Below are 72,089 nucleotides of genomic sequence, written 5' to 3' on the forward strand. Positions count from 1 at the left end.
CGAGGAACAGTCAATGGCTGCCTTAATTGGCAACATGCAAGCAATTGATTGCAATGAATTGCTCAAAATGTCATCTGGATAGCTGTGAATTATAGGCTAATCATATTCCAACACTGGGATTACTTTCATTTCTTCTATCTACCCACATAATGTAGATCTACACAATATGACCATCTGGAAGACGACAATCGTCTATCTGTATTTATTTTTTGTGTATATACAGTATGTCTAACTTCACACACAGGCACACACACCCATACAAATACAAGCTAAAGTTTCGTCACAAACATCTGTATATGAATTCTGACCATTCAGTAAAAGCAACAGTATATTGCCACAATGACTATGACAATGCAAGTTCTCAAATACATTCACTACAATTAACAGTATCACATTAGCCTATACACTGATGATGATTGTTTTAGTGGTTGTGATAGCAACAGCGCTGAACCACTATTAAAGCATAAGATTAGCTACTACTGGCTGGATTAATGATATCAGTGTCTGTGTGCCCAGCTGTTCCCTAAAACAACCCCCAACCCCTACCCCCACCCTTGCCCATCAACCCCCTCTCTGACTTCCCAGTTTGCAGCCATCAAGCTAATGAGATTGATCCCTCACGCTCACGAGAGAAGAGCAGGCAGGTGCCACAGTCAGATAACCCTTTTCTTTCGTTTTATTCCTTTTGGTTTTTCTACAGCCTTACTTCAAAAGCAGGAAAAGATACCACAAGATGGTACATCAAGGCACACCATTTGAATCAAGGGGTGTCCCTATAGACCAGGAGGATCAGAGGACCACTTGCCTGCAGTTCTGCAGTGTCCATGACACTGAAAGTTTACAGGGGTTCACTTGGGGTTGATAAAAAAAAAAAGAAGAAGACTGTATGCATCTACAAAGTTTACAGAGAAGCATAGGCTGTCTGCTGAACTTTTGTCTGGAATTTTGCTTGCCAAATGTCATAATCAAGAAACACTTCGTGTCATCAAACTGCAAAATGTTGAGGCATTTCATCATACAGAAAAAAAATGTTCTCTTATCCGGAATATCAGACCTCATCAGGCGGATATCTGCAAAGAAGGGGCGGTGTTAGGATGACCTTAGAGGGCGTTTGCATTTAAATGAGCAAAAGATGGGGAAGGCTGCCCATGCCGAGACCAATCAAACGCCACAACATCGATTGGCATGGGACGGGTTAACTTTTTCCAACCATTCGAGGGAGGGTTTTAGGTAAAGGAGGCAGGACTGTAACCGGAAGTATGTCGAGACTGCTCTCCCTGTCAATTCGATACGGTAGATATCTGTGAGGAGAAGGACGGCAGAGGCGAAGGAACACAGCTCTGTCAGCTGGTAAAAAGAAAAGAAGAAGCTGCAGTGTTATACTAAAACAATGAAACCAGCGGACAAGCCTATTGAAAGGAACTAGTTTCTTGTCTAGTTTTATTTTGTAATGAATTAAATGACGTAGCTAATATTATTTTAATCAAATGTATGATTAGCGGCTGCCAGTGAAAGAGGGCTGTGTCATTGAGAAGGCAGGACACGTCAGGAGGAGAGAGAAAACGCTGGGAAGCTACAAATTCTATTACAGCTAACTCATCCTGCATAGCTAGGTCGCTAGCTACTAAAAGCATAAAATCATATCATCCATACCGGCTTCGTCGTAGTTAACAGTGTGGTCAAGCTGGAACGGATATCGTCAGCCAACGCTTGGATCAAGGGTAACGTTAGCCCTTAAAAGGTGAAAAGTGATTTTAATTTTTCCTGGTCATCATATCCGCCTATATATGTAACATTAGCTATCCCTTTGACTATATTACAGAATTTTCTGTCGAAAGATATGAAAACACCTAGATGTAGTTCTGTCGAATAATGAAAAGACTGGCTAAACGTCGTCGTCTTTCTGCGTTTAAAGGGTGACTAGCTGACGTTAGACAGTAACGTTAACTAGCTAATGTTAGCTAGCTAACTAGCCAGCTAGCAAGCCTTTGCCAAGAAAAGGAAGGGAATTCTGAAGGGTGTATCTCGTATCGTTCTGCCTTTGGGTTTAATTATCTTACTAAAACGATACATTGTTGGAAGGACGGTCATTGTTGTGTTGCTTTATAACTGGTTACTAAAATCTGGGTCTGCTGGGTAGGTAGGTAGGGAGGGAGGTAGTCAGTCAGTCGCCAATATCACTTACGGCTATGGTTGCCGGGGTTGCCTATATTAGCTTTGCCAGCTAGGCAGGCGTATTCTGTGGTAACGTCACGAGGCTATAATTAGAAGAGCTAACGAGCGAGTCGGAATGTAATCTAGGCAGCTAATGTTAACGTCACCAGTTGTAAAGACGAGCCAGCTGTCTTTGTTTCTGACTAAACTTAACTAATTACGTTGACGTTTAAGTTGCCTGCAAACGGTTTCTATTATATAAAATAAGGCACCGGTTTATTGCCATTCCCATGGTTATTTAGATATGGAAAATGTGGGTTGATTCACTCTGAAATGGACATCAAATGACAGTGTTTTTTCTCCCTAGGACCTAAAGGCAACGGGATCGAATATTGTGTGGGGGATAATCGAACTGCACCAGATAAATGGGGGATTACGGGTTTGGAGTCCTAGTGCAAAACAACACTGGTAACAAGTCTGCTTTCCCAGTAAGAATTCACCCACATCTCCAGCCTCCTCATCACCACCAAAACACCACTCCCAGCCCTGCCACCTACACGAATAGTAACACTGCAGGGAATGGCAACAGTAGCGGGTCTCCCTGGCTCTTCCCCGCCACCAATGCTCACAGCAGCATGCAAGATGAAATTCTTAGCTCTGAGAAGGCCAAAATACAGCAACAGGAAATTCAAGAAACACAAGAGAAGCAGCAATCACAGTTGTCCCCAGCCTCCCAAGAAAGTGGGATCATATCAGAAATGGACAAGGCTCGATCTGAGGAGGGCAAGGGTGAAGGCAACCCCTCGGATGTCAGCAATGGCAAGGAGAAACTGCGTCTTGAGTCTCCTGTGCTGACACCCTTTGACTACCAAGAGGCCCCAGGCCTGGGTACGGCTGGCCAGTCCAGTTCTTCCTCCTCCTCCCTGACCAGCTTCAACAACTGGTCTGCTGCTATTCCCCAGACCCCAGCTTCCATCGAGGACATTGGCTTCTTCAACCCGGCTGGCTCTGCCAACAGCGGTCCGCTTCTATTCCAGAACTTCTCGCACCACGTGAGCCCGGGCTTCGGAGGCAACTTCTCACCCCAGATCGGCCCCATCTCGCAGCACCACCCCCCACACCCCCACTTCCAGCACCCACACAGCCAAGCGCATCCCCAGCAGCACCGCCGCTCCCCGGCCAGTCCACACCCGCCCCCGCCCTTCCCCCACCGGAGTGCGGCAGCCGCCTTCAGCCAGCTGCCGCATCTGTCTAACAACCTGAGCAAGCCCCCGTCTCCATGGGGCAGCTACCAGAGCCCCTCGCCCTCGCCCTCCTCTACCTCCTGGAGCCCCGGTGGGGGTTATGGAGGCTGGGGGGGTTCCCAGAGCCGGGACTACCGCAGGGGCATGAACGGTGGCGTGCCTCCCCTGAACTCCATCTCCCCCCTGAAGAAGACATTTCCCAACAACCATGTTGTGCCCTCGCAGAAGTACTCCCGTGGCAGCCCTGGCTTCAACCCCAAGTCCTGGATTGATGAGAGCGTAAGCCGGAGTGAGAACATCTTCCCCTTCCAGGTGAGAGGTCTTAAACCCATTCTCCTACCATTTCTTCACTCTAACACCCTCGCCAGATCCCTGACTAATTTTTCTCGTATAGTGTGCACTGTATAGAGCAGTATTTTATTTTTGTCTACATACACTGACTGCAGTGTTGATTATGCTAAATCTAATTTGACTGCCAGTGCCTGTCTATGGCTTAGTTTGATGATGATGATGATGGAATCATGTGTCTACTGCAAGGAGCTGGACTATGGGTGGGTGGAGTGTGTGTATGTGTGTGGGGGGGGGTGGGCGGGCGGTAGTGGTGGAGGTAAAGCTCGAAACGCCAGAGGCCTAAATGACTAACGGAGCTTTCGCACTCATGAAAATGTAAGAATCGAGCGCCACATCTTCTACCAGCCCCAGATGCTTTTACTGTGCGGGAAAGGAAGGAAGAGAGAGTGAGGAAGCCATGGACTACGAGAGGGAGAGAGGCAGAGAGGCATTTCTGAAAAATGGGAGGAATACATTAGCTGTAGCTGTGTAGCCTGGCCTATTTCCTTGCTTTTTTTTTTTTGCAAGAGGGTGGTTAAAGATGATGTGGTACTGCGTCTGTCACTCGTCTTGCCCTATTCATTAAGCAGGCGGTGTTTTCTGGAGTGTAGAAATGCCTTGTGTGCTTATTTTATTGATCACGCATAGGGAGCGTGACAAGAGTGCGGGGGTGGGGCTGTTAGTGGAACCCCTGGTTGAGAAAATGGTACGAATGCTGCCAAAGGATCTGACGATGTTAACACAGCTACTCAGGTCCCGGCATCATTAGCCTGTTTTCTATGGTATAGCGAGCTCCTGCTGTGATCTAGCCCTGCTGATCAAATGCAGCCATCTGAAGCTGCTGTTTGTTTTGCATACTGCTGGCATTAGCGCTTGGCCATATTCCTTTTCTCATTCTGGCCTCGGGTCATGCTGCTGCTTTTTGTGTAGGATTGATGGAACAAAGTAGTGCGCCTTAGGTGTAGATGGTAGGGCATCTTATGGAGTACGTTGAAATGTGCAGGTCTGCTGGCTAAAACGTGTGTGTGTGTTTCAGGTCATGATTTGCCACAAGGTCTTGGCAGAGCAAACATTTTTCAGAGGCAAAAGCCAACCCTTTTACTAATCAGGCACTTTATCATGTTGAGTAGCCTGATGTAACCACCCAAAGCTGCTTCTCATCTAGAAAGCTGTCACTGGTTTTGAGGCACCCTTTTCTGAACAGGAGTCTTTTTTTTTTTTTTTTTTTTATATATTGGTGAGTGATTTTTTTCTTAAGACCTAGCTTGGCTTTAAGTATAAAAAAAGTGAACATGTTACTAGAGGTCAGTGGTTCCATTCTGTGAAGCAAACATGGCCTAATGGTTAACAACAGGTGAGGCTCAAGATGGCTGTATTTTGTCCCTACTATTTAAGGCATTGCTCCTATTTTTCCTCTTGAGATGTGATGTAATGTAATGATTCCAGGATTTATGGACCTGGGCACCTAGTAATTTGATTTTAACCAATCATGTTGTGAACATACTATTGGCATATGATATGAGTAGCTGTGTGTCAAGGAAGAGTAGACCCACATCTCCATATATTCCTTAAGTAGAAGCCCCTGAAGTCATACGTTATTACATTATTATGTTATGAAGCTATAGCACATATGTGGCTATAGCACATATGCTCACTGCTTGCAGTAGTTTTTGTGTATGATGTCATTGGATGTGATGTCAAGTTTGTGATGTGAGAAGAGGTGCTGGAACTTTCCAGAGACTGTCAAATATCTGAACTTTGGTGTGAAAATGACCACTGTCTGATTAAGTCGGTTCGCAAGATGGCATACACACACACACACACACACACACAATTGCAGCCTACACATTCCCTTTTTCTACACGCATACACAGAACCTCACTTAAAGAAGTTAGAGCTACGAGGCCCAGTCAGCTGGTGATGAGGACAAAAGCAGATATTAAAGGCTTTGCCCTCTTTACACTTGCCTGCCTCTCCTCTCCCTATTTATGTATTTACCGTGAGAAAAGCAGTAATTGTGCGGCCCACGTTACCAGGACCACCATTACTTGCCACGGCTAAGTGTCTCTACGAAAAAACTAGCACTGCAGCTTTTATAGAGGCCTGTTAATCCACACACACCGACATGCTCAGACCACAGAATTCCTTAGAATTGTTCTTGTTTTACAGAAGAATATAGCCTTCCTCTGAGGAAGGTAAAACTTCTCCTTCCATGTGGTTAGTGAGCCCTGAAAGCAGTCAGGTTTGACTTACATGCATACATACACCCCATAAACATGTTGTTAGTCAGGATTGAATTAGGACAGAGGGCAGACAGGTGCCCCAGGTATTTCACTTTCTAAAGCCCGGGCATCCTCTTAGCAGGGTGTAAGCGGCTAAAGCTCTCTGTGACCGAGTGTGTGTGTGTGTGTGCATGTGTCGGTGCGGGAGCAAGGCCCAGCAGTAGCATCAGCCAAGGAGCCTGTTTCCCATCAGTTTCAATTCGGCCGCCACTGGAGGTGCGTGCAGGGCACTGTTACACAAAAGACCAGCCATTTATGGTGTGATGTCAGTCCTATGCAAATGCTTTGGCGTTTCCTCTCCTTGCTGGGGCTTGATGGGTCAAGTCATAGCCTTCATGTCTCCACCCTTGTTTGTTTATTGCACAGACTTTGAGAGTTGTTTAACTTTGAAAACATGTTCATTTCATTTGAGCAAGCCTTTCAGAGAGTGAGAGAGAGAAGTTTGCCATTGACTGCTTCTGTAGGGTGGGGCTGTTATTTATTATTTTGGTGCTCACATATCATTTTGACCAACAACTACTACAAACTTCTAATATTTCCTCCTGGTTCCTTGCTAGGTTGTATGATTCAGTAAAGAACAGATTAAGTCATTCTCAGCGTGACTGTCCCAGTAACTTATTTAAAAAAAGAATAATGGCCATCAGCAGAGAAGCCACAAGAAGACTAGATAGAGATCATAAGCCTTAAGTATTATAAGGCCTCTCTTTCACCATACCTGAAAAACATATGCGAGCACAAAGCTAACACAGCAGGTTTGGCAACAGATCCTTTGGCCCGAACCAGAATGTAGACCTATCCATACCCATCGTCTGTTTATCACCCAGAACCGCCTGTGCCTCTTCTGCTGTTTGCTGCCTTCAGAGCCAACAAATCATGAGGCTCTGGGCAGTGCTTGTATGGCATGTTTGAAAGAATAAGTATACAATTCCATGGAAGGTATAATTTAGCATACAAACGGGTTGACAGTTGGCTAAATTGACCAGTCTTTAAAGCCTGGATTCACCAGGACTACCAAACATGGACTTTTATTGAAAGTGGTGTTAAAACATGTGAGAGACACACGCTTGGTAGGTCACACATTTTGCAACATGTGACAGCAGTTAGTCCTGCAATGAATATCAGGCTACTGTCTTACTAAACAGCATTGTTTGTCTGCATGAACAATTAGATACTTACCCAAGTAATCACATTCTATGCTGTCATAAAACTAAGGTACGTTTATTCACAAAGCAAGAAGATCCACCCACCTATTTCTTTTATCTTAGTGCTATTTACTCAAGAACATGTTTTTGTGTGTGTGATTGTGTGTATCTGTGTCTGTCTTCCATCAGTCTTGCTTTAACTAAGCCTAGACTGGCCAGGGACCCTCTCTCATGATGTCACTACAACAGGAGTTGTGACTTTCAAGCCATTAGCTGTGGTTAGCAGCTCTGCAATTAGCAGCGCGGCGTAAACAGACTGGAAACAGTACGGATCAAACCGACACTGTTGGCCCCGAACAAGCCCTGCTGTCTGCCCCACTGTCTCTCGGCAACCTCCCGCAGCTTGCTCTGACACACGCGGGCATGTAACAATATGACAATAGAGGTTAAAATGCGAACAATGAAAGGGCAGGCCCAGTGTAGGGGCTGTTTAAATGATAATGAATAGATAAGCAGCAGTGAGCCTTGGGCTGCTTCATGGGGCTAAATGACTGTGTTACTGAAGTGGATCTGTGAATGTCGTGGAAGGACTCTGGTCCCCCTGCCTTCTGCCTGCATGTTCATAGGCTTAGCAGCAGCCAGCAGGGCAGAGAGTGATTTTGATGTGGAAAGGCTTTAAAATACCTCCACCGGCAGTATTGGCGCACACACACACACACACACACACACACACACACAAATACACAAATTACAGCATCAGATATTTAGCCCCCACCCCCATGCTCACCCTTTTTCATCAGTTTAGTGGTGACATTTCAGATTAATGTTGTTTGAAACACCCTTCCCATGCTGCTCTCAATCACCTGCATCACAGCCCTCAGCAGGGTCCTTTCTCAGAAAACACACACACAAACAAATTAATAAATAAAGTCATAAATAATCCATGGACTCAAAGGCTGGGCTGTGTTACTGCAGACTACAAGGTCATCTAAAACGAGGAAGGGGAAGAAAAAAAAACGTGCTCGGTGGACAGAAGTCCAGCTTCATCTGGAGTGTCTGGTTAAGCAGCTACTAATTATAGCCTTGCCTTGTAAAGAGAACAGAAATGTAAAAATAAACGACTGGACGAGACTGAATCAGGAGGCGCTCTTACAAGACCTTCCCCCCACTACTGGCTTGATCCTGTAGTTTCACCTGTCGAGTAAATTCACCCACTGTTGTGAAACAGTAAGGATTTATGAGGTTTTGCAGTTGTCTGCAAACCTGTATTTCATTAGATCAGTATCTCAACTTGGCATATACAATCTACAAATGTTCTCAATAGCATCAGGCTATTTATAGGTCCCTCAACAACTCAACTTGGTTTAGGCCTAACCAACCATTTTAGAGCCTCAGTTTTTCTCATAAATGGTGCAGTTTGATCACGACAGAGTTAATATATGTAGATTAACATTCATTAATTTCAGCAGATGCTTTCGTCCACAGCGACATACAACAGATATACATTTTAGTCTTTTAATATTTGGCAAAATGGGTCTGAAAGACGCGGGTTGAGCCACCGGGTGAGAGTGCTTCGAGGAGTATGTGAGGATGAGAGAGCGTCAGAAGGATGGGAATAAAATGGAGAAAGAGAGAGAGGGGAAAAAACGAACTAGAATCTGTGTGCATTAGGGAGAGGGAGAGATTGACCTCCACTCCTCAGGGCTCTACAGTGCGAGTATTTCACTCGCATATGCGCCTAAAAATAGGTACGTGCGAACTTGAAAAATTATTTACGAGCACAGTGTGCGAGTGACAGACAGTTGTCAATACAGCGCCAAAAAGTGAAGCATTCCATTGATTTCACATGGAAACAAGTGACAGGGTTGCGACTGATGTGAAGATATCAAGATGACGCGCTTAACTTCCTGCAAATGAGAGCGACGATTCGCAACCAATGGGCCAGAGCCATATAAAAAGAGAGTACCGTAAATCCTCAAATAGTGGCTGGGGCTTGTATTTACTTAGGCTGCACAGCGCACCGGCCTTTATTTGGGGCAGGACTTTATTTCTTACTTATCTTCTGTTATAGAATTGAATTATTTAAATAATGGGCATAATTGCAGTAGGCTATGGAATTCATTGCATATGCGTTCAACACTTCCTGCACATCGCGTAACGCTTTAGGTCGGGGTGTCAACGTAAAAAATAAACATCGGAGTTATGGTCTCCACTGTCAGTCACGGAGGAAAAGATTTCCAAAGCCTTGAATTAAATCATTTTTCTAGACACTATTATGCTTATCGCGGACTGAAAACATTTATTCAACGAGCTGGTTTGATATCCAGCCTAATTTTCTTTCTACCTCCACCTGCTAGTCGTAGTCTATCGCATTCCTCTCGGGTCAATGTCAAACTTCTTTGCTGCTTTTTCTCCCGAATGTTCTTCAGCAATCAGCATACACCATCTCTTTGAATTTAATATAAAAGTTACGTAAGTCTACTACTGCTTTATGATCCCTTCTGGAAAAAGTAACCTAGCCAACTAAAACGTTACAGATAAACAACAGTAGGCTATACGATACGTGCATTTAGGCTAAACATTCGCCTAGTAGTCCTACGTGGGGAAATTTCTTTTTTTTTTTATTGCAAACAGCCCATGAGATTAGCCAACAATATTATATAATATAAATATTAAACATGAGGAGAACATGTATTCTCATTTGAATGATAATTCTGTTAATCAAGTATTGCCTTAAATTATTATTTACATTGATTTAATTGGAATTCAGCTGTAGGCATGAGATCTGTATCTTGGAGACTAATTGCATCCACAATTTGGTACTGCAAGCTAGACTACTATGCAGTAGACACAACACAGGAGGTCCCTGGGCCTGAGAAGGGAAGGGAAGGAGTTTAATGTGGCTATAATATGGAATTTTAAATGTGCCTAAAACTAGACAAAATTGTAATGAGTTTTCGAAAACTAGACTGAAACTAAGAAGGATAACTATGACTAAATGTGACTAAAACTAATATGCATTTTTGTCTTAAGACTGAATCTAAAATATATGCCAAAATGAACACGGAGATAGGGGACCCCATCATCTGCAATTAATTGTTGCTAGCTCTAATCATATGTACTAACTAGGCTTATAAGAGAAGACTAACTTTGTATTCCAACGAACACCAATAACTAGAACTAATTTGACAGACTATAAACCAATGTGATACCCGTGCTCTCTAGCTATACAGTAAAAGTGTTGCTTACGTTAGATACTGAATAATTTGATCAATTTACCAGCTAAATTGCTTTGGAATAACTGAACATGAATGGGGTTTAAAGTTGGAAAATACAATGTTTGGAACTATAGGTCGCAAATGAGTATGACATGCTTTGCTTCCGTGTAAAAAAACCCTGCTGTGCTCCTAAATTTCTTTGTGTGCTCCTACATTTTTTCATTTAGGAGCACATGTGCTCCTTGGGAAAAACCTTAGCGTAGAGCCCTGCTCCTACTGGAGATGATTTGGTCTGTCTGTGCTGTTTGAAGCACTCTGCCTGTACGCCGCCGCCTAAGCCGTGGGGGATGAAGAGATCCACGCACATGCCGGTTCGTGACAGTGGAAAAGGCCGATCAGATGGTTAATCGCCATGGCTGCCAATCCAGTCAGTCGCTTAGCAACGGTAGCTACGCGCATGGAGAGGCCGCGGTGGCTGGCACACGTTGGGTGAAGCTCGGCATGTGTCGCATTGTCATGTGTTGCTGTTGGGTTTGGAGTGCACAACAGTGGTGTGCCCTTTCAAACTATTAAATGCTAGCTTCCAGACGTTTGTGGGAAATTGATTGATTCACCAGTTTTTAATGTTTAAAAAAAATTCTGACAGTATTATAATTTGTATGAAAATTGGACAGATACAGAGACAAAGACACAATGGACAATACAGTAATGCAACATTTTGGTAAAGTCATTTCTAGGTTTTTACCAAAACTCATTAATCGTGTTGGGTATGTCATGCTGCAGTATATTTTAATGTTTACTTTTGAAGAATACACACAAAATAAAAAAAATCCTTCATTAAAAATTCATAATTTGAGTATTGATGTCCTTTTAACAGTTCATGATATATGCCACAGAAGCACATTTTGTTCTAAAAGCAAGTGTTATTTTGAAATGTTACAATGAAGGAGTATTATATGAACTCCTGATGTATTTTGATGATCTAAATAATAAGACAAAGGCAAAGTGTCTATATATGTTAATTAAAGGTTTAAAAGGAATTGTGAAATTCAGATAGTAAATCAGAAATCACAGTTAAAAGTGACATGACATTTTCAAATGAAATGACGGGAGAGAAATACATTTAATAGGATTATAGGCAACATTTTTGCCTGCGTGAGTAACTGCACATCGAAGATGTCAGAGACAGCTTGCAAAAGTTAAAGGGACAACAGTTCTCATTTAATCTTCATTATATTAATCTCTCCTGTACAGTGGTTGCAAAATAAAGTTTGCAACATTGATGTTCATTGAACAGAAAATGCGGCCCCTCATTATACGACCACAGGAGACTGCATCTGAATTTTCAGATAACCATAAGACGTAGAATGTAGCTGCATGTAGACTATCATCATAACACAAGTGGCTTACTGCCTCCCTATATGTCTTGTCTCTGGAAAATGTAAGGTAATCTCTCCCCTTTTCATTCTATTAAATTAAATTGAAAATAATAGTAAATTAAACTGTATTCAGGGGAATGCTATGCATTGCTATACTACACTCCATACCCTATTAAAACAAGTCTAGAAAACACGGAATTGGGCTGAAAATTAAACCGATTTCATAAGGCTGTAGATCTGTACTCTTTAATAGCAACTCTTGCAAGCAGACAGAACTGCCACTGGTTCCTAATGTTGTATGCTAATATGATTATTAAGCCAATTTAGAAGTGCAACATACATTTGGAATTCTTGAAACCTATGGTGAAAAGTATCTCAAAAATGTTTTGTAAAAGATGGTTAATGTGCAATGATTTTTAGGCATATTCCAGAGGAAAGTGTATATTGTCTGTCTTCAAGTATGATAAAAAGCTAGGCTATGTATGACGCCAAGAGCTCCTATTCACACCTGAGCTCTTGTACTTCTGTTGTGCTCTTGTGTTCCGTGAATGGCTCTGGGAAGACTTAAAGGGGCCGTCTATGTTCATGATCTCCAGGGAGTGTGCCCCCTACCGTCATGCTGGGTTTGGCTTTGCTGCTATTGTTGGCTGGCTGTTATGGTATGTCTTTTGTGCTCAGGCAGGTAGAACTGGACACAAAATGTCAAGTGACTTTTTAAGCTTGTGTGGCGTCAACAGCGCATTGTGTTACAGCCTTATGACGTTAGGCTTTTTCTGTCTGATGCCTGCCAGATTTCTGTGAACTACTGTGTGTGTATGTGCGTGTGTGTGGGTGCGCGTGCGCAAGTCCAGTCTTGTGTGATAAATGTGTTATCAAACTGCCACGTTGAACTGGAGCTTATAGCCACCGAGTTGTGCTCTTTCAGCGCTTAGTTACTAGTGTCAGCTGTTTTCCTTGCCTGTGGAGTTTAAAGTACATGTCAATCATTTGCCCATTCTGTACTTCAGCCCCCCAGTGCAAATCTGGTGGTATACCTCATTAAATATAATTAGGATGTATTTTTTAGGTTTTCGAGGAATAAGCCTTGGGGGTTTAGACAACAGCAACAGCTGAGAATGGGTTTCTAAGTGATTTGTGATGGACATCAACATAATACCTGGCTTAACTGTCACATGGTCGCAGTGTGAGCACGCTTAACGTTCAGAAGGGTCTTTAGACTGAAGATTTAACCTTCATGTTTTGAAGGACCACTGTTGTACTTATGATGGACAAGAAACATCTATATTAATCAATTCCTATCCTCTTCCTTTTCTCTCTCTCTCGTAATCTGTCCCTCTTTCTCTCTGTCGTCATCTGTCCCTCTCATTCACACAGGAGCGCACTCGTTCATTTGATGGCTTCAACATGCATTCGCTGGAGAGCTCCCTCATCGACATCATGAGAGCTGAACAGGACACCCTTAAAGGTAAGGGCCAAGTGGGATAAGTGGGGCTCACTGCAGAAAGTGGATATGATACATGCCCATGAAGGAAAACAATGAAAAAAACTAAAATAACAAAAAACAACATAATGTAGTCATGGACTAGATCTAGGGGTAGATACCTGAAGAGGTAACGCTTTCCAAATGAATAGGTTTATGTATGCTTAACACTATGAGTGATGTTTTGGAGGTTGAAATATCAATGATTTGTCATAAAGTAGCTTTAGAAACAAGTTTTGTCTATATAGCATGCAGTATCTCTGAAGCGCTCCATGACTACTTGCATGTAACTGTAAAGTAAGGTCTCATATGAGATCAGTTTGTAACTCTTGAATTTTGATTTGACACACACACACACACACACACACACACACACACACAAATATATAGCATATATCCTGTGTACGGGTTCTGTCTCTTTTTTAATCTCTTTTAGGCTCTGACATTGCCTTTTGCTCTCTTTGTGCTTATTTCCGCTTTCTCTCTCTCTCTCTCTGTCTTCGTCTCTCTTTCCCCTCCTGGCTCCGTGCTTCTGGTCACCTGATTAAACGTTACTGGAGTGCGGCGCAGCTGTCCTTCATGTGTTATTTTTGTGGGTTGTGATCATGGCGGCCCAGCGGCTAACAGGCTTTCGTGGGTAGACTAGAGCAGCCCAGCCAGCCTGACCTATAAAAGCCAGCCGTGCTGCTGCGGCGTACCTCCAGGCTGGAGCTTCCACAGGGGCTTGTCTGGCCATGGCAGGCCCAGGGAAGAGCTGCTCTGTTCAGTGTGAGGGGCAGTGGTAGTACCCCCTTCCCCTCTCTATTCACAGCATTTTTGCAGTTTGGCACGCTGCAGGGCTGGTGACATAGTTTCATGGTGATGAGGAGGATGATAATGAAGATGGATGGAGTGTGTTGTCTCTCCGTGTGGTTTTTAGGCCAAATTGTGATGTCTGGGAGATGCTTGGCAAAAAGGGATTCTATAGTGAGGCTTCCCACAATCATGAAGCCTGTCTCATCTGTCTGCATTAAACATTTGTAGAATCATTGGGAAAAAGGTTCGCTGCTTTTTTTTCTGTTTTCAGAGGTGTTATTTTGGAAGCAGATGAGGTTTCACTAAGGGTGTGGTGGTGTTTGTAGGGGGGAAACTCGCCCCTTCCATCTGATCTTCATATCCAGAGCAAACAAGCACCAGTTCTGCAGGTTGCTCACCAGATAAACTGCAGGCACAATGGAACCGGAGCCCACTGCAGTCGAGCAGCTCAAACAGTGAGCGCTTGTCATAACATTTCAGCCAGCTCCACTTCAATTTTCTGAAAGCAGCCTGACATTTATTTAGAGTCAATATAATTCTCATGCAACATTTTTATGGCAGCGACGTTGCGACCAGACACCAGCTGCACACAAAGGTTTACTACTTTACACAGCGCAACAGAATTCACTTCCAATGTTCACCTCCTACTTTGATAAAAATGGAAGATCAGAGCCAGACGTTGCCTTTGAAGAAGCACCTGCATATAGGACTACTTAGTTCATAGTATTTCTTTTGGAATGGAGGCCACTGTACAAAAGACCTTATAGGCAAGTCTCACCACTCGGCAGTACAGATAGGCTGATATTATCTGTTCATATCTGTACCGGCCTCATAGTTTGGCAGATGTTTGTCCAAAAGTGTCCTGGTGTTTTTGCTATGTATGGCAAGTTTACTTAAATTCAGAGCTAAACTAGAACTACTGATATTTTATTTATTAACATTAATTTCTGCAAATTCCTGGTTGGGAACCATTTGCAGCAAAGACAATTTGCAGAGGTTAGTAAATCATTGGTTATAAATTGGCTTAATTTCCCAATATATATATACTTAAACAACCCATTGTAGCAAAGTCACACAGGCAAGCTAACGTTTTTAAAGTAACCTTATTTCAGAAATAAAACAATGGTGTAACATTAGCTCAGCCTTTGTTAGCTGGCTAGCTAGTTAATGTCAGCGGCATCGCTATCTTTGCTTCCTGCTGGAAAAAAGGAACATTCAGGTGAGGTGAAACGTTAGTTATGCCTTTTCCAACAACCTGATTGGCTCTTTACAAAACAGGGCAGGACTTCCCGTTACAGATCCACCATCTTTTGTGTTACAGACTCCCCCATTAATTTTGCCCTCAGTGATTTGTCTTCTCCCTTATAATGTATCTGGCTGTACTTAGGAACTTAGTCCCGGTTCTTTTTCTTTTTGTCCACCTTGTCCCTTAATACTTTAATAACATTTCACTACTCCGTGCTTATGACATTACTCCATCATACTCAGACAAAGAGTACACACAGGGAGAAAAGTCACTAAAATATAATACTTGTGTCGTTTACCGGTTTTTAGAAATGAATTCCCTCTAAGGCAAGCATGATTTCATCTTTGCATTCTTTGATGGGCTGGGCTTCCCCTGGAATCTAACCAGGCCTCTGTTGATTGGCTTGGTCTTCCATCAATGACGACTTTTCCGATTGGTTGCTTATGACCTCCAAGCTTAGAGTGATCTCTGACACGTATGCACTCTTGTCACTTGGTGCTTACCACACAAACACACACACACACACACACACACGCGCGCACACCTGCACACTACAAAAATGAGAACTAGATGTGTAACAACATATCCCTACATCCTCTTAAGAGCAGGCAAAAGAAAAAAAAAGATATCTGGTGTAGAAGAGTTGGCTTTGAATGCAGTCCAGCATTGTTCCTCTGCCTGAAAAGGGCTCTCTGTTTTTCTGCATAGTGTGTTGGCACAGGCAGAGCTTTGGCCAGTTCACTGGTCTGCTCTGTGATTGAAACTGGGAAAGGAGTGGAAAGGAAAGCGAGAGAGAGAGGGGGGAAGGGAGCGTTACAGTAACCCCGTGCTATTTGCCCAAGCCGCATGCCAGCCACAATGGCTTTACTATGGGCATATTTCTCCCCTCATTGCCCCCCTTCTGCTGTGGGACCACAACGTGGCGCACAGGCGGTGGGGGATGGGAGGTGAGGCAGGACTGAACGAGACCGTGGCCTCCAGGCTCTGGCCTGGTTGAGTGGAGATAGTTGCACAGCTTTTCGTTGAGTCTGTTTATAGCATTTTTAGTACACAGGTGTTGGGACATCCGCACACACACACACACACACACACACAGATGCACACACACACACACACACACTAACATGAACAGCCACCCCCACAGACTAAGACATTCATAACTGATATTTCATGTTGGTCGGGCTGGTAATAATTTATACTCTCCTTTCTTTCTTTAAGGCCGGCTTGGATTCACACACCCTGCTGGAGACAGTCCTTTGCCCATAAATGGTACGTAAATAGATTTTATTACCTTTCAGTGCCGACAGCTTAACCCCATAGAGAAAAAGGGATAGATGTAGGGAGAGGGAGAGTGGGTAGATGGAGAGAAGCAGGTTGTGTATGTTGACTCAGTCAGCAAGATTAGTACTTTGTTTGCTCACAGGGAACAGGCCAGAGTTTGGCGTTTGTCTGCTTCCCTGTTTTCATTATTGTTCTCTCTCTCTCTCTCTCTCTCTCTCTCTCTCTCTCTCTCTCTCTCTCTCTCTCTCTTTCTCTCTCTGGCTTTCACTCTATCTCTCTCTCTCTGGCTTTCACTCTATCTCTCTCTCTCTCTCTATCTCTCTTTCTGGCTTTCTCTCTCTCTCTCTCTCTCTTTCTGGCTCTCTCTGAGCAACACAGCCACAGTAGCCCTGTGCAGCATTTGCATCTTGGCCAGAGAAGGTGCAGTAAGCACCCTGCAGTAAGCACCCTGAGATGCCTCTGCAGTCTCCCTCAAATGACCGAGTTGAGCTCTGGAGGGGGGTGAGGGGCAGGCTGGGTGTTACGTCATGGTGCGTGTAAGGGAAGCTTGAGGGTGTAAGATAGGGGACTGGCCTCCGCAAGTTATATTGGGATAAGCCATCCTGTGGATACTCATGTCAAAGTTATTAGGGCCTCTTTCGTTTCTACAGATGTTTAGCAGTTTCTGTGTACAACAGTTTTTTTGGCACCCAGAGTATAGTTTTTGTGCTTAATTCATTGCAGAATTTTGGATTTTCCACCTACAGGTTTTTCCACCTACAGTCCTGACCTATGTGTTATTTAAAGGGTGTGGTTTTTGGTCAAACGAATGTTGCAATTGCATTGGGATTTTGTAGACTGTCAGTCCTTGTGTCTGATCTTTCAAATATAGATAAAGATTCACAACGCAAAAGCATAGAGACTCTCAATATAAAATGTATCCACAATGATTCACAGTGCAGATCTCTAAATTTAAGATGTGTTGATGGAAGCATTTTGTGATTGGGTTCTTGAGCTGGGGTATACTTAGAGGATGGCAGATACTTGTTTTGAAATGTCCTTCCAATGGGTTCTTCTTCTAAAGCCCTTCAGTCGATTCCAATCATAGAGCTAGCTTCATTTAAAATAAAAGTGTACGTCTGGATTTAATTGAACATTATTGAAGGTTATTGTTCAGCACACGCTTTCTGCAGGATTTGACAGATTATCTGTCAGGGGGACAACAGGCATGATGTAGCCTGTTCAAAATAATGACATAAAGGTTTTATGGGACATTTGGGGGATTTTGCTGTACCTTCATGTGTTTGTCCACTCATGGGTCGTCTGTCTTATTTTACAAGCAGCAAGGAATTATGGGAGGAGACGAGGTAAAGGAAATCATTTCAAAACCTTTGAAATTGAGCTACACCAACATTTCCCTTTTGATTACTGTTGAACAAATAAGAATAACAGAATGTCTTCTGTCTGAGGCCATCTGCATGATGTGATTTTGGGCAAAATTATTTGTATAAGATGTGTGCATGCAGCTGTGCGGTGATATTAATCAGTCTATCGTGTGTGTGTGTGTCATTTAGTGTTTCTGTGTAATTGTGGGGGGGACGGCTGGTGTTGTTTTCCTGCGGTTCTCAAACCCCTTGTAAACAGCGCTATGAATATCTAATGAAGGGCAAAGATAACCCATATCTGGCGACTCTGAACGCACACGTGCAAACACACACACACACACACGCACACACACGCACACTCTCTACTCATGTTGCGGCAATGGAACAGTATAATTAAGGAATTGGACGCATGCTAACTGGAGTAATCGTATCTGAATCAGACCTGGCTCTCCTGAGGCTGGTGTGGACGCTCAGCTAACAGTCCCCTGCCCTGGTGTTTGGGTTGTGTTTTTGATCCTATGTGCCCACGCCCGCCCCCTTTGCCTGACGGATCTCCGCTTTGCTCCCCAGGCCACTCGTCCCTGTTCCCCATGGAGGATGGCTTTGGGGAGGACGAGCGAGCAGAGCAGAGCCTTCCCGGCCTGGGTTCCCCACACTGCTTCCCCCACCAGAATGGGGAGAGGGTGGAGCGCTACTCGCGCAAGGTGTTTGTGGGCGGCCTGCCTCCAGACATAGATGAAGGTGAGACTGCTGTTATAACCATACCAAACGCACGCACGCACGCACGCACGCACACACACACACACACTCACTCTCTAGCTCTCTCCCTCTCCTCTCCATTAGTCCCTCCTCTCATATGGCACTCTGGTTATCTAGAAAGTGCTGTATTTGTGTTGCTTGTCATGCATCACTCATTCATTCATTCACTTGTGTTTCTCAGAAGCTATCGAGCACATACACAGCACATGTCATAAACACTTGTCTCAGTCTGAGCACAACATGTGTACACACTATTTGCCTTAAAGGTTCAACGTCCAGGCGTTCTCAGATGAGTCAGTGATTAAAGTCCACAGAGGCTCCATTCAATACTCCAAAAATACAAATAAAAAAAACATTCATACAGATAAAAGTAGCAGATGTTTTGCCACTCATATAATACAAATTTGCACCAAAGGGAACTGGCATGTACACCAATAGTATCAATATCCCTGTTCACTACAGACAGCCCATCAAAATAGTCAAACTGGCATCAAAATGGCCCCTGTGTTGAGTAAAAGATCCCCCACATTTCCATTGAGAGCATATTTGAGCTTATCTAGCTTCAAGTGGTACACAACCTCCTTGAGCCTTATGTCTTGGGCCATGTCTTCCAATTCAGTAGAATGAGCTGTAGGCTAATAATGTTGACAAGTCTTCTGGACCAATGGGGGTTATAAGGTTTAGCCTGACGGGGACATGGGCAGGGGTAGGCCCAGGACATGCATATGAAGTTAGCAGGAGCACTCATTACTTTTCGCAAAGTGGGTCTAGAGTGGGGAATATTTTGGAAATCCACACTTATAAGTGTAGATTTTTGGACCTTTTTCAAGAAACTTCCATTCAGTCCATCTGTTCTGGAAGGGGAAGTTTCCAATCCGAGTCAGACAGAGCACTGCACATCTTCCAGTGCTACATATGCTGCCTCCACTGTTTATCTCTTCCAGTGGATGAAAACCAGTTGCTGTAGTTAAGACTGTCAGGTTTGCTGGAGCTTTTGCTCTGTTTTCCATTGCTTTCATCTGTCATTTGCTTTCAATTTTCCAGTGTTCTTTTAATTTTAAAATTGTAATATATATTGTTTGTTTTCTTTTCTCAATGTGAATTGCATGTCACCCCCACTAACTATTGGTTTGACCACCCATATGAATCTGGTTAACACTGTTTCTTTACCTCTTGCTTTTCAAATTCTTTTGCTGCCTCCATTTGTTTTTCTTTTGTCTGCTGCGTCTTCTCTGTGTCTCATCACTCTCACTTCCTCCCTCTTTTCTTCTAGATGAGATCACAGCAAGTTTCCGCCGTTTTGGACACCTCTTTGTGGACTGGCCTCATAAGGCTGAGAGCAAGTCCTACTTTCCTCCCAAAGGTGAGTCTTTCTCCAAAGCAGACGTGAGACACACACACACACACACACACACACACACACACACACACACACACATTTGTCAATGCCAGGTTCCACTCTTAAGGTCCATCTCTTTCCCATTTGAAGAGCATTGAGTTAGTTGGGTGTCAGTTGTGTGAAGATGGCCTTTACCTGAAATATCAAATGGTCCTTCTTGCATCTTCAGAAGACCTTTCATTTAATGTATTCACTTATGCTTGTGTGTGTGTGCAGGATATGCCTTCCTGCTGTTCCAGGACGAGAGCTCTGTACAGGCCCTGATTGATGCCTGCATTGAAGAAGACGGCAAACTTTACCTCTGCGTGTCCAGCCCCACCATTAAGGACAAACCAGTGAGTCTCTCTCTTTCACTCACACTCTCACTCTCACTCTCACTCTCACTCTCTCTCAATTCTCAATTACACACACTAATTCCCTCTATAGACACACACACTTGTGTACACATAGTCTTCTTTCCCCCCCCTTTTCTCTCCCTTGTATGAACAGATGCATGCTGTGTTTCTCTCCCCCAGTCCTTCACACATACGCTTTACTTACCAGATGTGCAGAGGCGTTAGTTGAGTGCTGTGGTGGTTGACTGTGCGTTTATCTATGTGTGTGCCAGGTTCAGATCCGACCCTGGAACCTGAACGACAGTGACTTTGTCATGGACGGCTCTCAGCCTCTGGATCCCCGCAAAACCATCTTTGTTGGCGGAGTGCCCCGCCCTCTCCGTGCAGGTAAATCGCTTTAGCTTTATAGGCAGCTTTCTTTGCCCACATGAGTGACCAGGCACATCAAAGATGTTGTCAGAGACGGCCAGTGAACGGACTCATCGCTATGCATTGAGAACCGAAAACAGGAAATATGGTCACTCGCAGACCATCACAGGCTAAACTGCATCTGAATATTCTTAGAATAACCATTAGACTTACTGACTCAGTACAAGTCTGTTAATTTGAAACCGTAAGGTATTCTCCCCTTAAATAGGTTTGCCATGTTTTCATTCTACAAAATTACATTGAAAAGGATAGTAAATGAAACCGTATTTGTAGTCTTCTGGGTAATACTAGCATTGTTTGTTTGTTTGTTTGTTTGTTTGTTTGCTTGCTTGCTTATTTATTCCTCCCTCTTCTTTATCTTTCTCTCCCACTCCCTCCCTCCCTCTTCCCCTGTGCAGTGGAGTTGGCTATGATCATGGACAGGCTGTATGGTGGCGTGTGCTATGCAGGCATTGACACCGACCCCGAGCTCAAGTACCCCAAAGGAGCAGGGCGGGTCGCCTTCTCTAATCAGCAGAGCTACATAGCAGCTATCAGCGCTCGCTTTGTGCAGCTGCAGCATGGGGAGATCGATAAACGGGTGAGTTAGGGGGCCCCTTCTTTAAACACACAACCACTACCATGCACAACCACAAAAACACAGACACACACACAGACACACACACAGACACACACACAGACACACACACAGACACACACACAGACACACACACAGACACACACACAGACACACACACAGACACACACACACACACAGACACACAGACACACACACACAGACACACACACACAGACACACACACACAGACACACACACACAGACACACACACACACAGACACACACACACACAGACACACACACACACAGACACACACACACACAGACACACACACACACAGACACACAGACACACACACACACAGACACACACACACACAGACACACACACACACAGACACACACACACACAGACACACACACACACACACACACAGACACACACACACACACAGACACAGACACACACACAGACACACACAGACACACAATGAATCACCCAAACCCACCAAACACATAATTAAGCGTGCATGAGAACCTCACCCATACTCTACACCCACACAAGTACATGGCAGATGTTTGTGTGTCTGTCTATGAATCGCCCAGTGTTTGGTTGGCTATGATCACACCCTGATTCACACAGTTGCATACTCATTCTCCCTGTCCAATTTGACATGCAATTATGGTTCTCTGAAAGGTTAAGATATAGAGTGTAGGATGCTAAGGAGTGTTGGGAGTTCCTGGCTTTCCCACAGCTCTATGGGGCAGTCAAATGCACTCACACATTTTAATATTCAACTATTCAAATACTCTAGTATCCAAATACATATCCAAATATCCCGGTATTGTGTATTCTGGTCTGTCAAGTTTTCCCAGAGCATTATGTTATAGTTGCCTTGGTCTAGCCTTGGTCGAACCTTTTTGCGAGGCCGTGTGTGTGTGTGTGTGTGTGTGTGTGTGTGTGTGTGTGTGTGTGTGTGTGTGTGTGTGTGTGTGTGTGTGTGTGTGTGTGTGTGTGTGTGTGTGTGTGTGTCCGTGTATCCTTGCTCAAAGTTTTGTATGTTTGTATGTGCACCTGCGTGTGTATGTGTGTATCACCACCTATGCTCAGCTTATCTCTGTGGGAACCTGCAGCAGAAGGGCCTCTCTCAGGGTTTAACCCATCCCCCCCTCCCCCATTCATGGAGAGTCCATAATTGTCTCTCAAAAGGGAACCACCTGAGTTAAGTCAGTTAAGTAATGTCATATTAGAGCAGGGAGTTGGCAGCCCTACCTGCTTGCCTTAGTATGTTACTACCTGTCCAAAGCAGTGGAGCTCTACAAACATGAATCAGCGGTTATCCCCCCCCACACACACACGTTCTTGCTAGGTTGACCTTCTTGCTCTCATTTAACGGTTTCTGGGTTGAGAACGTCAGTTTGTGTGTGTGTTTTTATATTTCTTGTTAACTTCACACTCAATGATGTTCTATTTATGTGTGTGTGTGTGTGTGTGTGTGTGTGTGTGTGTGTGTGTGTACTGTCTGTGTCTTAATCTCTTTCCATAGGTGGAAGTGAAGCCATATGTGCTGGACGACCAGCTGTGTGACGAGTGCCAGGGCACGCGCTGCGGGGGCAAGTTCGCCCCCTTCTTCTGCGCCAACGTCACCTGCCTCCAGTACTACTGCGAGTACTGCTGGGCAGCCATCCACTCACGCGCCGGCCGAGAGTTCCACAAGCCCCTGGTCAAGGAGGGCGGAGACCGGCCTCGCCACATCTCCTTCCGCTGGAACTAGAAGGCAGGAGAGAAATGAAAAAAAGAGCAAGATGTTAAGGAGAGAGAGGGAGGGAGATGAAGGAAGAGACTGAGGGAGGAGAGGTGTGAGGGAGGAGTGACGAGGAAGAGAGAGGAGGTTAGGCAGAGGAGGAGTCGCAGAAACATTGTATAAATAAATGCACTTTTCTGTTGCTGGTTCCTTTGGTTTAATTTAAAGATTTAATTTGTAACTTTAATATATATTTTAAACGTTGAACCTTTGAAAAGAGGGAAAAAAAATGGATTTTATTGAGAATTGAAAGAAAAATGTATGTACAAAAAAAGACTCATTTCTCTATTTTTTCCATTAGAATTTATTTTTCTGGTTTCTTTAGTGCACATTGAGTTGTAAATGTATTATTCTTATTATTATTATTATTATATATCCTCTCTAAAGTATGATAGTCTTAACCAATTGGCTTGGCCCACTTTGTGTTAAAAATCAGTTTAGACTCGCAGTGTCTCAGAGCCAACATGGCTGCGTGGAAGGTGCACTTATTTTCTTACCTTTGAGTGCAAATATGATGTTAATCCTCAGATTTAAACCAAAGCGCAATCACTTTTGGTTTCTGTTGAAAAGAAAAGCAAAGAAAGGAATAAAAGACAAAATTCAAATTTCAGACTTCCGATTCGCAGATTCTCGACGATCAAACGATCAGAACATTTGCTCATTGAAAGACCACGCTAATTTATTCGATGCTACTTGATATGAGTGATCCCCCCACCCCCCCTCCCCACAGGCAGGTGTTTTTGGGGTGAGTTTGATCTCCACTTTTGACATGCAAAAACTAATACCTCAAACTTAGCTGCTAATGTTATGAGTAACGTGTAGAGCCCCAGCCAGTCTCCTGCTCCTCTCTGTGTCCCCACTCTCCCACCACCACCACCAAGGGAAAGGACATTGGCAAAGGCACTTTGATTCCCTAAAACACTGCTTTGTCAATTTCCTGTGATTTTATTTTGTTTCCTCTTTTGTCTGTGTTTCAAGCCCAGCTGAATTAGGAAAAGCCTAAAAGAAGAGAGGAGTAGGGTGATGCTTTTTGGGGAATGTACAGTTTAGCCATGCAGTGATGTTGGGGTGAGACACACTCATAAATATCTATATCTATATCTATATATATATATATATATATATACCTGGTATACATATGTGCCAGGTATACCATACCGTACATATACCTGATTCTCCTTGACGTGAGGCAACAGTTTCTGTCTTTGTCCTCCTTTTTTTTTTTTTTTAACCCTGAAGAGCAACTATACTACCCAGTCTCCACCATATGTGATGCAAGTTTCGGACCCAAACCGAGAGCAGATAAAAGGATAAGTTACAGTGTCTGAGAGGATGAGAGAGAAGGCACACTGGGGAGAAGAGGGTGTGTGTTTGGGGGTGGGGGGAGGGGGGCGGGGGTCTGCAGACTTAAACGTAGCTGAAGTAGCTCCCTTCTGGGGATTTTGTCTCCATCTATTCACCTCTCTCTCTCACTCCCTCTCTTTGTTAAGCAGAGCAACAGAGACTAGACCCCAACCAAAGAGAGCAGTCCAAAAGCCAGGGAGACTTTGTATTTTCTTTTCCTTTTTTTTTTCTTCCCTTCTTTCTTTCATCTGTCTGTCCTTTTTACATTTTGTCTTTTGTCAGTCTTTCATTCTGTTCCAACTTCCTCTAAAACAATCTCTAAAATTTGAGTGAGACCCTACTTTCTTGGTACCCCCTCTCTGCGTGAGAACCGTAAGGAGTCAAGCAAACCAAAGATTGGCCTTGAATTGATAAATGGTGCAAGTCAACATCCATGGCAACACTAGTGAAAACAACCAAACCCACCCTGCAGCCTGGCTCACTGGCCTTTTTACCCCCCTTCTCCCCCCTCTTTCCAAAGGTCAAAATGGAGAGATGAGTTGCTTAAGCAGTCTTGTGTTGAGGATTTTGCAATAGGTGTCTGATTTTGATCAGGTTGTCTTTTTTTTTTTTTAAGTTGGTTTATTTTAATTTTGGTTGCTGTATTGTTTGAAAGTTAAAACACAAAGAAACAACAAACAGGATATATAATTGGCATAGAAATGACAGGCTTACCTTATCTGAATCTGCTAGCTTGTAAATGTCAGGGAGTTAATGCTGAACTATAACTTGATACACTAGTGAGAAACTTATCCTCGTGTTGGCTTGGTGGTGCTTCTCTGTGCTTATTCAAAGTCATCACTATAGCTCGGGGGTGAGGGGTGAACACTTTTAGAAGTTTAAAACACTTTTTGAAGAATTTGCTGTTGATGAGATGATGAAAAGATTATTTTATACATGGCCTGCTGATTTTTGGTACAATGTTTTCTAGCTAAATTATTTTGTCATGCACATAGAAACATTTATTATGCACTACTTTTCTAAATATTTCTTTTTTCCAACAGTCATTTTAGGCACATTTTTCACGAATGGGAAAACTCCTTTTTGCAATACCTCAATTTTTCACATTGTGAAAGGTAGCTTTTATACTTTTGTTACTGAGAGAACTGCATATATGGAAATTTTCATTTTAAAGAAAAAAAGTTAAGTGATTTTAATATATATCATTTTAAATTATGCTTTTTATACATTTCAGTGCTGCAGAAACTATAAAACAAAGTGTGCACTTGTGTTGATGCGACTTCTGCAGAGGGAGCAAAGTGTATAGCTTAAGGTCTTGGATCTTGGACACTAGTTGTTTTGAACAGGAAAAAATATAATAAATTGGGGAAAACATAGCAGACACAACAGCATGGCGCGAACACATCGTCTTTTAAAAACAAATGTCATTGTTTTGGGTAAAAATGGCAGACCTAGAGGGTAAAAATGGTAACTTCTCTTTTTTCTTGCGTTTCCATAGCTGGAATTTAACTATTATAAGGAGAATGCAAATTTGATTCATGTTAAAGCTGACTCTCGTATCAAAAGAATGGATGTTTGGTGTTTAGATATTTTAACATTTGAAAATATATATTCTTGAACTGCCAACTAGCTCCTATTGTAATCCTTAGCATGCATGGAAGAAAAAAAAAGATAAACAAGTACAATTAGCTATTGAAATTAATTGTTGTGGTTGTGCACCAGATGTTTAAAGTTTAATTTGTTAAGGACACCCCACACCCTTTCATATGTCAATCTGTACTTCCTGATCCCCCGCCCCCCCCCCCCCCCCCCCCCCCCCGCCCCCCATCCAGGCCTCTGCAGAATCCTCAAAGAATTACAAAGATACAAAAAAAAAGAAAAAAATCGAATGAAATTAGCAGTGTTGTAACGTCAAAAAAAATACACTGTTAAAAACATTAGACTCATCCCTGCTATCTGTTTTTAAGTGCGTAAACATTTTCTTTCTTTTTTCTTTCTTTAATTTTTCTTTGTCTTTGCGGAAGGGGAACTTTAAGACTTGAATGTGGTAGATGTTGCAAGTTAACTTCGAGTTGTTATGTGCAATACTTTTTTTTTCTTTGTTTTTTTTTTAAACTTTTTTCCAGATAAAGACTCTTTGCAATGTAATTCTTTAATGCCATTTTTAATTGCAAACATTTAAAAAAGGATGTTAATGTTTTTCACAGTCATTTTCTACTGTTATTGTAATCCTTTACATGCTGGTGTTTGTAAAAAGAAAAAAAACAAGACTATTTGTACTAATATAAATAATTGAAGTTATTTTTAAAACATTAAAGTTTTTGTGCTCATTTGCTTATTTTGATTATTTCAAGCTACTGTGATTGCATTGTAATTATTAGGTCAATAATGTATTTAGCTGTTTATTGGTATATTTTTAATTGGAATGTATAATTAATTTTTATAATTTTGATCAGATTTTTGTTATATTTTTGAGGTGAAGCTTTTAATATGTTAAAGTGTCTAGTTTCTACTAATTGCTATATTGTGCTCCACAATATATGGTTCACATTTTCTGAAGGAGAATAAATATTTAAATATTTGTCTGTTAATGATGTTACTTAATGGCAAAATTTCAATAGTTTTTGTGTATGAGAAGGTTGTTGTATTTATTAATAGCATTTTTTACTTAAGATATCACCTTAATTTTTATTGTCATTTCACTTTATAAGTTCCTATTTTTGTATTTTTCTTTCTAATTAAGTTATGTAATACAAATGTCCATATTCTAGGAGTTGGTCTGTAAAAGTGCTAGTGTAACGACAAAAAGAAAAATCTAATGTTATTTAATTGTTTGCAGCCAACTATTTATAACAATATGCATAATTTTTAAATATTTGTAATGTGAAATGTTGAATGAATAAAACCTAACTGTGATGAGACGTTGAGATGTGGCCTGCCTGGTTCTATATGCCCATCTACACACACAAAGGAACCCTACCTCCCCCTGTTCAGGTCATGCACAGGATTATTGAGTAAAGACATTCACCAGTTTCCCAGCAGCTCCTCCTGCAGGCTCGGTTCAGTACTGAGATAGTGACGCACAACTATAAGCAGAAGGCACCCGAGTTATACATTTAGTGAAGACTAGTCCTTGTCACGAAATGTGAAATTATAACACATACTGCAGAACATACAGAACAACTTTTTGCTCTAACCAGTCATTTCCCTTGAGGGATCAATACATTATTATGTAGATAATAACCAAATAGGGCATTCTTACTGTTGTGTACTGAGTCAGTTTTTATTCTCATATTTCTTCAATTTGTTATATACCAGCATAAACCATTCCCAGATGAGGACATGAATTTGGGCCACCATTACCTCTCACGTCCTAATGGGGTCACAGCAGTGATTAACTGGTTGAGTGGTTTTGGGCACTTTCCTTCTAGTCTTCCTAGAGTTTTTTTTTTAATATACTGACTACAAAACGCATGGAAGTCTAGTCTGATTTTACCTCAGCTACACATCAGAGCGTCACAAATTTTGAAAATGTGTTACTGCATTTACCAGAGACATACTGTTGGTCCTGATGTTTGATAGTCTGGGTAGTAATATGTAGTATTATTTCAGGTCTATGTTAAGTTTGTCATTCTGCCATGTTTCTCTGTGTACTCCAAACTTTGACATCATTCCTTGTATACTTGCAGTTCGCTCTTTCGTGTTTGTGTGTGCCTGTGCTCGCTCTGGGCCAAAGCCTTGCAAAAAGTTCCCATTGACATCATGCCTCTTTCTCTCTGTCAGCCAAAACAAAGCTTTCTGCTGAGCCCATCCAGACTGCTGCCCAGACAGCCATTAGCAGGGACAACAGGAAACACATCACAGAGTTGTACCCAGTGGGTGAACCAATGATCTCCCCTTAACACAACTGTCATCCAGCACATTTGCATATCTCCCACCAACTTAAATAAAATCATTACCCACAGTAGCAGAAGCCATGTGCCTTCACATATTTTGACCGTGGGTTCACTTCAAAAGTTACAATCTGCGGCAGAGTGTTCAGTCTGACATGATATTATACTGAGGCAGCCACAAAATCTCTGTGCTGTGTTAGAAGATCAGGAGGACTTTAGTGCTCTGCTGTGAATAATGATTGGAGGCTTAGGGTTATTATGCCCATGGCTGAAAGTTGTACTTTCTTTGCATACAGATCATGTACCTACATCATTAAATATATAAGGCTTTCAAACGGACATAAGGGAAGTCTTATCTTATACCGTACACCATAGTGGCACAATATTGGCTTGGCACATATTCCATATGTCCATGCCATAACAAAGATTTTTGTCTTAATTTTGCGATTGAAGTAATACATCACAGAGCCTTTAATCTTGTCTACACTATCCCTATGTCCCTAATATTCCTATGTTATGGGACTGGCAGTGGCTCCGAACCATAGCTACCAAAGGAATCGTGCTTTGAGTGTATTTGAGCGAGACCCAGTTTCTGTGTGAACTGGCCCCTTTGAGGTTCAGCTGTGGAAGTAACGTTATTTCTGGGTTACGTTAACCTTTTGTTTGACCCCACTCTTAGAACCTGAAACCCCATGTCCCCCACATGTCATTTACAGGGTGCTATAGTGGCTCCGAAGGCAGAGTGGAGCGCAGTGATACTGCAACAGCCGTGAATGAAGACAGTAGAGAAACATGTTACAGGTACGGTCCTTCATTAAAATCCTTCACACTTTTCGTTGAATTCAGCAATATTCCGCTCACATTCCTCTGGCTGTCTGTCAGGTGTGCGCACACAGAAAAAGTCTGGTGTTCCTGAACAATACAGGCTGTGAAACTGGGAAATAAAGGAGCTTGGCTTCAAGGGCATGGAAAGGAGGGGTATATGTGATTGGTTGTTGAGTTCAAATATCACCAACCTCACCAGGGTCCGAGGACTGCACCTTTAATACTTCTCCTAACTAAAAACTCACAGTGCAGTGCTAAAAACCATAGTGTAAGTCTGGACAAATTAACACACTTTAAATTTGCCAGTTTTACAGTAACTGCACTGAACTGCACAAAATGGGTCCCATGTATAGTCCCGAAACCTGCATTACTGCAACTGAAATGGCAGTAATACCGTTAGCACAATGATTACTAAAACTATGTCTGAAACTACTGTAAGGCTTATGGAGTTATACTTCACAAACACCTTTTAGATTTGGAGGTCACACTTTGTTTGGAATATTATAGTCATCAAAAAAAAAAGTCCAATTCTGTAACCAAAAGGATTACAAAGTACAATGTAATGCAACATTTTAAAAGAAGCTCTCCAGAACTGCATGTTGAAGTGTTTTATTCCATCGAGCCATGTGCAGTTCGCAGATAACAGCTGGCAAATTCTGTTGCTTTTTATTCTAGGTAAGAAGTTACTCTTTTGTCACATTTATGTACGTCAGCACACCCTTCAGTCAGCACAAACAGACTGAAGGGAAGGGGGGGAGTCTCATTTTTTCATTTAGCCTGCATTCAGCAACAGCACTTAAGTAGAGAAGATGGCGTGCACAAACTCTAAACAATCATGAAACACATCAAAGTGGAGCTTTATAGGGTGCTTGACACATTTGACACACACAGCTGACACACACTTTTCAGTGGGCCAGTCTACCAACCCTGAATTGCACCCCCAGTTGCAGGGTAAAATGAATATCCAGAAATGCACCATAGTCTCCTGCAGTGCTGTGTCTGATGTGTAGACACACTGTAATTAGACATTCAGCTCCTCAGCAGAAGCTGCGGGAGTAAGTGGCTCCCTGCCTGAAGTTAAGGCTTTGGTGAACTTGTGATGAAACATGAGCACTTTAGTGCCCTTGGAAACTTAACCTTTGACCTTTTGCAGAAACAGCTGTTGAAAAGCCCTTTTTCAGCAAAAGTTATCTCCTGGGGTAGTGGTCCCTTGAATGCCCCAAACGACCTTTGACCTCAGCCTCACCCCATGTCAAACCCATGAGATGATGGCCTGGTACATAGATACACCCTTTAAATATTTAAAATACCTTGCGTAAATTTGAATTGTGTTTATACAGCTATGCTGCCTTAAGGCATCTGACATCCATCAAATCTAGTCAGTTATATTAGGTGCAGACAGGTATAGTTTATTGTGCCTCAGAACCCAAGACAAGGTCAGGGTTGAATTCTGATCCTAGTCCATCCTATCAAAAGTAGCCGTTGCTTTAGGTAAATTAACTTGTTACAAAATATTGAAATCACAGTTATTCAGTATAGCTCAAACTGATAATATGTAAGGGATAATATATAGTCCGCCGGTCACTAGCAAAAAATAAAGCCAGACAGGATGAACAGAACCTGACACAGCGGAGTTATGTTAGTGTATATATATATAAAATAGTATATACATAAATATATTTTTATATTATTACGTATTAATAAAATATATTTTTGCATGAAGGTGTTTAATAGACATTGTCTAATAGCCATTGAATCACATCAAGTAGGTCATCATGGTAATGTTGCTTAATAAAATAAAAAAATAATAATTGTATTCAGGAAGGGATCCTTTGTGCAGTACTTGGAGAGGTAACAAAAGCAATGCTGAACCTGGATGATGGTATAGGATCACATCACTGGGAAAATATTATTTTAAATAGGATTGGCCTGTCCACTCTTAATCTGCATTTGCTCTAAATCTCTAAAGTCTGAATACAGTAAAATGTTTGGCTCATAATAACACTGACGTAGGCTACTATTTAGGGGATTTATGCATTCCTGAGGGGCTATCAAAATTGAGTACTTTACTGTATTTACAGGTATGTGCTGTTGCACCTTTTGATTTAATTAATAATTAGCTATTTATTTCAGTTAATAACAAATGCTAGCTTTATTTTAATATAATGTCTATATTCATTCTCACAGTTTGTAACATATTATTCTTTATTGAATATTTATTTTGAAGTAACTTTTAATATTATGAAAACAGATCGAAATTAAGACATTGACATTTTTTTACGGGTGTTAGTGGCTTTGTAGTTTAGCATTGATTTTTAGGCTTTTTAAGCTACGATGTCTTAAACGTATAGTATTAGCCCATTCATATATGTTGTAGCCTACGTCTAGAGGCGTTTTTCAACTACATAGGGCCAACCCCATAGAGCTAGGATGTGTACCAATGTTTCGCTGTCTGACACTAGATGGCAAACGAGAGGTGGGATTACACAGAGACCTATTTGGCTACATAGTGACCGAAGTTTACTCGAGGTCTGGGTAAAACAAGCGGAGAGTTTCCGTTAGTTTCCCCCTAGTGGCGTCGTTGTGAAGCCTGGGGTTACAAGGCAGCGTTTGGATTTGAGCGCTGGTCGGGGATCTGAGGGCCGTCAGTTGCTGCGGTTGGCTACTCGAGCTGCTATACACCTTCCCCGCATCAGCACCGCGCGCTCTCCCTCTGAAGCCGAGAGCGTATCTGCCCGGCTTTGTGCTGCCACTCCTTATCTACCCAAACCCTAAAAATACGTTTGGTACGAATTCACGCCATCTTAGTTTACCTAAAAGGAATCCATTCGCAGGTGAGTTATCTTCAAAAAAAAACAGTTTAATGTTTTAGACGATGTTGAAACAGTTGGAGCTACTAGTATTTTGTTGCTCGCTTGTTTGTGAACTGCGTAAAACGCCCACCGAATTACGGCGTTTGAGTCGAATCGTATTTATTTTGTGTAAATAAGAAGCATCCAGGTGCAAATGTGGTTTATTTTATGTATGTTATGTTGTAAACGCGAAACCTGGTGTTTGCAAGCAGATACATTAATAGTTCATCTCTGGGAGGTATTTGAACAGTAAAGATAAGGGTTTATTAGACACAGCTTATTTTACACACATTCGTTGAGCATAACGTTAGAAAGGTTATAATTGCCTTTTCAAAGACGCCAGTGCTGTTTCTGGGCTGATGACAAATAGTGTTGTTTGAGGAATGACTGTTGTTTTCCCTCTGTTCCCAATTTTACATCAGATTTTTGTTCTGCGTTTATAGGTTCGCTAAAAGGGATACTTGCTTTGGTAAAAATGGTAAAACTGGGGAGTAATCTTCAAGACAAAGGCGCCAAAGCGGTTAGCATAGAGGATGGTTTCCAGAACGTGCCCCTCATCACGCCTTTGGATGTCTGTAATCTCCAGTACCAAGCCCCAGACAAGGTAAGGTACCTTAGCCTCTCCCCGCTGTTTACTAGCAGCACTGCTGTATATTACCCAGTCAGTCGCAGCAATTTATCCTCAATTTAGTGTTCCTCCTGAGGTATTTGAGAAAACATTACCTTGCAAATAACCTAGATAGATGACTTTGTCATTTGGATGTCTCCATATTGTGAAATTATGACATGGATAGAAACAATGTTCTGCCATGGTACTGCACACACTGCTATATGATATAATCCAGTATACCAGGTCAGTCATTTTAGACACAAAATAATATATTTTGATGGTTTTAGAAAATAAATATGTAATATGCCTTCACCCAAAATGTCAAACAGAAAGGTCTTTACTTATGGTCATTTATTTTATGTGATTTGGGCCATGACTGTCTTGTCTGGCATGTCTCTGTCATATAGGTTAGTGTGATGTACAATATGTTTGAAGTAGTGCTTCAGCCCTTGTTCAAGATTCTGCTGACGGAGCTGCCCTCTAACTGTGGCTCCTCACTGGACTTGCCTGTCAATCATCTCACACCCTCCGTTTCACACGTACAAACGGGCACGCACGCACACATACACACTAACACACACACACACACACACACACACACACACACGCACACATCCCCCATCACTCTTTGGTCATGCTGCCTAGACAGGTCCACCACCCCCCTTTGTCTTGTTGTCATATTTTACAGGGGGCAGGCTGGCATCCTGCCTTCTCACCGTTATTGGATAGTCCTTGGGGAGTCTGATTCTTTATTGACCTGCATAACAAACAGAGAGAGAAAGAGAGGGAGGGAGGAGAGGAGAGGAGAGATTGGCTCATTTGAGATTGCAGACAGAGGCTGTTTGATTGAAGATGCATGTAGATGCTGAAAACTGGTGATGCACCTTCTGGTACAAATCCATGTTTACACTCTTCATCTGGGGAGCCAGAGCACACAGCATTGGATCTGTCATCTGTGATGTATGATTCAGATTCAGCTGTGATTTGGCATGATTTTGATCTGCCATGATATGATTTGTTCTCAAGGCTGGTGTGTCACCCACTGATGTTTCCCTGGCAACCCATTGGCCCACTGTTGGCCCAATAGATAGTCTTGTAGTAAGTATACAGTATATTTGGACCACGCAGCATGGTTCACCTTCAATATGAAAAGCTTCAGTGTACTTTTTACATGACCCTGAAAGAAACACAAAGTCTTGATAAAACAAACAGGAATGTGGATTGCTTTGGAGCGAGTGGGTTTAAAAAATAATTCCTTGACTATTCTCAACAATTCTGCATCTTTGTGACCACAGACAAGGACAAATATAAGCTGCCAACAAATCCTCACAAATCATTTGATGACATATGGAGTGCACGGGAAAGATGAAATCCACTTCTATTGAGATGATGTCTGCCTGGGATCTTAAGCCCAAAATCTCATCACAGGAAGTGGGCTTGACTGCCTCCTATGTAGAAGATAGAGTAGAGAGATTGGGGGGGTGGGAAATGGCTGGTAGATATGGGTTGGGCGATTTGTGAATTGGCACAGAGCCCTGGAGCAAGCCTAGTAGTAGTAATATGTATTTAACTTGAACATCATGAAGCGAGTCCATCCTATAGACTAGACTGACGCCATCAAGCTGAAGTCAGATGATGAAGCAGATTAGAGCTGAACACATTCTGACATCGGACTCAATCTTCTATCTGGAGGAGAGTTCATGTCTGTGCGATGTGTCGGCCCACCCTGCCTCAGCACATGTGTGCAGCTGACCACAAGCCAGAGCCAGGGGCCAGGCCAGGGCAGCAGGGCAATCTGCTGGCAGCCACTGCCTGGCGAGGGATTGGGCAGGAATTAGCGTTGATCCAATCTGGAGTGACACGGGGTGGGCTTTTAAGCAGCAGGGGCCTCCCTGAGACTGATGGGGGCTGGTGGTAGTGGTGCCAGAGGTGGTGGTGGGGGTGCAGGAGATTTTCAACTGGGAGATTCTGTGCAAAATCAAAGCGGAGATTCGCCTGTTGTCAGTACAGCGTGGAACAGCTCAGCAAAGCTTAGCAGCAGGTTGTTATTTTTTCATGTACTGGCAATGATGCTACTGTCTTTGATTTCACGCGCGCTCTCACAGTGGAGAGAGAGTCCCCAGAAGACTCCTGAATGAGTAAAAGAAACATCACAGGAGTTGAAGTGAAGTTTTTTTGAAGTGAATTGTTCAGATTTACACCATGGGGAATACAAGTCGAGCACTCTTAGTTTACTTCACTGTTCTCTTCCACTTTCTCCACCCTACTGCCCAAGCCCCCGTTTCCACCTCTGCTTCATTCAGACATGGTTGGGGCATCCATCACTTTAGACTTACACTGAAATCACCAGCCTACTCATACAGCACACCATTTCCCGATTAAGCTCCTTGCCACTTCTTTATCAACTCATCATATTTACGGGACAAGCATCATCACTCTGATTGATCCAGTCTGGCACATGGCCTGGCTGGACCAAGGGGGATAGCCCAACCCTCCACCGCCCCCCACGTCAGATTGCTGCAACCCAGAGTGAAAGGTGTAGTTGGGGGGGGGGAGTGGAGGGTTGGTGGGAGTGGGCGATTCCAGCTGATGGAATGGGGAAGGAGGAGTAAGGAGGCAGCCGATCTGAGACAGTAATCTGGAGAGAGAGAGGGATAGAGAGAGAGGGCAAAGAAGAAAGAGAGAAGGAGTGATTGGGAGACAGTCGGATGAGGCGTAATTGTGGAGTGCGTGACGAGTGGTGGAGAGCTCCTGTGGCAGTAAGGGGCATTAGAGGACATTAATTTCTCTGCCGACGTGGAACAGCTGCACAAGCCAGTAATCACGGCGAAAGCCTTCCCTGATCCGCCCCTTATCTGGAGAGCTGTGTCAGAGCTTATAAATGAACAGATAAAGGTGATAATAAATGTCTAATTAAACAAGTAGGTTGTAGGATTCCTATGGCAACGTATGGAGAAATATGTGGGGGACTTTGAGCGGCACACTGTTTTAGTTGAAAGGGACGTTTCTTGAGAGGATATGAGTTCATGAGTCTTATAAATGTTAGTGTGAGCTAAAGTATAATCAACTTGAAAATCGTAAATTGTTAATGTGATCTTTTGGTAAGCTGGTTCATATGCAACTGGAGAGTATGGACACTGAAACATTATGATACATTTGTGTGAACGGCATATTTATGTAAAGCCTCAAGGAGCAGACACAGGAATTCAATTAAAGTATCACATTTTCATTTATATTCATCCAAGTTTCTAGAAGAAACCAGATGAAAACCTCATGCCCTAGTTCCAGATTACTTAATGGGATTTTCCAAATTCACTGCACTTTGTCAGTAGCCATTACACTTTTGACTAAAGGTTCCCACCCTCAGCCATCACTGTGTTTTTTATCTGATGTTGACTGGGGCTGCTGCTGTGCTCAGGTGGTGGTGAAGACCAGGGCCGAGTATCAGGCGGAGCAGAAGAAGGCCAAACTCAAGGTACCAAAAGTGGAGGAGTTCACCATCAGCATCACCGATGGAGTGTCTGAGAGACTCAAGGTACAGTTTGCTTTCTTTTCTTTCTTTCTTCCTTGCTCTTTCTCTCTTTCTTTCTTTCTTTCTTTCTTCCTTGCTCTTTCTTTCTTTATTTCTCTCTTCTTTCTTCCTGGCTCTTTCTCTCTTTCTTTCTTTCTGCCTCTTCTTTCACACACACACACACACACACACTAAAATTATGACTCAGTTATTAGGACTTGACGCTTACATACTAACTCAAAAAAACTCTGGTCATTGGTTACAATTGAGATGTACTTAGGATTAGGTGTCCTGTCAGGTAGGCATGTTAGTGTTTAATATTATTAGTAGTAGTAATATCATTCATGAACTACTTAAGCAAATGGTGCCAAGAGGAGAGCTTGATATAAGCTTAGAAGAGCTTAATATGATGTGGTACCTGAATCTAAAGAAATGAATAGATACTTGGACTTTCCATGCTGTCTTTGAAGCCAAGGACGTCTTTGACACCAGAATAGTTCCATACATTTTATGTCACAGAGGGAGACTTGTCTGGCATCAAGTTGTCATGACAGCAGACAGCAAAAAAAGACAGATTTATCAAAGTGTGACAAAAGCAGGTTTGTCTCTAGACAAAGACCAGGGGCGGAGTGGCCATCGGGAGCACCGGGATTTTTCCCGGTCGGCCGGTAGGCCAATAATCTCTCGAGAACCAGCCTGCAGACCGGCCTTCACAGCCGTCGCATCAAATTCATGAGCGGCCCATCGAATTTGATTATACGTCAAATCCTGGTCCCGGGAAAATCTCTAAGTTCTCCAAGAGTTACAAGATTGAGCAGTCCAACCACTATTTATAGCACTATTTGTCTCTGTACATCACACCTATGGTGTGTGTCAAACTCACTCCCATCAATCCAACCTTCTGATTTTTGTTTAGCCTCCTATATTGATGTAATTCTTTTTATTCAGACGCTCTATTACTTTCATGACCACAAATATAAATTGGCCAGCGATTTAATTCGGTTTTTTTTTGTTGAATGTAGAATAGTCGGAGCAAAGCATCATGGGAAATGCGTATCGTTCTGCCTTTATCAAGTGAACCTAGGGAGATAAATTAGCGGCTATCAGGGAGAGAGAGCAGGTGAAGCGGACCTGATGGAGGGACATAAGAGAAAGGAGAAAGGAGGGGGCAAAAAGGCCAGACTGAAAAAGAGGCGGATGCTGGAGGAAAGTGCATCAAAATGTACAAGAATTACGGATTTATTCAACCAGCCGTCAACTAGGTGCGAGTGAGTTGACAGGACACATTGTTGCGAATTAGCATAACATTTGAGCCAATACGGGACGAAGTATATACAAATACACTGTCACTGTCACTGTCATGTCTGTCACCCACACATCAACTCTAAATCTAACAATAATGATCAAAAGCCGCCCGTTTGTTTCTGTAGTTGATATATGGGAGGTGGAGGGGATGCGGGTTGGGCCAGTTGTGGGCACGTTGTGGGCACGTTATGGGCCGGTGGTGGGCCGGTGCAGTCAGAATTGTCCCGGTGGATTTTTGTGTCCCACTCCGCCCCTGACAAAGACTGTTAGGTCACCTGCCATAGGTAATCAGGTTTCATAATAACTACTGTTGAGATGGCAGCAATGAAGTCCTTCAGTGTTCTGTGACTAATTTAATAAACACCTGAGCATTTGCAGAAACACACACTCTTACACATCTCACCCGCTCCAGTGCTCCTCAACTCTGACATCCTCTCAGTGATTCTGGCCTGCAGGCCCGCAGACCTGTGGGTGGCCCTCACTGAGCTGTTAAGTGCAGACAGAGGAACAGGGAAAGGAGGCTTTCCAGAGAGGAGGCAGCTGATGCTAATGCATGTGAAGGGCCAACAGGGTTGAGTGTTTCAACCTAATGAATAGCAAAGGGAGAGAAGCCCAGGAGAGTAGAGGAGTCAAGAAGAGAGTAGAAGAGGCGAAGAGAGGAATTGAGAGGAGAACAGAGAGTGAAAGAAATGGTGAGAGTGAGAGTTTGGCCTGTGAAATAAAGGTCACTTAAAGAGCTGGCCAATGAGAGCATCATCATGAATTCGAAATAAATGAAGGAAGTGTTGAGGCCTGTTTGTTTAGGGGAGCTGGCATTGCATCCATCTTTACTACAGTTCAAGGAGTGGGGGCCGGTGAAGCTTCAGTGATCCCATTGTGTGTTTGCTTTTGAAATAGGATATTTTTACTCCCATTGTAAGTTGAGGGGGAGGAAGGCATAGGCAAAGCCCCTCCTAACGCAAGTACTGAACCGTTACATGTAGTCTGGGGAATATTTAAATTAATACAATTTCAAGGCTGTCATGTTAAGAAAACCTAAGTGGGATTTTGGGATTGATGTTAATCAATGCTGTCTTAGTACACAGGGTAAAGCACAATTTTTAGCACCATGGATAGAGGATGGTTAAAGGCTGATTTTAGTGCTGTAGATATACTGTTTACTGCATGGAAAATAATCTGTTCTAGCACTGTGTTTTACAGTAGTATTTTACATTTTAAGTTTTTGTGAAGTGTAGTACACTATAAAACATCACCATGTTCCTCACTTATTACCACGAGTTCCATGAGTTTGAAATCTAAGTTCCTTGGGTGGATTGAATGACCAGCGTAACCCTGGTTCAGCCTGATGTTTGCAGTGTTTAAGAGTTAATGCTCAGGCTCTTGAGTTCAGATGCTAGTCTGATTCACTCCTGTTAGACAGCATTCGGGGGAGGCTGCAGTGCTCTTTGGCATGGCTGATGTGAATGGACAGGGCCCTGGCAGCATGCAGATAGTCCCAATGGATGAGGGGCCTGCCTCTGTGCTGGAGATAACGTTGACAGATGACGCCTGCGCCCTAGGCCCACTCTGCTGTGATTGGTCCCAGGTGTGTGCCGATAGAATTCCCTGCAGCGATTATATCTGCAAATGAAGGCGCGGTTCCCTCCTCTCAACCCCCATTCCAGGAAACAGACAAAACAATGGAAGCCGAGCAGCAGAGGTCTCTCTGGTGTGTTATGCTGCAGAGCAGAACATATTAGCGTAGCTTGTTAAAGTTAAAAAAGAGGAAATTACAAAGACGCCTCAATTAAGGAGGGGGAAGGGGAGAAAAGGAGGAGGGGGGATAGTGAGAGAATGGGTTGGATTGGGTGTCTGTTTGTAAGGCTAATTTCTAACACTGAACTGCCGCTAGAGGTTTGCCATATAGAAGCAATCAGAAAAAGTATTGTTTCACTGTACCCAGTCAAGCTAGTTAGTGTGATATACAGTAGAGGTGTCCCACTTCTACTGATTTGTCCGTTTGGAGATATTTTTATTCACTAGAAGCTGTAAACTGGAGAGGCATCTTTTCAAATTTGATACTCCCCCATGCTCTCAACGACTGCAAGCACTATACATAAAATAATTTTGCAAACTAAACCAGATACGAGTAAACAAACAACTGAATACACAATGCTCCTATTGCCCTACAGTATTCTGTTACATTTTGGTTGAAAATAAGCAGACATTTACTACCTGTACAAGGCTGTCAAACATATCTGAGAATGTATGAATTTTTTTTTATATATACATTTGCATTTTAGGATGGTGAGCCGAATCCTCCAACAATGATATTTTGGCCCCACCAACAAGACCCAAAGATGAAAGAAAGGGGAGCTTGTGAAGTAAAGCCTGATAAAAGATTGGCATAAAAAAATAAAAAAATGTGTGTTTGTGTGAATGTGTGTGTGTGTGTGTGTGTGTGTGTGTGTGTGTGTGTGTGTGTGTGTGTGTGTGTGTGTGTGTGTGTGTGTGTGTGTGTGCTCTGTAGCAGATGCCAGGGGGTATTGGTTGGAAGCTGAGATCCTGACATATCCGCCTACACGCCAAGTGCTATTGTTTAGTCTACCATTTTGTAGAGACCAGAGGGAGAATGAGCGAGATACGTGGGCAGAGAGATAGAGAGACAGAGACCGAAAAAAGCCTTATCTCATTAATTTTCCAAGCATCACCTGACCTGTGTGTGTGTGTGTCTGTCTGTGTGTGTGTGTCTGTGTGTGTGTGTGTGTGTGTGTGTGTGTGTCTGTGTGTCTGTGTGTGTGTGTGTGTGTGTGTGTGTGTGTGTGTGTGACTGTCTGTCTTTCTGTCTGCCTGAGAATGAGCTGAAGTGTGCACTTGAATTATGCATCTACAGCAGTCGCTGTTCCATCACGTTTTTCTTTGAGATCTACTTTTATTGGAGCCAGTGGTCCATGAGCATTCTTCCGAGGCACTCAGCCAAGCCCCTTGCAGGATGGACACTTAAGCACAGTAAACCTCTGGACACTTATGTTCATGCCTGGTCTTAACTCTTGGTTATTAAGTGAAGCCATCTCTGTGGACACTGGCCAGCAGTTTGTGTGTGTGTGTGTTTGTGTTTGTGTGTGTGTGTGTGTGTGTGTGTGTGTGTGTGTATGTGTGTGTGTGTGTGTGTGTGTGTGTGTGTGTGTGTGTGTGTGTGTGTGTGTGTGTGTGTGTGTGTGTGTGTGTGTGTGTGTGTGTGTGTGTGTGTTGATTTTGTGTGTGTGTGTGTGTGTTGAGTGTGTGTGTGTGTGTTGATTTCGTGTGTGTGTGTGTGTGTGTTGAGTGTTTGCGTATATCAGCGTACTTCATCTCCATGCTGATCCAGCTTGGCTGTGAGCCTTTATTACTTATGGATGCATGTACTCCAAGTCCTCCTGTGTCAAAGACTATGTCAGTAGTTAGCAGAGCCTCAGATTTAAGTCCACATATAAACCCACAGATCTTTACTTTCTTCAGCACCATGGTGATTGAATCTGACAGATGTAACTGCGTCATGGTGTGAAACATGATACCATTTTGTTTACACACAGTCCTCCTTTGTTTGATTGTGCCTGGCAGATCATAAGGCAACCCACACAAGTTGAAATGCATCTCTGCTAACATGTATTACATTCCCTGCTAGTGCATTTAATTTCTCCAACCCATTATTGCTGTTCTCTTTATCCACTGAGCGTGGCCATAGTATATGCATTCAGAGACAAGTGTACTCCTTTGTGAGTGGATATTTAAAAGATTATTCTTTGATTATTGGCTTGCCTTGCCTCCTGTCTCAGCTCTGTGGCCTCGTCTTCCCAGACCATAGCTTCCATTCGGGAATCAGACCTAAAAGAGCAATCATCAGGGTGTGCGGGTCCCGTTGCCTCCATGCTGTTGCCATTTGTCATGTTAAAGGGGACACGGAGTCAAGCCCGGGAGGGGTAGCGAGAGGCTTTTGTGCGAGCAAAAAGAAAAAAATCCTGGAAGATTGATGAGTCCAGATGGCTTTTACTCTGTTCTGAGTCTGATTAATTTCTCCGCTCCCTTTTGTGAAGGAATAAAAAAACATCTCAGACATCTTGCTCCCCCCCTGTCTTTGTCACCTTCTTTAGATGGCAAAGAAAACAGCAAGGAATTTCAAGGTGTGTTACAATTTCGATTCTGAAATATATTCTTCTTTTGATTGAGTATAAAGGGAGAATGGATTCTGAAAATAGCTTGATTCGATGAATGCATTTCCCCAAGTGTTGATTCATCGTAATTGATTTTGTTCAGTTTCTCTGGTTGAGAACTCCATGTACCCATCACGCTACCTTCCACCTTCTGAACCTCATCTTTGCCCCATGGCACATGGTTGGTCAGGAAGGACGGAGTGTTGAGTTCCTCTTTCTTTCCGGTGTTTCCTGTACGGTATAATGTGAGGAGAGCCTTGGGATCAATTACTGCTCACAGCGTTGGTGCTGGCTGTCCTTCTGGACTTTATCTGTTACTAATATGGCTAAGGTCACTGGCCCTGTGGACACTGTCCTCTCGCTGGACAAAGACCCACCAATTCTCAGTGGCTTTTGTGTCTGTGTGTGTGTGTGTGTGTGTGTGTGTGTGTGTGTGTGTGTGTGTGTGTGTGTGTGTGTGTGTGTGTGTGTGTGTGTGTGTGTGTGTGTGTGTGTGTGTGTACATACATGTTTGTATGTATGTACAACCTCAGGGGGTACACAACCTCTGGGAGCCAAGAGTCTGTGTCTGTGTCTGTGTCTGTGTCTGTGTCTGTGTCTGTGTCTGTGTCTGTGTTTGTCTGTGTTTGTGAGATACCAAACAATAAAATATTGGCAAATATTAATGAGGGTGACTTTGCAATATTAAGGGTACCTTTGGCACAATTATCTAGCTGGAGGGGAGAGATATAGTGATAAGCATTCACACAGATAAGCATTCACAAACACATACACACAAACAGACACACTATCCTCACTTTCCCCAACAACTCCATATCCAACCACCCAGTCACTCATTAGCAAACCAAATGTGGCTTATTTGCATACCCTCCGAGCCTCGTTAGTAGAGTATCTCATGGAGCAGGTAACGCAGAAGCTCGGGTCTATCTACACATAATCCACAGCACTAAGAACAGACTTCACTGGAAGCTGTGAAAAGCTGAGCAGGGAGGAAAGGAAGAAAAAATGGGGGGGGAAACGTGTGGCTTGTTGTTGCTTTCAGGTCTCTTGCCCAATCGAGAGTACAAACACACACACGGGCACACACACACGGGCACACACACACACATTGCACTCTCTGCCAGTCTTTTAAGTGTGATGAGCCTCAAGGGAGCCCAGATTTTATCTCTTAAAAGAAAAGTTTAGAAGGAGCAACCAAGGACTTTGAGTGTTTTTCTTTTTTTTCCATGCTGGCTCTCTTGAGAGAGCTGGCCTAATTGGACGCCATTAACATAATTATAAATGAACCTGCATGGAGTGAGGATGAATATGCTTCACGCTCCACCCTGAGTTCTTTGCTCTTCTGGAGTTCTTTTATTTATTTGCTATGAGCCTGCGGATAGCTGCTCAGTCAGTACTACAATGGGTTCTCTGCTGTTGTGAAGTGGGGTGAAACATCAAACATCCCAGACAGCTGTGGTCTCAGTGGGGTATAATGATACTGTCCACATAGAATAAACCAACCACTTGTACACATTGCCTCTAATGTGAGACACCGGGGAGCCTGTGGCTATTACGCATTGTTGTGTGTTTGGGCATGGTAACTTGCATGGGTGTATAAGGGGAGATGGAGATAGAATGCCTAGGTGTTGTTGAGTGGCTGTTGACTTGATAAGGTGAAACACCCACAGGAGGTGTGTGTGTGTATGTGTTTGAGCAAATTCCCAGGGTGATGTTATTGTGTGCGTCATATCGCTTCTCCCTAACCACAAGACTCCGTTGATGCTTTTACCTCTCTCACTCTTGCTCTCTCTCTTTCTCTCTCTCTCTCTCTCTCTCTCTCTCATCTTTCCTCACTGTCTCTATCTTCTTTGGCATTCTCTCTTTCTCAATCATCTTTCCTTTCTTTCTCTGTCATTCGTCTCTACCCCCCCCCCTCTCTCTCTCTCACCATCCCAGTGGCTGGTGTGTTTCTGCTCTTACCTATTCAGCTCACACACGACAGAACAAATACAATATTTTCCTCTATACCATCCAACCCCAGCTCAATATCTGCTCAAGCAGATCATTTGTGGGTGACTGAACCTACTGCATCACACGATTAACTGAACAGATAAATGCCTCTTTTGCTTCTATGCTCTGAGCTCAATCAACGCTCACACCACCTCATCATGCTGCATACATGGAGTTTATCTGCTGCCGTGGAGGTCCATTGATTTAGTTACTGACTCATCTACTACACCTGGGGCCATAGCTAGAACTGTTGTCAGCAATGTCTTGCCACACACGCACACACACACACACACACACACACACACACACACACACACACACACACACACACACACACACACACTGAGACACATGCATGCAGAAGCCAACTGACACACACACTCACTCACACAAATACACACACACACACACACACACACACACACACACCCACCCACCCACCCACACAGAATCACACACAATACTTGACATGTACAGGCACAGCTGACTTCTTGGAAAGGGGTCCTGTGCCTGCGGGTGTATGTCATTTTGCAGCACCATAAAGAATGTGAGGTGGAGAGTTAGACAGAACAAGGTCAATGACAAGGAAAAGCCATTGAGCTGACACTTCAATATCCACACCATTAGGCGCATAGGGAGATGGAGACAGTCTGTGTGTCTCTTTACAGCCCCCTTCTCTCTCTCTCTCTATCTATCTCTCTTCCAGTCTCCATCTCTGTTTCTCACTTTCTCTTTGCCTCTCTCTCATTCTCTTTGTCTCTGTCTCTCTCTACCTCTCTCTGTTTCTTGCCCTTACTCTCTTTCTCTCTCTACCTCTCTCTCTCTCACTGTCTGTCTGGTTGTGCTGCTTGGGAGAAATGGGTTCTGTGTACATATGAACACATGCTGGGTGAGTTTTAACACAGAGCCGGGTATCATCCGTAGAGGCATTAAGTCGTTAATGCAGGATAATACTAATAACTCCAGCACGTCTATCAGACCCCAGCATAGAGTAGCAGGCAGGCAGCATCCTGAGCCAATGAATATTAGATGGAGGAGGATGGAGTATCCGGAGGTGTGTGTGTGTGAGCGAGAGAGAGAGAGAGAGAGAGAGAGAGAGAGAGAAGGGGGGAGGGAAAAGTGTGATGAGATTTCACAGAAACAGTTCTGTAGAGAGTGGTTCTGTAGGTACAGGAACAGAAAATCACAGAGATGATGAAAAATGAAGTCACTGATGAATGACTCTGCACTGTTTAATGTGACCTGTGTCTGTCTCTGAACTGCCACCAAAGTTTTCTAGCTGAGGCTTTTATAGAAACAGTCTTAAAGTCCCTATCTGTAAAAGAGCACATGTGACTTGGTATTCTTCTACCAAAATTAGAATTTTAGTTTAAAATATGTATGTCAAGTACTTTAATGGACACACACAGACCTGAAAAGGCATTATAGGTATATAAACATGATCTCTCAGATAATACGCTTTATTATTATATGGCAACGACAGTACGAGCGTTCTGATTGGCAAATGGATAGTCATGCCAGCCATGTATTGACCTCCTCGCCGGTCTGATACGGATCCTTATTGCCCTCTGACGTCATCTTCAAAATTAGCGATCAAAAGCCATGAGGAAATTTAGAAGCAGCGAAAATGACATGTTTTCTATTTACAATGACCATTTCTTTTCATTTACAAAATGAAAGGAGCTAAAAATGCCATATAATGAACAACTTACTAACCTTGACCGTTCGGTCATGCCGGGAAATATCAGACTGAGGCTTTGCCGTATCAATCGTTACAGCCTCAGTCTGATATTTCCTGGTATGACCTCACTCTCAGTTAGTAAGTAGCTAATATGACCTAATATTGCATGAACATCATTTCATTAACCCTAGGGTTGTCTTGGCTGTGTCAGGAAAGTTGTCGACTTGCTAGTTTTTCATCATAAACATCCCTGCTAATGTAATTTATGAAAGAATTTGATATAGGATGTATCCTTATTGGTGTCATTCCTGTCTTACGGAAATTTGTAATTATTCCAGATGCCCAAAGTCATCGACCTCTCCTGTCTCAGGCTAGCATTCAAAAAAGTTAATCTCTCATCATCAGTCTTTGTTAATTTCACGCTAATAAGCCTTGGAAGTTTGCAATCTTGAAAACCAAACTCAGCTAGCGTGTTATAAATTACACTGTCAAATGTATATTAAGAATGTCGCCAACAACATTTCAATGGTACTCCAAAGGCGAACGGTATTTTAGCTACATTTGAATTTGTCATTCTTTTTTTTATTATTATTTGGTTATGTTAGGGTGTCCGATAAATAAAACCATGCAGAGTTATATTTGTGGAAAATCTTGTGATTTAACTCTACCTTGTCAGTCTACATACTTCTGTGGCTTTTGCCGTTGTCTTTGCCGGTTTTATATCCTGCAACTTGTCAACAAATACATGTGTACAACGTTCATTAGGGGGTCTTGAAGCATGATTTGTACTTACGGCAGTGGTGTAAAAGTGATCTACAATCACTTTAGATGGAGCTCAGTAGCAAAGAAAACCAATTCTCCCGCAGTGGGGCCTTAACTTAACCACACCACTTGGCTGAAGTATTTGCTTTACTTTTGGATCTTTGCCATAGTCTTGTCTGTCGACCCTGTATACAGCATTCTATATCATTTTGTGTATACCAATGCCAATATGGAGGATATGACATGTGAAATAATGCAAAAGTATACTGTATATGTAAATTGTCAATCAAATGTAAGCATAACACAACCAGAGGGATAAAACATCACAGGCTCCTGTGTGAGGCTGGATTAGCGTTGACTCCATATTCCCATTCCCACTCCCCTATAAACCCAGTTGACTGTAGGCTTATATAGGGACCCACAGACATGAGAGAGTCGAGCCCCTCTAATGCCTCCCAGCTCATCACATACTCACAGACACGGAGTAAATCCCAGGCTGGGATTACGGGCAACTGCCTGCAGTATGGATTATACCATCAAAATCCTCATGACATCAGAAACACAGGCAGCAACATAAAAAAAAAAAAAAAAAAACAGCAACAGCAGCAGCAGCAATAACAACAACATCAACAGCAACAACAATAGCCCCAACAGCCATAACAGTCTTGACTCCGACCGATAGGATATGTTAAATGTGACAAAAAAAAAGAAAACAACAAGATCCTCATGCAAGCAGATGGCGCTTTGTCTAGCCTGGCTGCGCACTGCGACTGGACCAAGAGTGACCTCATTCAGTCGTGGCCCTGTCCTTGAGTGTTTTTTCTCCGGGGCGAATTTTGGGTGTCCTTCTAATGTGAGTGCGCGCTGTTGTCTGATCCCGTTGCACTCAGAGATGATTTGGTAATGACTAGGCACGGCAGCCTTTCCTCTGGCGAGCGTAGAGGCCCAAAAGTGCCTCCCAAAATATTCCGGTGGAGTGAATGACTGGCACACCGCGGTGTGCGTCCTGGCATGATGTATTGTGGACATGGATTGACCCAAATGCGGATGGCCATTTCGCACAGACACCTGGCAGTGGCAGTGGCAGAGAGGATCATTTAGCCTCCAAATGGCCCGATTCAGGGTCACCCACAATCAGATACTCAGAGGATTAATGCCCATTGCTGGGAAAGTATGATTGCGCCTGGTGCAGAATAGAGAAGATAAAGGTCATGTGCTTACCAAGTAACCCAGTTTTGATGTGCCATTCGTTTGAGTCAACACAAATCTGATTGGTTTCTGATTAAAGAGGACTCTTGTGAAAACAGTATCCCTTTCATAGTCCCTTTTATAGTTGTCAGTCATGCATTTTCCTATCCACATACTGTATGATGTATGGTTATGAACATGATTCAATCCTGTTCAGATTTTTCTCATGTTTCCAAAAAAATGAGCACCAGGAACAATAGAAGGTCTGTCTTTACGCAGTCGTGTTTGTTTGTGTGTGTGTGTGTGTTTTTTTGGGGGGGCGCGAGAGAGAGAGAGAGAGAGCAAGCAACCCAAAGGCAACCTTGGTTTAGCCTTGTTGTACCTGGCCTTTCCCCTACCGAGCCCCTTGTGAAATACCACCCACGATGCTGTCCCATCCCAGGGTTGGCCCGGCAGCTGTGAGGTGGGGAGGTGAGCTCTTAAGGCAGTGTGCTGAGGAAATTAGAGTTGCTGCATTAGAGAGAAATCCCCCGAGGTTTAAGGTTCATTGAGATTATGAATAATGGACAAAGGGCAGTGTAAATATTTATAGGTCTTCCTCTTCAAGCAGCATGGAGATAGACTGGGATTAAAAGACAAGGAGGCATAACGTTCAGGGTGTTGCACACTGTAGGCATTTTATATTTGCACGGTCACCCCAGACTGTAAGAACCTTTGTTAGAACAATGAATATTATTACAGTTCGGGGTGAGTGACGCCTGTCAAAGCCAATCAGTGTTGAGACAAAGAGAAGAAGCAGATTGATTTGCACATGCTTGGAGGCAGCAGAAAGAGACAGCGTTCCAGTAAACCGAGTTGCCTTCTTAATCTCTCGCCTTAACCTTGGGAAGAAATGTGCTGCCCAGACATTTCTGGAGAACTCATCCTTCCCCATGTGCTTCTTTGTCTTAGGCTGCTTAAAATGAATGGTGGAATGGGAAGGGAATTTCCTGGAATGATTTTTGTTCATTTTAGTTTTGTCACACCACTCACCCTGTCTTTTAATTAGGTGCGAGAGTGTGAGCGTTCTGTCACAACCATGAAGGCGCGTGCCACTGACGAATTATTTCATTTAAAAAATACATTTCCATTTGGGTTGTGGAATGGGCATTCAGTCAGGCATATCTGGGAATTTCTTTGTGACGCTCCGGGGATCTGTACTCCCAGAGCAATTGTGCTTTACTGGGGCACCAGACTAATTTTTAGACAGAGCTGTACAGTACATTACAGTACATCATATTAATCTGTCACACATGGATAAAACAGATTTTTTTGTCTTTTAGACTCTCTTCCTCTCTCCCTCTCTCTCTCTCTCTCTCTCTCTCTCTCTTTCTTACATACACACATACACACCGAGAGATAGATAGACTCACAGATACACACAGTGACTGAAGCCTTTGAAAAAAAGGCCAATTCTCGCCTTGTGTTTCTTTCATTTATCCTTCTTAGTTAATTTGCATATTTCTAATTAAGCACTACTCAGAAACACTCTGTTTCATATGCTGGTGCTGAGAGGCAGGAAATTTCCCCTCCTTTTTCTGTTTTAATCCGCCTTGACAAAGTAGTCTCGACTGACAGCGGGAGGAAACGCATCTTCCAAGCGGCAGATTTCGCTAGCGTGCGTGAGCACGGATTTCCTTGTTTGCATCACTTTGTTGTAACAAATGTGCTCTGGCAGAGTGGGTTTGATGGCGAGCCCAAGGACCAGGCGATTGCTGACAGTAATATGAACAAATTAGCATGCCGCCGCTATGAGCTCTGATTTCCTATCTCTCTAGTTTCCCAACAGGGACATTTTCCTGTCCCTCTATTTCTTTTTCTGTCTGTGGTGAGGCGGAGCGATCTCCCATTGTGAGGAGTTAGACAAAAGAAGGAAGGCTGTGCATGGGAATGGGAATAAATATTAGTGGAAGGTGTGTATTGAGTCCCTGCCAGGGATCCATACGCATCAATACATCTCACAAAAGAGAAATGGAGAAAGAGAGAGAGAGAGAGAGAGAGAGAGAGAGAGAGAGAGAGAGAGGCAGAGAGAGGCAGAGAAAGGGATACACAGAGACCAAGCCTTTGTCTCACTCTGAGCGGAAGAATTTTGGAAATTAAATTGAATTGTTCTTCATATACATGTGAATGAAACCACACACTTGTTGACTCACAGGTTAAATGTGTATTATTTATGATTTTCAGGTGACTATCCTCATTGTGCTGGCTCTGGCGTTTCTGGCCTGTATAGTGTTCCTGGTGGTGTATAAGGCCTTCACTTATGACCATACCTGCCCTGAAGGCTTCATCTATAAGGTAAGTCACTGTGCATCACCTATCTCTCATAACCAACCACAGTATTCAACCATGTGGTCCATTCTGTCTGTCTATCCATTCTAGCATGATGTTTCTCTTATCATGTCATTGAGCTGAGGGATATGTCTCCATTCTTGTCCCTCCCCCCACCAACAGCATAAGCGCTGCATCCCAGCTTCTCTGGAGGCGTACTACAACTCCCAGGATGCCAACTCGCGGGGTCGTTTCTACACAGTCATCAGCCACTACAGCGTGGCCAAGCAGACCAGCTCCCGCTCCGTCTCCCCTTGGATGCCCGCAGGCGGGGCCCCTCACGATGCCAAGCCGCCCAACACAGACAGCCAGTGAGCCCAGTTGTCTAGAAACCACCCCACATTCACTTATTTCTTCATTCCTTTAATCAATCTACAAGTCTGGATCCCACTCTGTCTGCTACTCTCTCTCTCTCTGTCCCTTCTCCATCATTGCAAGTGTGTGGGATCCGTCTGAGGATCAGCAGATGAGGCTGTAATGTGTCAAGTCCCACCACAACCATCCAACTGTACCAGCTAGTTCTGCTGAATGTGTTGTGCCTCACTTGCTTTCCCCTCTTCTGTTCTCTGTTTTTGTCTCCCTCTGTCTCTCTCTCTCTCTCTCTCTCTCTCTCTCCACCATTTCTCTCTGTGTTGATCATCTCCTTGAGTTTCATTCTAATTGCTGTCTATTTATTTTTAATGAATTATTACTCCTGTTTTCTACTTGATGAAAGAAGACTATTTGTACAAAGGCATGATCTTAAAAAAACATTCTTTCTGTTTATTTGTTTTTGTTTTTCTGTGTCGTTGTCAGAGAGCAAACAAAGCTCATTGTTTCCTTGTAGTTTAATGACTGCTCATTTCCCAAAAATGTGAAAAGATCCATGCTTTGACCAGGTTCAAGAGGAGGGCGTTTTTAATCTCATCCTTAATATTGTCCACATTGCAGCTGTACACATTGATGTTCTGTGAAAGAATTTTCCATGAAGAAAATATATGTTTGTATGAACTGCATATGGATGATGACAGTTATGCTAATATTGATGTTCTGAATTACCAAATATATACTTCGTATTTTATCATGACTGACTGGAGAATGATCACAGCTTTTATGCTCATCGTAGTCCCTAATTTGAACCAGGATGCGCATACTCCACCACCCATTAAGGCAATAGTACCAGTTTCATTGTGCGTAGTGCTGTTAAATATATTGTTTTCTCAATTACTGGAATGGAAACAAACAAACAAAAAAAAGCATTTAAGATATGGCAGACACATTGGGGTAAGACTGTGAGCCACAGGAGGAGAAGTACGTGCAGATGAATGACATCTTCAAGAATGGTTTGGACATGGATAAGATTGGCAGAAAAACACCTCTCTGTCTAGGCCTGAGCTCCCTGAGAAATGCTTAGACATCCTCACTGCAGTTCTCTTTGGTTCAATTTTTTTAATCTGTTGTCGGAGGGAAAAAAAGGTTTTTTGAACTATCGTGCTGTCATTAGTTGATGTAGCAATGTGTGGAGTGTTTTGAGTGAGTATCCTTTAGGTTTGGACAAAAAAACAATAAAACATGATGTGTTAAACAAATGTTGTGCTCTGTCTTCTTATTTTAATCGACCATTTTCTGCAGGCGTCTGAATGAGAAAGAGGCTGTGAGGGAGGGAGAGAGAGAAATAGAGAGAGAGGGACGGTATGTGTACAAGGGGGAGAAAGTGGCTGGGTGTCTTCTTGTCGTTCTTAGAGGTCCCTGTTATCTGTGAAATGTTGTCACCACATGCTACCATAGGCCCTTTTTAAAAACCTGTATTGTGCTGGATACTCCACTTTGGATGACATGACTACATAATTCAGCATCAGAAACACCATACTTCTGCAGGCTGAGTTTTTTTTCTTGCAACATAAGATGCTAGTACCACAGTGCTGCATTAAACTAACTTTATGACCTTCCTGCTTGTTACAAACATGAAAACACCCTACCAGTCAAAAATGTAATTGTAAACTTGCAGAGATAAAACAGAGGCTTCAAACGATCTGATATCTGTTGCCATATTGATTGATTTGATGATTTGTCATTGGTTGCTTGGTTGGTTAGCCAATACATTGAATGGCATCAATTTGATTTAACAACGCAGTCGCTCCTTGCGTTGGTCCTTCTCTGAATCTAGGCATGTGTGCGCCATGAGAAAAATACCATAACGCATGGGCACCAGGATTGGCTGGATTTGTCACATCCCTGTGGGGTTGGGATCTGGGACCAAATTAGTTGCATGCTCTTTGATAGCTTTCAAGTATTTAGAGCCTTCTGAATACAGGATTAACTTAGAGCTCCATGATGGGGAACAGAAATCAAAGAATGTTTTGTGTGCGAGAAATTAGTTTTTCCCAGATTCCCAGAACTGAATTGGGGTCATCCAGTGCAGAGCTTGAAAAGCATTTACAGACTGTCACTGCAGTTCAAGCCAGCGTTAAGACATCAGAGGTCTGTTACTATTTTGTGTTGATATCTTACATGATAGATTCTCACAATGCTTCTATGAATGTATTGTTTTGATTAAAACATACATCTTCTCCTACTGGTGCTGCCACCTCTTTCCCGTTTAAAGTAATGATATTTGTAATGTAATGATAGTGATATTTGACTGTGATTCTGTAGCTTAACTAATAGAGCAAGGGGCTAACAACCCAAGGTCATGAATTCATTATTCATGGAGTACACATATGATGAACATGTATATCTGCACTAAACAGTAAGATGCTATGGATACAAGAATTTGCTTAATGTGTTACTACTGCTTTTCAAGAATCTCATTAATATCTGGAGTACAATAGGAATATTATAGGACAAAGTTCCATTGATTTAAATGGGCCACCCCAACGTTTATCGGAAAATCTGGCACCCCAATGACCAGACTGGACGCTCCTGCCCCTGGGTAATTTGAATTTGAGACCCCCAAATTAAGGCATTAAGAAGACAAGTGGATTTGCAGATTTCTTTCAGCCTCCCCCCGACACACACACACACACACACACACATTGTGCTACCTAGAACTATTTCTCAGATGTTGTGCAGCAGTGTGTGGATGCAGAGAAGTGTGTCTGCAGCCTTTGTGCACAGCTCTCAGCCCTTCCAGCAGTACTACTGCAGACACGCAGTGATCAATGTCTCACTCACGGGTGTGTTCCCTCAGTCTTCCCACACAGACTGATGCTCACATGGCACCCTCACTGGCGGCTCCTTCTTACCCTCTTCTGCTCCTCTGCTCAGTATGGGAGTGATGAAGCCCAGAATCAGACTCATTCATCTGCCTGCTTGTCATGCAGAAATCGTGTGTCCTGTCTGTGATCAAGCATTTGTAAATGTGATGGGTTCAAAGGTCATTGGCAAGCAGAGCACACTCCAGTGTGTGTGTTTTTTTTCGATGTGGGAGAGAGTGGGTGTGTGTGTCTTGTATCTTCCAGTGAGAATGGGTTCTGGGTTGTGAGTGACCTTCCTTGATTTGATGGAGTGCATTTTGACAGCAACTGCTCGTCAATATGGAGAAAGAGTATCTTTCTGGCGAGGCTGCTTCAGGGAGGGCTGGAGGGACTCAGTTCATCAGAAGGCATTTGTTTAGATGTGCACTCACACCACAAACACATGCACACAACCACATAAACAAACTCTAATACACAAACACACATAAAGTACATATACAAATTTGCACATGCGTACGCACCATTCACACACACACACACACACACACACGGACACACACAAATACATATTCAGACATGTGCACGACTAGGAAGGTCATATTGTGGTCTGAAGATACTGTTTTTGGTTTACATCTGAAGATGTTACCCATTGCTCTGGAGCAACCCAATTTGCAAACCTGGTGGGGCTCTCGCATGCAGCTGCCTGAAGCCTGCCTGATGGGTTTTGAAGAATCACATACCTGTGGTAACGTGGCTGGAGGGAACAGACCTCATAACGTGCAACAAATGCACTCAAATATGCAGTGTTATTGGCATTCTCCTGTGATCGGTGTATCAAGCTGAAACACGTACACACAAACACGCATACATGCACACATACACACACAAAACACGCATACACTAACACATACACACACACACAACAGCCATACACGCACACAAACACGCACACATACACACGGTTGCTTTCAGATGCCTCATACAGAGAGGGACAGGGCATAGAAGTGGCTCCTTGGGAGATCTCTTTTCTCAGAGGCATCTTGACATTTCATTACTGCCATCCGACATCCACTACAAGTCCTGTGAGCGATGCTTGATCTTTCCACTTCGCTGTAGTCCAACCGTCTCTCTTTGTGGCTTCACTCTGGCTTAGTAATAACACACACACACACACACGCACACACGCACACACACACACACACACACACACACACACACACACACACACACACACACACACACACACACACACACACACACACACACACACACACACAAACACACACACACACACACACACACAAACACACAAACACACGCTCAAAACACAAACCACAGAACTCTTAATTGGTGTACACCCTGAGCATTTCTCAAAATGTTCCCAAAGCCTGCTGGGTGTGAGTCTTTGTTTGCCAACATTAAAATTTGCAAGAAATATTTTTGTCTTAGCACCTTGCATTAGCACACAGTTACTGTAAACTGTCATCATAATACAAACAGTTCACCAGTTTGATTTTCCTGCCTGCCTGTTTCTTCACAATGGAAACAGGGTTGTAGTGAGAATGACATTGAAGAGACACTGTGAAGAACCATCCCAGATTGTAGACAGACTACTGGTTTCTCAGACAACGTGAGAAAAGTGAGTAATTTCTTGATGTTCCTGAAGTGAGAAAACCATCTTATTCCTTTGGTTTTAATGGTCTTTGAACATTTGTGATATATAACTAATCCTTTGTTCATGCAACCATAAACCAGCCCCATTAGTTTGTAAAAAAAAACACAAATAAGTACGACTACCTCATTGTTACAGATTAAGATAATGGTTAACCAGATTAATAGCATCCTTCGCACGCAATACCACTCACATTTTTTGAGCTGAGTGTGTGTGTGTGTGTGTGTGTGTATGATTGAGCATGTGGGGAGTTCTGAGTCTATGCTTACGGCAGGAGACTAATTTTGGGCTGGCCTACTTTCCTTGGTTCATTTAGAGCACCCTGCCTGCCTGCCTGCCTGCCTTTCTTCCCCTCCGCTGTAATATTCAGCCTTAAGTTCAGGGGCCTCTCCATTTTAGCGTTTGCATGCAATATTCACCGCAAGCAGAGAGGCTAAATTATTTAGATTATCACCCAATTATTTATATGGGATTGTCTCATAAAAGTCCATTACGTTTTAAAAACCAGCCTGACAAAAAAGACAAAATTATTTTGTTTGTGAGGAATCTCAAGGGGCGTATTTAGAAGCAGACTCACACAAAGCAGTTCCAAGGAGTGTGACATTCCATTGAAAGGTGATGTTTTTGACACTCTTGTTACTAGCTTCACTCTTTTGTTTCCTGCATTTACACATTCACCTTCACACAAGTAACCTGGATTGCTCTCTGACAGGGCTGAAACCATACTGAGCTGGGTCAGAGAGGTATGACTAAGTGCTTTACTGCTATAAAAAACCCTTACATGGGCCCAGGGCTCTCTCATGTCATCATGACACACTGCAGCATTTTGATTTTTTTGGTTGACAGTTCTTGTGCAGAGTAAAGTTCAGCAGCTAGGTACACTTTACCCTGTTCATATTTTTGTGTTTTTATTGTTTTGTTGTCAAATGTTTTTGGCATACCGAGTTCTCTGGATAAATGTTAAATGTTTCACTCTCTGTGCCCTGAAGTTTGTGGCTCTATGTTTACATTTTTTATGTAAAATGATTATGCCGTTTGGAGATATGTATGGTGCAAAACAAATTGGGCGTTGCAGACAAGTCAGACTCAAGTGTTTATTCAACTGTGAAATAATTTCTCACACATCAACTGCTTATGGCCTTAAATAGAGTTCACCAGTATTTGTCACTGCCTGTGAACTGTCCCTTTTGACTTGTGTGTTGCCTGTTGGCTCAGAAGAACAATGGCAGTTACATTCTAATTAATACATTACACTCCAAAACTTCACAAGGGTTTACATTTCGTTTCATGCGGGCCAACTGGCAAAAAAAAAGCTAATTGGACTGCTCTATCGAATAATCTTCCCTTTGCTTGGCAGGCCTATTTGCACACTGATTACATGGCCTGTCTCTGTACAACTCGCCTACATAGCGCCCACTTGCCTTATCGGGTCAATCCAGAGTTATTAAACCTCATCAAGAGGGGAACAATGAGCCCCACTGCTGCTGCCCTGCACTGACTTAGAGATGAGCCTGCTGCTGCAGCTCCTTTCCATGGACCCAGGGCCAAGCTAACACCCATGAAATCCATGTAAACACCCATGTAATATGAGTGCAACCAACCCCCCCCACACACACACAGTCACACACATACACACCACACACACCACACACACACACACACACACACACACACACATAAATACACACAAACACACCCACACATAAATACACATAAACACACAGAGACTTTTCACCATTCACCATCAGCCACATGAAGACTTGATTGACTTCAGGAACAAAGTCTTGTGCTCGTGTAGTTTGACAGTACAACATTTTCACTACGATGGCTCATAAGTGGTATTTTATTTCCATCTTTTCTGTATTTTTATAGTCTGACTATTCTCCTTCCCTCGCATTTTTTGAGGTTTTCAACTGTTCCACTAGATTTAAATTGGGTTAGGGACAAAACTAATGAGCACCCATCCAAATGAAATTGAAAGTGATTTGCTCAGCTAGTAGGTCAAAGTCATTAATGCTGAGATCACTGCAATGCAAATCTAGCTAGACACGGATAGGGAACCAAAGTTAGCTAACGCAGTGAGCGGATCAAGCACCCACCCCCCCTGTCATCAACTGAACCATTCCCTTCTGTTAGAAAATTGGCCAAAACAAAACTGACAAGCTCTTCTCAACGGTTGGTTTCCACACTAGATTCCCTAAGATAAACAGGGCAGTCTGTCTGATTATTGCCAAGCCATCCAATACAATGGATCTGTTCGAGGCCGAAAATGAGGTATTTGTGGAATACTGAAAATGAGGTATTTGTGGTTGTCATGGTTTTCCAACTGTTCAAGTGTGAAGATAGAAATATCAGAGTGTCAGAGTGACAAAGACCTCATTTTCATTAAAAACGCTTATCATCTGACAGGCAGCACCTGGTATGACAGTTACAATGTTTTATCTCCTGTGTGGAAACAAAAACAATTTTTAGGATCAAAGGGAGGTCTGATTCTTATTACCTGCGTTCAGTAGAACAAAGATCCTGATATACCTGCTGCGTACACATTAAGATCACACAATACAGGCAAACACGCCCACTCACACACATGGACACCTACACGCATGCAGTTAACAGAAAAATAGAAGTCTCATATAAAGGAGATATACATTTCTAGACATACTAACAACATTGTGTTGTTAACTAAATTAATTTGTCTTAATACCACAGATTAATGACATTAATGAAGCTGGTATTGGAGCAGCTTTCTGGCGGCTCAAACGACTGTAATGAACTCTCCACAAATGGATGAAACTGTACCCCAGTCCTTTAAAGAGGTGTGATATTTAAGGGAATATTTTATTAGATGTTTCCAAATGAGTCCATTTACTATTGTTGTTAGTGACATACACCTGATAACTTAAAGTAAAAACGCTTACAGATATGATCAGCCAAGAGAGTTCTTCTTCTCTCTCCTACATACCCCTCAAAAAAGCCTGTATGCACCAAGGTTACATACAAAAGCAGCCTTAAGAAGTGCACCGCAAAAAAAATTAAAAACTCTGTTGTTTGGCTCAAAGAATTGCTGAAGTAGCGTCAAAATACTAAAGGAACTCGGAACACAAAGGAAAGTGGCATAAGAGGGAAATTTTTTATAGCGATGTCCATTGTGGATAAGGCACAAATGCGCTCACATTTCAGAGTCTCCAGCTGTCCATTTATTTTTGTGTGCTGCTGCTGTCCATCTGCTGTTTGAACAATAACATCCCTCTGTTAAAATTTCAGTTTCACAGCTGGGTCGAGAAATCCACGTGAAACCTTGTCCCTTTCACCTCCGAGGAGCAGCACTTCAGCTTGGAATGAAAAGCAGAAAAAAAGGAGCATATTTCCAGACGAACATGGGTTTAATGTGTCGCGTCAGAAATGCTGAGGAAAGGGACTTGAGAATCAGACTGAGGGCGGACAACCTGACAGAGCCTGCTGTGTGATTTGAAGCTTCCTATGCAAAACAGAACTTCCTCTATGTTCAGTGTCCTTGGTGTTTATCTTAATCATGGCAGACTGGCCCCTGCACCCCTCTGTCGTTAACTCTTCATCAGTGGGCCCTCTCGCTTGCGATGCTCCTCCTTCCCTGGCCATCTTACAAACAATACAATCCATCACAGCAGGAGCATTCGTCTAGACTCTCCAATGCTGTGACCGTGAGGCATCAGAGACAGCCTTGCCCAGCGCACTGTGCTAAGCTCAGGTAGGCCGTTTGACCCCGGGGGGTCTGCCAACAGAGGCCCTGTCTGGAAGCTGACGGATGGGCAGAGGGGGAACTGATAGGCCCAGCTCGAAAGCGGCTTTGTGCTCTACCCGGGCAGCTTTGTGAGGTGTGTGAATTAGATAGGCCCTGGAGACAATGCTCTTTGTTTTGACCTCTTAGTCACACCTCACTTCTTAGGTGAACCCATCTTAGTACGTACAGTATATTCACAGAGAAAGGTTTACATAATAGTTAAATCCAAGTAAAAGTAACAATTATAACTAGGTATAAGATACATTAAATGATTGACTATGGCATATCCTTATTAACTATAAATCTCAAATGCTGGTCCCTTCAGGATTCAAGGTCGTTGATGTCCATTTTCTGCCCAACTGGATTTTCCGCCATATTGGACATTGGAACCCATTTTGAGGACACTCACAAGATTTTGCCACAATTTTTTTTTTTTTGTCTGGTAAGATCATGGTAGGTCCTCAAGCCAAAACATGTCAACCTAATTGATGTGGCGGCCATGTTGGATTTTATTGAAAGGTTTAATACATTTTCACAGGCAACACATTGTGTTCCCCAGAGTTGCAGCAGATGATCTTCAGACCAAGCCTCACCCGAGATACCAGATGGATTTCAGATTTTCGAACCCCTTGTCCGTTACAGCCAATCAAAATCAGCAGTGAAGCCGCCAAACAGGGAGCGTGATCATACCTCAGCCAATCTTAGGTCAATTGACATGAACCTTGCTGTGAGTGCTAAAGGCCATGCACTTTATGCGCATAATCACCCTGCTGAGCTACTTACGTCCCCTCATCACTACTTGCATCTACACAAAAAGGCATAAACATTCAGATTTAGGAAGTACTAATGGGTAGCTAAAAAAAAGCATTGTACAGCTCAGCAATCTGTTGGTAAGGGATCAGTTTATGTAGAAAGTATATTAGCTGACCTTTTTATCTGCGTATGAAGATACATTGATCTACTTGCATCAGCGCTGGCTAAGTAAGGTAGACTGAGTACAGTTGTAACATTCTTAATGTCTCAGCTCTTCTCTAATTTAATGCAATGAAACTCATAGACAAAATGTGTGATGGCATCAGCATCCTATGTTCAAAACTTCAGCTTGTCTCTCAGTCTCTGTCAAAATGTACATACAAAAATAGTTTTTGTGGCAAATCTGCATGTTGACTGCACAATTTATGCGTTTTGACAAGAACGCAGGTGACAGGTGGGTGTGATCATTGATCTAGATGCTAGTTCATGTATTACTATTGTTATTGCATACAATGAGTTATATTACCATTATTTAATCAAATATTTTTGAAAGGTCGGCTGAGGACAATTGTAACACGCATAACATGTCATTGTTTGCATCAGCAAGCATTGCTAGCAAGTTAATTAGGCTTGCCACTTTTGTGAAAATGTGACAGAGAAACCCCCACTATTTGAATAATTCATGGCTGTTGCCTTAAATATTACTTTATGAAAGCAGTCACTTCTGCTGATTTATTTTTGTTCCAAGGCTAAACTAAATTTTGTACAACTGTACCCAGCCTCCCCTACTGCTCAGTACACTTCATGTGTGTTGATGTAGCATTTTTGTTGTTGTTGACATATTTCATTTTCTCAGCAAACAACTAAAGAAAAATCGATATCAAATTTGTATTCAAGGGAAGAATAAAAAATGATAGTGTGTCAAAGGTTTCGATGTTATAATATAAATTGGTAAAGTTATAGAACAGATAATTATTAAACTGTTACATGACAGAGCACCAGGAAAACCTCAAACCACTTTCACAGTCACCATAATCACTGTCCTGGTGCTGACTGCTTCTCAGTAGCACAAGCTACTGTGAAACATTTGTTGGAAAGTGGACAAACTCCAGCATAGAGACCCGACCACGCTAAACATCTCACAAGCCCCACAAGTGGAAAGCATTAGCTCAGCAGTACTGATGACTGCATCTGAACAGAATAAATAGGCAGAAGAGGGAGAGGCCACTGAGAGTCTCTTCAATCACAACGATCTCATCAAACATGCATGAAGCTGTAGCCCGGAGGAAATCGCTGGACTCTTGGAGTCACTTAACTTGTGTCTTCAGCACCATGGACAGCTCTTGATCAGCACAACAGGATGGGGGCCTGCATACACAGGCACACACAGATAGACATACACACACATACACACACAGATTGATAAACACACACACAAGTACACACATACACACTCAAACACATATATCACAGGCATTATCATTCAATAGGCATAACTTAATGATGCTTTGTCAGGTTCCCATTTGAATTTGTCGAGCCATAATCAGTTTGTGCTCTCCACACTGACTTATTATTCTGAGTAGTGAGCCAGCAAAATGCAATATGAACCCACCATTTTCTGTTATGAGTACATTAAAATGAATAACTATTGTAACGGATTATCTTAATATGACTCAGACGAGAAAAGCGACAAATACCTAGTGTGATCTCATATTGCTCAAAACTGCTGAAATCAAATTACATCCACACAGTGATATGTGAATTTCACAACAACATGTGCAATAATGTATTTGTTGGTCTATGTTCCAAAGTTCTAAATACCTCCTCAGCTACATTCTTAATATATTCTAAACAACATTCATGAAAACCAATTACATAGAATGTAAAATAATCTATACAAACAGGCCTACAAACAAGTGAAAACAGAAAGATAACCAACGTTGCAATCTCTGTCGCTACAAATGCGGTTTAACAATTTGGTGTTTCTCGAAATCGTAGTTCCACGATCAATCGCAAACATGTTCGCAAGTTGGGAGGTTGGAAGCACTGCTCGTGACCAGTCGTTAGAAGTCTCCTGGATATTTGCTGTTGTAAACGTTTTAATTGCGTTAGTTTTTGACCATCGCCCTTTCCACCGGAATCCCCACCAACTGAGAATTTCACTTACACGTTTTAAAATAAAAAATGCATTCATCTTGATAATTGCAAACAGGTTATCTGTGAAGAAAAGAAAACACTGAAAGATGTAGCCAAATGAATAGGAACACCAGGATTTTAATTGTATAGGCTACTCTATGAGAAAGAAGAAGACCAATAACCTGTTACTGGGTCTTCTTGCCACAGTAAGCTGATAGGCCGTGACATGATGTAATGAATAAACTATTGGTATACAACATAAAACCATTTGTAAGTGAGATATTCATTATCAACAATTATGCAGATTAAAGCCGGTCCATCAGTTGCTCCAGTCAATGTGTAGGACAAATTTGTACCCTCAACATGCTGCATAATATGTCATTGACAACGTTGTTGGGACTATGGTGGTATGAACGGCAAAAGAAGAGATTGGAGATTGGTTAGCCTGGATACCAGACTGAACTTAGCCCCGCCCACCACATTTGTGGTCTGGGAAGTTCGGTCTGGCACTGCTCCGTTGGGGAGAAATTATCAGTTTTCAGAAAAATGATCTAACCAATCAAATTGTAAGGGCGGGCTTTATACGATGATGGACAGATGATCAACCAAAGCTTGAGTTGAATTAACGGTAGATTCAAAATCGTACCAAGATGGCGGCGTCTCAGGAGCCTGTTAGTGGGAAATATTTTATGTGAATTAAGCTATCTACACGACTTTTTTATGTCTACATTGACTCCGTTAGTTGTGTATGTGCAACACGAATGTTGCAGAGTATTGAAGGTCTTAACTGAAGCTGTAGACCATTATTGTTAGGTTATTGCTGACGCTTAGACCAAAAATCCATTGAAACACATAGCAGCTAGCTAACCTCGCTGCTAATAAGTATAACGTGAGCATGCATATATCACAGATATTGACAGCGCATTCATTTTGAAAGAGGAACAGAGAAATGCGATCAAGGCATTTGTCGATCGAAAAGATGTTTTTGCCGTCCTTCCTACAGGATCCGGTAATAGTTTAATGTATCAGATGGTCATACTACGTTGCTCTGTTTGGTGTTAGGTATACAATTGAGCGAAGAGGCATTTTTTTTCCTGGTTCGTTGAAACACGCCCCATAATCACAGCTCAATGGAGCAGTATCAGACTCATATTCTGACTTGAATTATGAGTATGACATCGTCAGGCTAGAGATTGGTGACTGTGGTTTCGTGAAACACCTTGTTAGTAGGTTGGTATTTCAGCCAAAGATGCGTCGTTCCACCATGATTCAGCAAGTAGGCCTACTTCAGTCGTTATTCGAGAAACACACCCCTGAACAGACTTCCCAGTGTCAGGACAACGGGAGGAAACAGCAGGACAGCCCATGCCTGACTAGTAGATATGCCATTATCCTGTTGTGGCATCACGCAAAAGATGTGGCTCTCCACTTAACAAACAAGACCAGATCACCAAAAGAATTAGAGAAATTGAGTTGATAATTAGAAAAAGTTTCATACTATTTGCTTTTCTCCTCTCTCCCAGAATAGAGAGCACTGCACTGTTATTATATTGAGACTCATACTTTCTTATGATTGTATGAAAGCCAGCAGGGAGTATTCACACGTATTCTTCCAATGCATCTCTATTATGATTTTCTGTTCCATTGAGCGTTGGAAAACTATGTTATATAGGATTTTCACATGCTAAACAATTTGTTCAGAGTTCAATGAATATGAATATGAAATGTGAATAATTTAACATGATGTAGTTCATTTAGTACACCAGCATTCATTCATGTTCAATATATCAAGCAAGGTCTCTCTCTCTTTAACCGGACTTTGTTTTCTTTACGATTTCCCTCCAATTCACTTCAAGCTGAACCCTCTCTTGTAATTACATGAAATATCTTTTTCACGACCTGAGGAATTTCCTATCTGCTCTGCCGCCAGCCGCTTGCCAAGGCGGCTCGAACGCAGCATTTATTCAAAGCAAGGTCCTGTTATTCACGTTTTGCTATTGCAAATGTTTTTGCCGACCGCAGATGCATTCACACATCACTTCACTCGTGCTTTGGACGCAGGCCTGCTGCGACTCCACTCTCTCCAGAGCCATTTCTTCACAGGGCGCCGTGTGCCCATTAGAAATGAAAGCCAACCCCACCCTTCCCCGGCCATAACAACCCCGACTCGTTGAAGCGGAGCGAAGGAGCGGCGCTGTGCAAGAAGCTCGTGTATTATCATAATAAAGGCAGAAGAATGGAGAAGACACTGTCAGTGATACTGTGGGAAATGTGTTGACTGTGCTCATCAGAGGAGAGCGAGAGGAAAGAGAAGAGAGGGGTCATGGTGAGACAGAGAGAGCGAGAGATACACTGTGAGAGGAGAGAGAACAGCAGTAAAGGAGATAGGGAGAGACAGGGTGCGACAAAGGTGTTAGTCAAAGAGAGAAGAGAGAGTGTGAAAAAAAAGTGTGTATGAAAATGAGACTGGGGAGTGTTTGTTAGAGTATGTGAAACAGATAAAGTCAGCAAAAAAGGATAATATAAGGGAATGAGCCGAGAGAGAATGGGGGAGAGAGTAGTGATAAAGAGAGATTATGGAAAGCCTTTTTTTTTTACCCCCGCAGGTTATAATACAACAAATAACAGCATGCCTGTTTGTGCTTCTCTAGAAAGAGGATTGCAACTGGGAGAATATGCCGAGAATACAAGAAGAGAGAAAGGGAGAGGATCCGTAAGCTTGACAGAGCAAGCAAGATATAGCCTGCAGAGCAAATGAGAATAGTTTAGCTGTGAAACACGGGTCAATCACCTTCACACCGCCATAAAAGCCCAGTCCAGAAATAGACCCGCTATCTCAACAGAGCTGTATAACTACATACTCTGTCGCTGTTATTGACTCTGTGTAACTATCTTCTCTTTCATTCTGTCTTTCCCTCCGTGACTTTCCGCCTCCCCTCTCTCCATCTTTGTCCCTCTATCTCGTTCATGGCCGAAGTGTGCGTTTTTCACATGGCCGGCAGGCTGTTCAAGGACACTGTGAATAATTCACGCTGGTTTATTTTCTCAGCAATACCTGGGGCACGTTCAATCTGAAAACGATGTGCGCCGTTTTGCTAAGCTTTCCGGGTTTAATGTTTTCTTGAAACGGTGTGAATTGGTATGCAACGGGCGTTGATGTACATTTTCCTCTCCTACATTTCCTGAACGTGCCCCAACTAAATTGGATTTGGCTGTGAGGTGAAGCAGGTATGGTGCAACATTCTGCACCCCTGCTGTGGAATGCACCCCCATCAAGTTGTAATAGTTTATGTTGTGCAAACAAATTAATGTTTTTGTTGTTGTACCTCAGGTTAGAGTCAGTCTTACTTGTAAAATAGTTTTCCAAGTTTTTACAGGTTTCGAAACAAATGCATGAAACCAAGTGCATTTTCCCATTGGGTGCATAATGTGTCAAGACACGAGCATTCCAGTTAAAGGTGCATTAAGGATTAATAGGTATTCGCTAAAGGTATGCTAGCAGCTAAAACTAACGAAATCTCTTGAAATGTGCTGACTTTGACATTATGACAAACTAATTACTCAACGACTGTCCTTACACAGTCAAACATCAATCATGTGCAACACAAGACTAAGCAAGACGGCAAATAAGCTACTTACTAGATCGGCAGAAGGTCATCAAAGTCAGGTCGGCGGGCATCGGCAGGCAAAACTACAGAAGGCAGTTACAGTGGGGAAAATAAGTATTTGAACCCCTGCTGACTTCGCAAGTTTGGCCACTTGCAAAGAAATGTGTGATCTAGAATTGTAATGGTGTATTTTAACAGTTAGAAACAGAAAATCAACAAAAAAATCCAGAAAGCTGCATTTTATAAGATTTATGACTTTATTTGCAAATGTATTTGAACCCCCAAGCAAACAGCAATAATCCTGGCTCCCAATGGCCATTTATGTGCCCAAAAAGCACACAGATTAGTCCTCATTAGGTCTAACAAGGTATACCTGATCTCAACTGATGACCTGTATAAAAGAAACCTGTCCAAAGAATCATACTTCACACCTTCAACCTCACCACCATGGGCAAGACCAAAGAGCTGTCCAAGGACGTCAGAGATAAGATTGTAGACCTGCACAAGGCTGGAATGGGCTAAAAAAACACCGGCAAGCAGCTTGGTGAGAAGCAGATAACTATTGGTGCGATTATTCATAAATGGAAGCAACACCAAACAACTGTCACCCGCTCTAGGTCTGGGGCTCCATGCAAGATATCCCCTCGTGCAGAATCAGTGATCATTCGGAAGGTGCAGAATAACCCCAGAACTACACAGGGGGAGCTTGTGAATGATCTCAAGGCAGCTGGGACCAGAGTCACCAAGAAAACCATTGGCAACACACCACGCCGTCATTTTTTGAAGTACTGCAGCACTCGCAAGGTCCCCCTGCTCAAGGAAGCGCATGTACAGGGCCATCTGAAGTTTACCATTGCACACTTGAATGATTCTAGGGAGGATTGGGAGACAGAATGTGGTCAGATGATACCAAAATCAAGCTCTTTGGCATCAACTCGACTTGCCGTGTTTGACAGGGGGGGGAATGCTGAATATGACCCCAAGAGTACATCATACCCACCATCAAGCATGGCGGTGGAAACATTATGCTTTGGGGCTGTTTCTCTGCCAAGGGTACAGGACGACTCCACCGCATCAAGGGGACTATGGATGGGGCCATGTAACGTGGAATATTGGGCTTGAACCTCATTCCCTCATTCCCTCCCATTGAAAACACAACCTTAAAGATTTGGAGAGGATCTGGAAAGAGGAGTGGACCAAAATCCCTCCTGAGATGTTTGTAAACCTGGTGACCAACTACAAGAAACGTCTGACGTCTGTGCTTGCCAATAAGGGTTATTCCACCAAGTATTAAGTCATTTTTGTCAGTCAGTTTTGGGGGTTCAAATACTTATTTTTTGCATCAAATGCAAATAAAGTCACAAATGTTATAAAATGCATTTTTCTGGATTTTTTTGTTGAGATTCTGTTTCTCACTGTTAATATACACCTACCATTACAATTATAGATCACACATTTCTTTGCAAGTGGCCAAACTTGTGAAATCGCAAGGGGTTCAAATACTTATTTTCCCCACTGTATATGCCTATCGACCCTGCTATGCCATTGGTACAGACGCAATTCTACATATTAAAAGTCATTGTAGCGCCCCAATTTTTTTTAAGCTGTTATTTTAAGGTTAAACTGCTTATCCTAACCCTAATCCTAAAGCATAATTGTTGCATATTGTGCCTTTAACTGGTTATGGTGTTAACTAGAGATGGTCCAGTTAACTGGTTATGGTGTTACCTGGTGATGGTCCAGTTAACTGGTTATCGTGTTAGATGGTGATGGTCCAGTTAACTGGTTATCGTGTTAACTGGTGATGGTCCAGTTAACTGGTTATCGTGTTAACTGGTTATGGTCCAGTTAAACTGGTCTTCTTACTCTTCACTGGTGTTACCAGTTGCAGATGTGCATGGCCCCCTTCCTATGAATCTAGTTCAAAGTCAAATTTGATACTCTACTCTGCTGTCTTGTGTAAGTGTTTAAATAGTCAGATTTTCTGTAGCCAATGCCTGTAAACTGTACTACGAAGGATGCCTGCAAAAAAAATAAAAATTTCCACTGTGGGGTTCGAACCCAAACATGCTTTAAAAGGTATTGTATACTAGTCCATTGCCTAACTATTTGACCCATTGAGCAGCTTATTATCTAAATTGACCATTTGTTTGTATTGTATTCCCAAATAAACAGCTACAGTACATCCATTTTGACCTGTGTGAGTAACAGTATAGCTGCCTAGCTGGGAGGGGAGGTGGAGTGTGGAGGGGCAGTCGGAGAGTGTTAGTAAGCCGCAGTGTGTCGGCTCAGCTCTGAAGACATATCAGACGGACACTCCATCTCGACTCCCCACCTCCCCGCCACTACTGAATTTTAAAACCGAGCGCTCTCGATGAAATATGTTCTCAAGCTTTGATTGAGCACACAGCAGTCCCTAAGCAGCTCGTCTCTCCGGCTCTTAATCACAGACTAAAGGCCTCTGTGCGTTGTGTTGCATCCCTGAAATTAATCCCATTTGGGCTGTCATCCGCTCCTGGCTAATGGAGCCGGCCACTCTGCTGACGAGCTGCTGTAATGAGAATGGGGACTTTTCACACTATCCACATGTCTCAAGGAAGCACTTGTTCCTGAGCAAGCACAAGCCCAAATAATAATTACTTTGGACAAATGATGAAGTGCATATCTGTTAATGACTACAGCAAGAAAGGAGTGAAGGGGAGGAATACACATAGAGGTGCGTAATATGGCTGCTGCACAAAACAGGGCACTGTGCATGGGAATCAAGGGCCCCTGGGCATAGCACGCACAGCAGACACAGTCCAACCACTCTGTGCTAACATAACATTAAATACCTGCAGATTGCCTACAGGAGTCACACCACACCGTCACACGATGAAATAAGCTATAGGAATGTATGTCCGGTTAAAGCGCCCCCTACGGACAACATTTCACAAAATTTGGTGTGCTTCCAAAGAAATGCGTTTGTGATCAAATTGGGTAGTGCTACTCCACAAAGAAGTTGGAAGGAGCAAGGGTCATGGGCTTCCTTACTTGCCATAAAAGGGCTTTGAGCCTACAGCACTTCAGTGGACGTTAGTACTAAGGGACACGCCCACCTAGGGATGCAAGCCTCATATTCTGTAAAACCCATGTAGGGCTGCAATCATGGCAGGTTTCATGTGGGTCGATGAAGTCAACTATGTGAAATCAACATACAAATGGTCGGTGAAAAATAATGGAAGCAAAAAAACTTTTGACAAACAATCTACATACACTGTGGCGGTCATAATAAGGGCATCCGTGGTTGTAAATACGTGTTCAATGCTTTACCTGCATGGAGATTAGCATTGATAAATGTAAGCACAGGCACATATCTGTGTATGCTGTTTATAATTATTTGTTTGTTTGTGTGTGTGTGTGTGTGTGTGTGTGTGTGTGTGTGTGTGTGTGTGTGTGTGTGTGTGTGTGTGTGTTTGTGTGCGTGTCTGGGTGTGTCTGGGTGTGTGTGATCTGAGCATTGGTCATCACAGTTCCAAATCTATGTTGTATATGTACATAAACAGAGTTGGAAAGGTTTCCTTTGAACTGTAATATAGGTTACAGATGACTACCCTCTTCAAATTTCACAGCTCGGCCTGGTTCACGCCCTCTGTAGTCTGTGATCTGGAGTATCTGTGCTGTTCAGTGTGCTCCGTGCCAGGTTTTCCCTCTCCCCTGTCTCTTGACTGACAAGCAAGGCACCCAATCACTGGTGCCTGCTCCACCACACCTGACTCCACTCTCCTTGTTTGCCATGCCTTTAAAAGCACACCAGGACTGACATTCAGTGCCAGATTATCACGTAATATTCCTGAACCTTTGGAAAGCTACTTTAGTATTCTGTTTTTAACCAAGCCTATTCTCGACCATGCCTGTTTTTGGACTCTGATTCTTGCCTTGTGTTTTGGAATCTGTTGCCAACCCTTCTCTGTGCTACCACGTGAGTCAAGCCAAGTCCCTTTTGAACCGCTGCCTGTTTTTTTTGCCTACCTGTGTACCCACCTCTCTGCCTGTTTTTGACTATTGGATTTAGCCTGTACCTTACCTGTACCTCTATTGTGACATTTTTGAGTTCCATTTTTTACTTCTCTGTTGCCAACTGGGTGTCTTGCCTGACTGCTTCAAACGCATTAAAGAACACCTTAACTGTCCTACTGCTCCTGAGGCTGCTTTTGAGTTAATTACATGTACCTTGCCTGGCCGGCCTTGACAGTATAATCTGGCCATGGAGAACTCAGCGGACATGGAGCGACTGCAGGCTGCTATGGAGAAGCAGGGAGCGATGATAGGATCCCATCAACAGGAGATTGGGCCAGGTGAATCAGAATTATTTTGGCTGTGATTGACAAATTCAACTCCCTGTTTACCCAGGTACAGCAACTACTGCCCAGCCCCCCTCAGCTGCCCCCATAATCAGGTCCTGCTCATCCACCTCCTCCCTCCCCTTTCAGGGAACCAAGGCTTCCTCCACTGCAGCCATATGATGGTGACCCTGGTACCTGTCGGTATTTCCTCTCTCAATCCTCTCTCTCTCTGGAGCTTCAGTCCCTTGCTTTCCCCACAGAACACTCCCGAGTGGCCTATATCATCATGCTCCTTACCGGAGCTCGAGAGTGGGGAACGGCCTTGTGGGATGCCGAGGATACGTTCTGCTTAAGCTACAAGGCTTTCACGGATGAGATGAGGAGAGTTTTTGGTCGCTCGTTTGCTGGCAGAGAGGCAGCAAGAGAGATCATGGGACTTCACCAAGGCTGACGGTCAGTTCATGATTACGACATTAAATTCCGTACTTTGTCAGCCTTGTGTCACATGATGGCTCTTTCATGTGACATGAACGGGAGTTCCACACGCAAAGTTGTATATAAAAATAACATTTATTAAAGTATAGTACAAACAGTCAGTGTAATTGTCTAAAATCAAAGTGTGGTGCAAGCGGGTGTCTCAGTAGTAGTGTACACATGTTAAACAAACAAACATAATGATGCGACGAGGAGAGGGAGCCTCCTGCACTCTGCACCAATGCCTTCTTATTCTTGAGCTCATCAAGCCCTCATTCGGCACACCTGCCCAGACTCTGCTACTCAGCTGTTGAGAATAGAGAACACTGATAGCAGGGGGCGGTGCAGACCAGGCTGGGTCGTGACACTTGTGTAATTGGAATGATGGTGCCCTGTTTGACGCATTTTTGAAAGGTTTGTCTGATCCCATCAAGGATGAGTTAGCCTCAAGGGAACTGCCCCCAGACCTGACTAGTCTCATGGACCTGGCGGGCCGTATTGATGCCTGTCTCAGGCAGAGGGTGTGGTAGAAGACCCAGGCCCTTCCTAGGGTGAGTCTGCTCCCTCCTCCATTGCCCACTGCTCCTCCTCCTGAGCCCGTGCAGGTTGACAAAGCAGGGGTTACCCCTGAGGAACGTCAACGCAGAAGAGACTTGAAGGCGTGCTTCTACTGTGGAGAGGTGGGCCATTTTTATCAGTCGTGTCCTTTAAAAGGAGCTGCCTCACTGTTTCACTCATTTATGGAGACCAGTCGCATACTCTGCAGGCTCTCATTGACTCTGGTTCTGACAAGAACTTAATATGTTCAAAGGCTGCCAAAGGACTTGGAATTCCCTTATTAAACCTTGACCAACCCCTCTCTGTCAGACCCTCGATTGCAGCCCTTTGAACCTCATCACCCAAAGAACGGCCCCTGTTTTTTTAAGAATTTCAGGTAACCATTCTGAGGTCATTGTCTTCAATGTTATGGAGAAGCCCCATGTTTCTATCATCCTAAGATTTCCTTGGTTGTCCCTGCATAACCCTCATGTAAATTGGTCTGACAACACCATTTTGGGGTGGAGCCGTTTTGCCTGTCCTCATGTCTCAAGTCTGCCTTCACACCTGTCTCTCCCCAAGTAGGCCGTAAGGTGACCCTCGAAAAGTGCTTTAGAAACCTAACTTCGCTCTGAACTAAGTGAACTTCAGTTCATAAAAAAGAACGAGTCGTGCTGAGTTACCAAAAAAAAGTTCGCCGCTGACTTTCCAGGCGATTGTCGATACGTCTATGTTTTATGCAGAACTAGAGCCTTCACAGCGTAATAAGATTTTGATCACGAGTGGTGGCACGGTTCGACATGTGATCGTTCTACACCAATGAGGTAGCTGCTTTTTGACAACAGACTGGCAAGATGGCGACCACCATGGTTTGAATTTACGTTACAGATAAAGTATTTGCCGAAGAAGAAGAAATCTCGACAGAAAATGTAAAACAAAAGATATCTTCGAAACGCAAGATGTGTTACATGCATATATCTTCTGTTAAGCATGAGGAAACACAGAATTTCACCAACGCAAGGTGGAATACCTATCGAAACCTAGGAAACTTCGATCCAAATCAAGCTCTGGCCCCGTCCTACCTGCCATCTGTATAATTTGCAAGAAAGACAGCAAATTCATCGTCGCGAGTGGCAGACGTCAAAAAGAAGCTTTGTCAAAAACACAGACTTTAACAGCAGGTAAGACTGTTTCACCCTCACCCCCAACACACACTAACAGTAGGTAGTCTATGTGAATGCATCCCATCCCCCAAAACACACACACACACACACACAGATGTTTGGAGAAGTTGAATGACTATCTAGCCTACACTGCTGCACAATCATTGTATTTGTCCAATTCTAATATGAATGCATGTGTGAATTGCCATAATGTGTTGTGCATCTGTCTGGGTGTGAAATTACATTACACCCCTCCCCCCCAGTGTTTTAGGTTTTTGATATTGACTGAATCACAATTTGACTTTAATAGGGTAGTGTGTATGTTTATATGGATGTCAAAGCATGCCTGATGTTAATATGACACTGAATACCTGTTCAGAAATGTGGCTCCTCAGCCTGATGGCCTGTCTGGTTAGCACACCGCTTCTGAGTAAGCCCATTCCCCCCCCCCCCCCCCCCTCTCTCACTTGTACACTTGGGGGATTTTCTGCTTCTGTCCCTGTGTGCTGCTGGGCGGTCCCAGTAACCTTACTCCATCTCTAGAGGTGTATCTTGCCTGTGCTGCACATACAGCCGCGGAAAAAATGAAGAGACCACTTCAAAATTATCAGTTTCTCTGGTTTTACTATTTATTGGTATGTGTTAAAGTAAAATGTACATTTTTGTTTTATTCTATAACCTACTGGCAACATTCCTACCAAATTTCAAATAAAAATATTGTCATTTAGATCATTTATTTGCAGAAAAATGACAATTGGTCAAAATAGCAAAAAAGATGCAGTAT

At 43.0% G+C, this 72,089-nt stretch overlaps 2 protein-coding genes across 4 annotated transcripts; both read left to right on the forward strand.

Annotated features, from left to right (window-relative positions):
- The first annotated feature begins 1,307 nt into the window (after positions 1-1,307).
- cpeb4b (cytoplasmic polyadenylation element binding protein 4b) lies at positions 1,308-26,331 on the forward strand. Of its 3 annotated transcripts, none has more exons than XM_080839012.1 (11): positions 1,308-1,350; positions 2,522-3,710; positions 13,124-13,214; positions 16,489-16,539; positions 17,874-17,897; positions 18,486-18,656; positions 19,948-20,037; positions 20,290-20,408; positions 20,681-20,795; positions 21,236-21,417; positions 22,945-26,331. In XM_080839012.1, the coding sequence occupies exons 2-11, from the start codon at positions 2,580-2,582 to the stop codon at positions 23,170-23,172; spliced, it is 2,202 nt and encodes a 733-aa protein (XP_080695138.1). In that variant the 5' UTR covers positions 1,308-1,350; positions 2,522-2,579; the 3' UTR covers positions 23,173-26,331. The 3 variants fall into 3 exon arrangements, with proteins under 3 accessions (XP_080695138.1, XP_080695137.1, XP_080695139.1); XM_080839011.1 differs by having other exon boundaries at positions 1,320-1,741; XM_080839013.1 differs by lacking the exon at positions 17,874-17,897 and having other exon boundaries at positions 1,320-1,741.
- Positions 26,332-32,591: 6,260 nt separating this feature from the next.
- Positions 32,592-50,016, forward strand: nsg2 (neuronal vesicle trafficking associated 2; the record flags this gene model as incomplete). Its single annotated transcript, XM_080836145.1, has 4 exons — positions 32,592-32,720; positions 36,145-36,261; positions 49,558-49,668; positions 49,825-50,016. The coding sequence occupies 4 exons, from the start codon at positions 32,592-32,594 to the stop codon at positions 50,014-50,016; spliced, it is 549 nt and encodes a 182-aa protein (XP_080692271.1).
- Positions 50,017-72,089: the final 22,073 nt, after the last annotated feature.

The sequence above is a fragment of the Sprattus sprattus genome (genome assembly GCF_963457725.1).
Source record: "Sprattus sprattus genome assembly, chromosome: 1".
In the NCBI taxonomy this organism is placed as follows: Eukaryota; Metazoa; Chordata; class Actinopteri; order Clupeiformes; family Clupeidae; genus Sprattus; species Sprattus sprattus.

Excerpts from the sequence above, each read along its gene's own strand:
- cpeb4b (XM_080839012.1), top strand. The coding sequence starts at position 2,580 with ATGGGGGATTACGGGTTTGGAGTCCTAGTGCAAAACAACACTGGTAAC. Across the intron at positions 18,657-19,947 it reads GCCTCCAGACATAGATGAAG|ATGAGATCACAGCAAGTTTC; the intron begins GTGAGACTGCTG and ends CTTTTCTTCTAG. Across the intron at positions 20,038-20,289 it reads GTCCTACTTTCCTCCCAAAG|GATATGCCTTCCTGCTGTTC; the intron begins GTGAGTCTTTCT and ends GTGTGTGTGCAG.